The sequence below is a fragment of the Myzus persicae genome, unplaced genomic scaffold, assembly GCF_001856785.1.
Source record: "Myzus persicae strain clone G006 unplaced genomic scaffold, MPER_G0061.0, whole genome shotgun sequence".
In the NCBI taxonomy this organism is placed as follows: Eukaryota; Metazoa; Arthropoda; class Insecta; order Hemiptera; family Aphididae; genus Myzus; species Myzus persicae.
This window is the reverse complement of record NW_019104200.1, coordinates 156,712-228,800: the sequence shown is the minus strand read 5'-3', so window position 1 is coordinate 228,800 and position 72,089 is coordinate 156,712. Positions and strand designations below refer to the sequence as shown.

Here is a 72,089-nt window from a genome sequence, read left to right as displayed (position 1 = left end):
TATTATTCATATATTATCGCGAGCAGCAATAACAACGATTGCATGTAATCACTAATCAATGACCGTTTATTCGATTAGCTCCGGTTTGACAATATAATATTATATGTGTATATATATATTATATATATACACGGTCAACACATGGAAATTCGATTCACTCTCGTGTTTATATAAAACTTGGACGGATGCTGTCGGGGTCATGGACTAATACATGTATATATACGTTATACTATTATTAATAATTTACTATGATAGTAATATTATTGAAGTATATTATATTATATACGTACGCACATTGTGTCGGAGTATCTGTGGCCCGTCATCCGGAACGCGATGTGCATGACGGCCAAGAAAATCTTAACACTGCCGCGGCCACAGCATACAATATTACAATATACTGCGCACGTATGTGTGTATTATTTTACTCAGACACCTCACGAAGGTAAAAACGTGTTTTCAAGAGAGAAAAGAGATCAGGACCGACAGCAGAAAGAGACGATCGGCGGTTGTGAAGCAACCGAATTCGTTGTTGCTGGTTCAAGATACTGAAAAAAATGCACATTCATGCTAAAGGGCGTGTATATTATATTATATGATATTATGTGCCTACTGTCTATACATAGGTATTATTATTATTATTATTATTATTATAGGATTCACGATTTGGGTTCCCAACGCACGCGGTATTGTACATTTTCGGATAATACATGCGACCATACCACGTATGCTCACTTACAAAGGCCCATAGAGAATTTGTTTACATACTCATTCTCTGTCATAACTAATTGTAGATCCCTATCGGATCCCTTTCTATGTTAGTTTAACTCCGGTCTATAATATTTCTAAAAATGTCGAAGGGTTTTGTGGTGACGCGAGTAATGCCATATCTACAACAGCGATAACAAAACTAATAAAGTAATAACTATTGTCTATTACCCAATACCCACCTATGCATTTATGATTATAAACATCCACATTTTAGTTTTCAATATTTTGTGAATAAAATATGTACTCACTCGTCTCTCTCACACAAATAACAAATGATTTTATTATTGTTTTATAATTTAACTGCAGCCATCGATCATATAGTCAACTAACAAAATGTTTTGTATACTTAATCTATAACAAGTGTACAAAATGCAGTTAGTATAGCCACGTCATGAGTCACGACGATATTTTATAAATCTTTGGGGCTATGAGGACCACCGACACAAACACATTCTGAGGCCCCGAGCCAAGCCGACACTGAGTATATAGTACCTAGTACCTAAGACATTGTATAGTGCAAATTCAAAATCATACGAACATGGTCATAATGGGTATTGAGTAAGGTGATTTGATTAGAAAAATTTTAAAAAAAATTCTGCTTGTCAAATGTGTAAAGTAAACTTGAATATACGGTAATTCGAGTCATTTACCAATAATATAAATTTATGTAGGTATGTATTTATGTATTTAGGTACACTATAATAGTGTAATTTATAATAGTCTATACATTTATAAGTACCTACTTATAGCATGCATATCACGAGCGGCTATAGACGGTTGATTTCGGACTATTTTACAATCGATATGCCTTTGCGGCTATTCGCTAGAACTTATTATTATATATTTTAATTTATTCCTATATTTATAGATACAGTTACATACATATTAAATAGGACTAACCTGTTTGTATGAAATGTTGCATTTTCTCATGTGAAATTTATAAAATCTGNTCAAAAATTGTGTTTTTCTAGTTTTATTTTCAATTATACCTAATTATAAATCATATAAAATGTACTAACATACTAAATGTTTTACTGGACATAATAATAGGACTAACCTGTTTGTATGAAATGTTGCATTTTCTCATGTGAAATTTATAAAATCTGTTTACTGAGCTATACTTTTTGATGAACATTTAAAGCAGCAGCATCTTCGTTTGGCAGTCAGCGACTTTTCTCCAGATTAAAATCAACTGGCCATGTCAATCAACTGGTAACGGTATGCAATGACTCGTTTGAAAATATTAACAAATTTAATGTGAAACACTAATTTTTTATAAATTTTCATTTGAATTGTATTATTTATATTATATATATATTTATATGTTTATTATTAATATTAGTTGTAAAGACTTAAGAATAAAAAATCCTATCCTCAAAGGAAAAATATATGTTATCAGTAGATCTTATTCAAAAAAAGTTGGTCACCTTTGCAGGTATACATTATTACTTATAACTTATAATTCATTAAATACACATACCCATATTATGAAAAAAAAAGCACCAAGAACATGCCAAACATGCGCTATCCAACTTCAATCAAATACATTATTACAGAATGCAGACACACAAGAGGCACGACAAAAAATTCGACATACACGAGCACTTTCTCAACGCACTGAGCACCAACAAATATTCCATTAAAAAAACTTTAATAGTTACTCTAATAGTCATTTCTCATTAGTCATCAAAACATAAAAATAAATTAATATAATAAAATAATAAATGTAAAAAAAATTTCATTTAATATATAGGTATAATGTGTACAGTGCATATTATAAAATGTCTTCTCTTGTACCTATCAACGGAATAAAGCCATATGAGTATTATTGTGTATGTATTATGTATAATGTAAATGCAAAATATATTCATCCCTCCCCCTCTTAAGGTTTGTCAAGAACCATCCCTGGGTCATTTAAAGATATTTCATCCCCTAGGTAACCTGTTTTTGGTATAATTTTAGTTACCTAATGAAAATTAATTTACGATTCCATTATGCCTACTGTCTATACATAGGTATTATTATTATTATTATTATTATAGGATTCACGATTTGGGTTCCCAACGCACGCGGTATTGTACATTTTCGGATAATACATGCGACCATACCACNCATTTCATCCCCTAGGTAACCTGTTTTTGGTATAATTTTAGTTACCTAATGAAAATTAATTTACGATTCCATTAATATGATTAATTACTCATTCAAATTTAAAATGTTTAATGCATCGGTATACTACATTCACACACCTACATAAAAATGAAATGATTCATTATTAATTTATCAGTATATTGTGTAGACATATCAATAATTAAATATTCTATGACTAGTATTGAAGTAGGTATATACTAATATAGTACAATACTACAATATACACAGTACAACAGTTTATTATATAAAATAGAAACCAGGAAATGGTTTTCAGTGATAATAGTGTTATCGCATTTATTATAAATATATAATCCATACGATTTTACTCCTATAAATTAAAATTTTATTTAGAAACTGTTAGCTTGTGGGATAAGAGGTATTTATATAAAACAATAATTATACACTATCATATAACTTTACTGTATTTAAAGTTTTAAGTAAACACAAAAACATAGGTATTTTAGTTTAAAATACTACAATACTTCACTATTATTTTTCAACTTGGGAGTAAAAAAATATTTACATTTAAAAGTTCTACGTGGACTATAGTCTTTATAAATCATAAATCTTATCTGGATAGTGAATGATAATATTAAGAGGTAATAAAGTAGAGTAATAGACCAACACATAATGTACTCAGACTATAAAATGTATTTATTAATAAGATTTATTTAATAACATAAAATATATAAAAATTATAAATATACAATAATATGAGGCATTTAAATTGTATAGGCTATAGGTTATGTCTTGTTATCTGTAGATATTAGTCAAACTAACTAATAACTAATAACTAATAAGTAATAAACATATAAAGCTAAACATTTTTTTTTTAATGTCTTAGTTAACACATAATTTTAATTTAAAAGTAGCAATGATATTAATACTTATTACAAAATATTTTTTTTGTTAAATGTCCCGACCGTTTTATAAATATGTAATATATATGAACAAAATAAAATAAACTTGTTATTTCATCTTTCATGTCAAAAATTGTGTTTTTCTAGTTTTATTTTCAATTATACCTAATTATAAATCATATAAAATGTACTAACATACTAAATGTTTTACTGGACATAATATTCTATTAGGATTTTATTATTTTTATTTTATATTATTGATATTTTGGTTTCGAAGCTATATAATCTCATAATGAATTATACAAAATAAACACTTATTACAATGTGACTTATATTACTAAACTAGTTTAGTTACTTCCATTTAACAATATTTTCTGTTGCACGAAATATTTTTGAGAACCAAGCTGAATCAGGACCAAATTTATTTCATTTTATTTAACGAATAATTCTATAGTACGAATATTTATGTTGCCCATAAGATATTGCAATTTTCAATATGGAAGTTTCACTGTAAACATTATTTCTAGTTTATTTAGAGTTTGTAGAAATTATTTTCACGGTAAAATGCTAAGCATCGGCCCCGTGAGAGATTAAGAATAATGAACGATGCAGTCAAAAAGAATTTATATAATACATCTTAATATCTAATAATAACAATTGGCTAAGCCAAGTTTTCTCTCTATGTTTAGGAATTTCAAAAAATATCACACCACTGGCATAACGTTCAATGTTTATAAAATAGATAAAAACTAATTTTTAATTAAATTGCTGTACCTAGCTTCTATGTTTTCAATTTTGAATAAAAAAACGTTGTTATAGTAAGTATTACATAATAACACGTTTGTTCATACGATTGAAAAATGGCACTAATTTTGTGTAAATTAATATGCGTATTTGACTTATTTTCACACGATTTCACACATGGAAGTTTATTATTTTGATACTAGTATTAACAATAGTATAAAAATTAACAATTTAAGAGGACTAAATTTGTATTGTAGTTGAAAAAAAATGTATAGAAAAGTAAATTTAATCTTATTAATTATAATATAATATTGTTATGTTTGCTTATAGGTATATATATTTTTACTGCACATCAATTATTTTTACACATGAAAAAAAAATCCGAATCATAACTGAAAATCTTTGTCGAGTCATAAATACATAATTTTCGCACTTATCAGTAATAATGCATACCCAAGAATAAGGTTAAGTGGCATTGTTGTTAAGTCGTTTCAAACTTTTAACATAAGTACGTAACCCACGAATGTTGAATAATGTAGCCCATATCTCTTGACAGTAGCTAAAACAAGTTATCACTTTAACGTTGACCGGGGCTTAACTTAAATTTAAGTGTTGAAAAAATCATAACAATATGATTTTTCAATAGGATAGTTAATCAATTATCTTTAAGGGGTTAAATGTAGGCAATATGAAGGGAACTTGCGTAGTAGCTGTGCAGTTAGTTGGACGCAGGATAAATGATTATTATTAATATATCATATATTACGTGCTCATAAAATACCTAAAACTATTGTAATGTGGAACATGAATAAGTACATACGAGACTATCACGTGTGAGGTACACTTTTTTATTGACTAATAGTATGCATTTGTTTTAAAATTTTATTCCTACTTGGTTATTAATTATAATATTAAAAAAAAAATAATAATATTGTTTTGAAAGTAAAGGTACTAGATTTGTTTTAATTAATTGTACAATTTCGTTTAAGATAAACCTTAAATATTTAATTAAAATCAGTATAATAGTTATCAAAAGTATGAAAATCGACACAATAGAGAAAATTATAAATAGGTGACTTAATATATTTTATTTAATGTTGAGTAATAAATTAAACACGGTAAAGTGTTTTTTTTAATAGGCATGATGTATTTAATATAAAAATTAATAGTATTAAACAATTTAAGTTTAAAAATACAGAAAACTTTAATAGATAAACGGGTATGGTGCAAAAAGTGCCAATCAAATTATTCAGCAATTTATTTTAAAATCCATCTTTTTGTATTGAATAAAATACAAGCTGTTAATTAATTATTTCTGTTATAGTAGCAATATAATATAATATATACTTGTTCTAAGTATTTGGGAGCTTGCTTTATGTGACTTCGGGTAGCTTGAATAGAGAATTCATCCATTGATTACTGCACCCTATGGCTTGAAGAACAATTTTATCTTATAAATAAATAATACAAAAGTAATTTTTATTAAATTTAATAATTTGGTTCACTCAAATGTTTCTAAAAATATTTTAATTAAAGCTGAAGTTAAATAACAAAAAAGGTAGTGTGTAATTTTTAAATTATAAATTAATTATTATCGATTAATGAAAGGTTATTAGCGATAAATATTGAATGTTATTAAAACAGCATAAGTAATAATTGTATTTGTTACTTTATTTCATTACAATTATTATTTAGGTAGTTGCTAGGTACATATAAATTTGAACCTTTATAAATATGTTACTTAAAAAACAGTTATTTCAATTATAATTAAATTATTATTCGCAAGTAATTGTAATAATCGTATATGGGTGGGTCGTAACTCGTAAGTCAATGACCGTATTGATTAATATTGTGCATTTCTGCGTTTCTCATTGACGAAAGTCCGTCTCGCATGGCCATACATACGTGGAAATAAATATGTTAACACTTAACGCAATCGAACCAACATAAATGAAATGTTATTATTTACGTCCAAACAATTATTATATTTATTATATAATCTAATAAATGTCTATAGGAGTGCTTACTATAAAAAGCGTCAATAATCATATAAAATATTATTTTTATTTTTATCGCTTCTGTGATGACGAAAATGATACATAATAATATCTGATATCCCATTCATAGCACGACCAACGCAAACAATCGCGACGTTTCTGAACATATAATATTAGTTCATACATGTAGCAAATAATATGTAAAAAGTTTTTTATGGACGAATGACGATGTAATCTTATAACAAGTAATACCGATGCTACTAAAAATTCGATTTAGAGCTTGTCTTGGTGCCACAAGTAATTAATATTTTTTTTATGAATATAAAATATATTTCCATTTCCAAATATTCACGGTATCGCACTTCCGACTTCTCTAAGCTACAGTTGCACTTGTACGTACTACATACGTATATGATGTATCTTTTATACACTTATTCGACAATGCGCTATTTATCGAAATCGGACAGATCAATTACACCGTCTTACATAAGAACGTTTCTCAATAATAATTTACATATTATCATAGTAGACATAATGTTTTTTGTGACATTTATACAAAAGCAAGGTTAAATTTACGTGTCACTAGATGAAACACAATTACATACACAACAGCCATAAATCATAGGTTAGGTTAGGGCTATAGGTATAATAAAGTACGTACCTACTTGCTACCTATATAGGTTGTAACTGTAGGTGAACACTTATTTTAAACACTACTCGACTATAATTAGTGGACATTCTTCTCATGTCGCGGTCGGGATGAATCCCGCAAATGAGTGCTACTGCAGTGTTTTATCTAAAAGACGTTTGCTGCTGGTGTGTTCAAATTGTAGGGATATTTATTATTTATGTGTAGTGATATGGTTGAGAAAAAACCCGGTTCGATAACCATTCCGGAGAGCTTGCTGCTGCAGTACCAGCGGATGAAACGAAAACGTTAAAGAATAAAGATAATTAAAAAATAAAAAACGAGAGGATAGAAAAAAACTAGATTACCCGTACTAGCGCGTAATTGAGCATTTGAGCGTATTTACTCGCGTTGCCGTTACGGAAACTACGCGGTCGGCCAAACACGTATACTCGTGCATGTATTGTTATTTATTATTACTGTACATCGCATATTATTGAATTATTCTGCACTATGCACTGGTCATAATGTTATATAGTAGTTGTAGTAGTATCGTGGAAGTGGTATATAGTGGTTACCGCGGTAGTGTCATGGTAGTAGTATAGTATCGTAGTAGCAGTAAGCCGCAGTATACCTACATATACTATTTACTAACTAGTATGCCGTTGTCGTATAGGCGGCGGCGGCGGTGGCGGCGTCCGGTGGTAGTGGTTGTAGGATAGGGAGAGGGGGGTGTACGACAGACCATATTATTATTACTACTACTACTACTACTACTACTACTACTACTACTACTACTACTACCACTACTACTACTACTACTACGCTACTACTACGACGACGTCGCACACTTTGCGCGCGTAGTATTGTACCTCTCGCTGGCGGCGCCTTCTCCGGTATGCGCCCTCCTCCCACCCCTTCCCCCGGTCATCGACTACTCCGAGGCAGACGGATGTAATACTACGAGTGGCGTAGTAAAAATAAGAAAGACGACTGAGAGAGAGAGAGAGAGAGTGATAGCGCTCGAGTGAGAGAGAATTATAAATTTATAACCGAGCCGAACGTGTATATACGACGACGACTACCGGTTTCCCCGCGACCAAATCCGAATACAAGTAGGTATAGAAGGCGGCGGTGAGTCACCTCACACGCCGTCGGTGCTGGCGGTAGTGATATTATAATGATGCGAAGAACAACAATAATATTTAATACAATAATAAGCTCGAGACGATCGGGCTGGTGACGTCACTGATGAAACAGGTATCCGTGGCCAGCGACGAAATTGTGCGCCGGTATAATAATGTGAAAGAAAAAATATCGACGAAAATGCTTAGAGACATGTACATGATATAGTGAATACTGTGTAACACGTCTACCGCGAGTCTGCCGACCTGCACCGACCCCGACGAAATTTAATAAGAACCTCATAATGATAACGATAAAGGAAAAAGAAGAAGATACGTTTTTTCGGGGACGGAGGGGGGAAGGGGTCCGGTTTTATTATTATTATTTTTTATCCCGAAAGAATGCGGTTAGGGCAGTAGTATTACTCATACACACACATACATACATATATATATATATAATATATATGCACGCGCCAGTGTGTGTGTGTACTTTATTACTCTTCGGTCCTCGGCGCGAACTAAACAAAAACGACCAATGCGATCGTTTGGAACGATAGCAGTTTACGTCGGTTGTATAATATTATATATATATATTATATATAGTTTTTTTCATCTACAACGCACACACACAACAACAAAGACCAATGGACAAAAGGCTCTCACACGCCGTCGTCGTCGTCGTCGTCGTCGTCGACTGAACGTTTCTCTTTCTCTCTCGATCTGTATTTCTTTCTCTCAGTCTCTGTGTGGGGTGAAAGTTTAAAAATAACAGATCACACCGCTGCAGTGTGTGTGTGTGTGTGTGTGTGTGTGTGTTAGTGTGTGTACGACACGCCGCGCCGGAGCCTGACCGGTGGCGGCAAAGGAACTGCAGAGAAACGACGAGAAATAATAATTTATACGAAAAAAAAAAAACAAAGAAATTCCACGGCCCATAAAATATATGCCCACGTTTTTTAAGATACACGTTCTAATTTTATCTTTGGCATCCGATCGGTTATTTTTTTCGTTTTCCCGACAGTTTTGGATATATTTTAATTATTATTAATCCAAACCAACGTCACCGCGCCGTACAGACGTGCAGTGCAGCATAGATTTGTTTTGTTTTCTTCACGATCGTCTAATATGGAAATCCGAAATACTATACCCATATATAATATCACAATAGTATTATGCGATACAATAACACATATCAATATTACATAGTTTATATGAACTTTGTTCGTAAACGAATTCTCGTGCATATCACTGCATGGGTCTACATCATATTATCAACGTAGTATGGTACTATAAACGTAGTACGTACGTTCCAGCTGACATTGGAATTTCGAGAAAACCCGTTTACGTACGCTCGCGTCTTGAATATTTACATAGATAATACGGCCAAACTCTTTTTTGACATCTGTACGTATGCCTATTAGGAATATTATAAATTATAATATATACCTATACTGCAATAACATCGAGATCTTACTATAAGCAATAACATTTTCAAAATATTTCGATTCATTTTAAGCTATATTGCGTATGAATCTACGAAAAAATGCATATAATATAGGTATAGACATAGCAGAAAGCAATACGTAGTATAGTTAATTTTTTTCCTAACACCACAGACTTAAAATAATATATTCTATTTTGTAAAATTAAATTTTATAAAAAAATATTATTTATGAGTATAAATTTATAAATATAATAAGTAATAAATAATTATTTATAATAATTAAAAATAATTAAATTATTTTGTTGGATTTCACCAATAGATAAATCAAGTGGCCAGTGGGACTGACGTCTGACTTTAGTATAATAATAATAAGCCACAGTTAAACATCCAAGATTTTAATTAAATTGTAAGTAGGTAGGTACCTACTACCATATGCGCCACGAGGGGCGTGCAAGGGGGTGAACTTGTCCCCACTTGCTTTTAAAAAAAATATTAAAAATGAAATTAAAAAAATTGAATGGTATTGAAGCTGTTTTATTTTGCATAATTATCTACTTAATTTCTATTATTTATTGTTAGATTTGTTTTATATAATTGTCTAGAAATATTATTTATATTATGTATTATAATACTTATTTTTTAAATATTTAAGGTAAACGCCTAGGTTTTTTTCCAAATTCTACAATTGAATTTCGGATTTTCTAATCTTAGCCACTAGCCCGCGTTACATTGTAGCCGTTGAAAAAAAAACTAAAATAACTTTGTATCGACTATCGTTATATGATTTGAAAAAATATTTTTTCGTTCTTAACTATTACTATTATTATAACTAATTATTATTATTGTTATTATTATTATTTTTATTATTATTATGTTTACAAGCATTATTTAGAAATCAGAGTATACTTGCACGATGCACCCCTCTGATAAAATTCTTTCCAGCGCCTATGCCTACTATCTATACTTAAAGTCGTAACTATATTTAGTTAGGTACTCTTTAGAGCTTTAGAAAACCATATAAAAATAGTTTGCCATGTATTACATATTAAGTATTAGTTAAAAAATCAAATAAATAGGATTTAAAAATACGAAGTACAAAGATTCTTAGATTTTTACAAGCCTCGTAAAAATTATATATTAACTCAAAACTTAAGATTCCTAAAGATCATGCCATCCATAGCCATTGTTTACTCGTTATACCTATTATACAAAAATTCAAAATGTTAACAGGAGTAACACGACTCTTACACATGAAAACATTTAAACATATATAATATTGTATATTCATATAATTTATATACATAGGTACATATAAATAAATATTTAATACATAATACACCTGTATAGATTATAATGTAATACGATCAATTATCATCATTCATTATTATACAAGTTTCCTCATAATTGTTGTTACCAATATCATAATATGATAATTATTATTTATTATTACAGCTTAATTTTTATATTTGTGTTTAATGTTTACATTTTATCAAAATGTATTTAGAAATGCTGAAGTCAAACGTCAATTATACTGTTAAAATTATACTTTTTTTTTAATAAAATTGAGTATTTTGCATGTTATGTGTAAGATAAATTATTAATTATTTTACGCAACATAGGTACTTGGAATATTTGTAGTAGGCAAAAGGAAAAGGTACTAGGTAGTTATGTGGGTACCACTAATTTATATGAGTTATGATAACATTATATACATGTATTTAAGTTTATGAGTTTATTATTAAACGTGGCAATTTAAAATATTCATTAATAATGCGTATTCAACATTTTTTTTTATTAAAATAACCTTATGTATAAGTATGTATTTTATTAAATTCCATAACTTGAAAAACATCAATTTATCTACATAGTGTCCATGTTAAATACTTCGATATATATATACGGGATCAGTTAGTATTACATATAACAAACATACAACTTATAATATATACACATTTATACCAAAAAATAATTAAATCGACTAGGGCTGTATAAGTCTATTGGATGATAATATTAAACTTATAATACTCGCACATAGGGTCATACATATTATGATGTAGGTACACGCATAAGACATGTGACGTGTTATTATGATGAAGTATCATAATATTGAAAAGTAATAAATAAATAGGTATTAATACTATAAAACGTATTTTGAAATGCATAAATTTGTTTTAATAAAATATCAGTGTTTCAATCGACAGATGTTATGCAAATATTTGGTTATTTGCATATACTTATAATCTATAAAATATTTAAAAATATAGGTAAAAATGCATAGTCAATTTTCAATATTTATGTAAGTTAAGATAATGTAATAAATGTTTTGTTATGGAGGTACTACTAATTCCTTGGCGCTTCAGAATCGGGTTTTTTGTGTATGTTAATTTGTAATAGGTAGTCATGTTTAAACTGAACTTGGATTTTGGGTGTCTAGTTATCAGTTATCTCTTGTGCAATGGGAGCTGGTATTAATTGGTATTTATTGGGAAAACCTCGTGCGGTGGATTGAATAACCTGTATTTTTGTAAGATAACCTCTTGTTGGGTCCCTAATTTCAAAAATAACATGAATTGGGTCCCGATATATTTCATCAAGTACACGAGTTGGGTACTGATATATTTTATTGAGTACCTACATGAGTTTGATCCAGCTTATTAGCGTTACCCAGACACCACGTGGAGGTTGACCTGAAAGTCTTCCAAAAATTTTGTTTTTTTGTTACGTAAAATTAACAGTCTGATGAAAAAAAGTTCATCTAAGTTCGAGTGCAATTCAGATAAGGTTACCGTTAGGTATTGTTTTCACTCATAGACATGTCTGACCTGGGTGGGATTTTGTCTGTGAAGTGCACACTACGATAACTTACTAGGGTAAACGCTAGCAACTGGTGGTATTTCTAATATAATACTGGTATCCGGTACTTGTTTACTACCAGTATCAACGGTATAACCAGGAATATGGTATCTTCAGTAATTATACTGAGATACGGTTTACTGATATTCTACAATACCTAAAATATCGGGTACTGGTAATTACTAGTTTACCAAAAATACCTCCTGCCCTAATCTATGGAGTAGGGACTATTAATTGAACACTTTTAATAATACATACCGAAAGTACGTACTACATGATATAATAGCTAAAAATATGACAATAATAATCATTTTACTAAAATACCTATTTCCTAAAAAATTACTGACATTTTGACAAAGGTCAGATAAACCATATTGGGAATATTAATTCCTGAAGTGTTTAGGAATTGTCAATATTTCCGGCAATGGTAGTAACATAGGTATATATTTATCTTTAAATGTACTCAATGATGATTGTATAAATTATAAATACCTATATGTTGGTTTTTTTTACAGCGTTTACTCACACATGAAATACTTAAATCATGTTTCATTTTATTTTTTCCATAATTTATCTAATTTAAATTAATAATTATTTTTTAATTCGCACATGTAATCACTATAATGTTATTTATTTAATGCTTCAGTACTTATCAGTTCTATCATAATACCCAAGTTCATTGAAATATTTAATTACCCGCCTACGTGAGAAATATTACACGTTTCACTCATAAATTATAAACTGTAATAAATAATAGTTATTATATTCTACTAACTACGATAAACGATAACTATAATAGACAGCAATGAACAAATATTCCAACCAATAAGTAGATAAGCAATTAACAAATAGTGCAACTAAGATAGGAAATAATATTCATAATAAACTATATATATATATACGAGACTATGACCTACCAGCTACCTACCTACGAATATAATATTATAATATATGTATCTATTGGTCAGAATCAGAAGCTTTACGTTTCTTAATTCATAAAATATTTCGGCTCAATTTATTTGGGCATTCAGTTATATTAGTGTACTCAGTTAAATTGTACAGATAGGCATTTAAAATACAAACATAATTAAATTGAATGTATATGATTCTGTGATTACGTGAACGTGATTCCGGACAAAACCATGTTTTTGTAGTTGTACCTATTATAATCATTTTCGATAACACGTTCGATAATATTTGAAAACTGATAGGGACTTCACGTTAATACATTTTATAGCCTCCATAGAAAATAATATTGATTGATAATATTATTTCATCATAATGTGGTATGGAGGTAAATACAAGAAATTCTATTTTTGTATTTTAAACTTAGATTATAAACAGAACGATCCTATTTAAGCTCTAATTGTCTTGCCACAATATGAGAAGGTCGGAGACTCAAAAATATTGGCTGTACCTATATCTTAATTCGTGATTCGGACAACGCATTTACTATACCCAGATCATATTATGTCAACAATGTAGGTGGCCGTTCGTATCAAAATTGTTTTAATTCTAATAAAATTAAAAATGCAGTTGATGCTTTTTGATATGAGAAAAAATGGCAGTACAAGTAAAAAGTGAAAAGTAAAAAAAAAAATTCAAACTAACATTTTTAAGTGTTATAATTATTTTATTTTTTTAAGTAAACAGAAAGAAATCTAAGGACTTTTGAGCACAGAGTATGGAGGAAAATATGTGGACCTGTCATTGATGAAACAACGGGGATTTGGCGGAGGAGGTACAACAGAGAGCTGTACGATATGTTGGAACTAACACCAGTAACAAGCTAAATTAAGGGTTAAAGAATACAATGGTTAGGTCACATAGTGAGAAGACGAGAGAACGAAGTAGTTAGAGCAGCTTTGGAATGGAAACCACATGGTTAAAGATCTAGGAAATGATGGATTGATGTGGTAGAAGAAGACTTAAAAATCCTTGGAGTTGAGGATTGGAGAGAGACAGCCCAAAATAGAGATAGGTGGCAAAAACTCTTAGAGAGTAGAAATGCCAGGGGAAGAAGAAAAATAAGTAAATTATAATTTTTTTTTTAAATATTAAATAAATTATGTTCTATTTACAAGAAGCGTATGGTTTTTTTATTTTAATTTATTATATATTTTTAAAAAATATCTATAATAGTTTGTTGTCAACCATTGTAATAACAACATCGATTTTTAATAAAATCGAATACGTGCCTGAAGTCACCCCATTTTGAGGATCACTCTGGAAAAATTCAACTTTGAAAATAAGTCTAATGCTAACTTACAAACTGAGCTATGAAATGTACAGTTAACCCGATGAAATTTGGTTGTCTTACTTTGTCGACTTCACACACATAATTTTTCCTTCAATTAGTTAGGTGTACATTTATTGAAATTCTGATTTCTGAAATTTTTAAGTATATTATATAAAGACCACACGTCTACACATGTGTATTATAATACACATCAATTGCTTAGATGTTTTCAAATGCGAAAGACATTTTTTATTGTAAATTATTGTTAAGCAGAAGATTTTTAAGAGGACTCTACACAACCATTTATTGTCTCCGTCGTACAAGTGCGTAACATAGCAAATTCACGCTCAGCAGATCATACGTTTGTGAAACAAGTGAATCAAACAATTATGAAACTTGATGGTAAGAATATTATCTGTGGATGTATATGTGGGTGTTTTACGATAGTTAATTTTTTTAGCAAGTTATGCGTATATAATAATACAGCGTAAATAAAAAATAATCATAATTCACTAAAAAACTGAATCATCGTAAAAAATCCTCATACAATCACAGATAGTGTTCTTCCCATCAAATTTCATATAACAGAATGATTTACTCTAATTTTTAAACTAACCGAGCTAAACGTGATCTGCTGAGCGTTAATTTGGTATGTTTACGACATATTTTTGTTGATCCTATAGTCTACGGCCTACATGGATGTATACATGTATCTAGTATCTACCATCTGGAAATAAGTACAATTTATTATACACACCTACACAAAGAGTCAAAGAAATTTAGCGACTTCTTTGAGATTAAATTGAAAACTAATTAATAATATTTCAAAAATTTAACGCGCCTGCCTTGTCATACGTTGTCTGAATGTTAAAAACGTTTGTGTAAATAATATAAATGTATTAACAAAATTACATTTTGTTATTGTTATGCTGTGCATAAACGATAAACCTACGAGGTCTCAATAATTTCAAGGTGGGTACACAAGAAATTTACTAATTTAATACAAACTCGTCGTAAATAAACGGTTCAGTTAAAAACTATTTTTGATTATTCGCAAAATATATCTTAACATATAATTTATAACGTAGGTAAGAATGAATTGTAACTTGTAAAAATTGTACAAATACCTAATTTTACAATGTATAATGCACCTACCTACCTATGTTCTTTACTACTGTAAATTGTACATAACATAAATGCATTATAATTTATAGTGCATGGTTAATATTTTATTTTGATAAGCAAAAGCCTAAATAAGGTTATTAATTTCATGAATGTGTGTATTGTTATGATTCGCTTAGATTATTTTACTGACACTGAAAATGAATTTGATTTATTTTAAGTACCGTTCACTACAATAAATAAACATTCTACTGATTAGGAATATATATGTTGTGATTAAGTATACATGTTAGTATATTAGTGTTATATTAATACATATTAAACATACTTAAATAGTTATATCATACCATAGTACATGAGTATATGACTAATGTCCAAGTAGGTACCTACCATTATCAATAATTTCGATGATACTTACCTACCTAATTATAACGTTAGTATACAACGAATGTTGATAAGTACCTCTAAACATTTATTACAGTTATAAAATGTTCTAATAACACAAATAATCAGTTATACAATTGTAAATAGTACACAACAACAGCACAATATTATTGAAATTTAATTCAAGATTTGTTTAAAGATAATAATTTTATAGAGATTTCTAGTATTTAAAATTCTTTACTTACTCCTACTTAAAACACTGATACAACAACACTTAATGTGCTGTAAGAGTGGTTGTATCATACCATCATCCCAATATATTTAAGGGGGTTCCAAACAGTCCGTTTTTATGAAGTTCAATACAGGTAATATGAAGAGAACGCACGTACGAGAAATGATCATGGTAATAGTTATATAAGTTATATAATAGTAATATAATTGTATATACTATTATTCACTGTACTTAAATATACATATGGTAATTACTTATTATTGTATCTTATACATTGGGATTCAAAGTTTTTAATAATTATTGTTTGCTATTTAGCTTTTCATACTACACAAAAACCGCCAAAAAATATTGTAAACAAGCATTTTTGAGAGGCTCTTTGAAAAATATGCTTCCTATGGGCTATGGGCCCTTTAAATACCAGGACGACACTGATGGTACCAGTGTGGCTGTGTGAGAGTAGTTTACTAGTTAATAATTATTAGCCTGCATGCATAAACCTATAATTAATTCATAACATATAACTTCTGCACTCACGTGCGATCTCATCGTTGCGAGTCACACGAGTGAATGCTTTTTTGTTAGCTAAAAACCATAAGTATGTGTTTAGTATTTTTAACCAAACAATATGTTTGCAAGTCTAATTATCAGATGAAACTTATGAAAACAGATTTGAATTATTTTATTAACTTAACATTACTTTGAATTTTTCCTTTTATAGAAATTATTTATTAATATTTGGTTGAAAAGTATTTATTACTTTTAAATAAAAAATAGCTTTAAGTGAGCAGGAATTAAAAAAAATAATAAGATTATACATCACCCACTTAGATAAAGTGCGAGACTAGTACTAGAAGTAGAATTTTTCAAAATTATGATTTTAGAGTTAAAATCGGTAAAAATAAATTTGTACGTGTAAATTTGTATATCGATATTCACATAATAACAATAGCAGTCAGTCGATAGCAAAAAATACATAAGGCGGCCAGAGAGGAAGGGGGGGAATTTTATTTTGGTTGTTCAAAGAACTGAAAGAAGTACAAAATACTGACAAGGTTAGATTTTAAGATTAGAAAGTGGCAGTGTTGGTGAAACGGACCTATAAGACAAGTATAATTTGATTTTGTCCAAACACATATATTTTCAGAATAAGTATATAATACAAGTATGAATAATTTATAAAATTTAATTATAGTATTCACAAAAATTAATAAACTACAAACACAAAATTATTAATGTATCTGTATGATAAAAATGTAATTTCAAAACATGATCTATACAAAAACATAATTAGATATTAAACATATAATTTTGTTTAGTTGTTGTTATAAAACAAAATTATACATTTAATAATAACAATAGAAGACCAATTAAATTAGTATCTATTTATGTAACAAAAATATAATACATTAGAAATGCACTCTTATTACTCAAAATGTTGTCAGATGGAATTACAACAGCCATTTTTAGAATTTAATTTTCTTCTAAAGGAGGAATTTGATAGTTGATTACATTCATTGGAAAAAAAATGAATGAGTTTAAGTCTTTCTTTGCTCAATTAATCTGTTTTCTTCACACGTTTTTGCTTCGGACTTTGTGCCTTTTGTTTATCTATAATATAACAAAAAAATCATTTGAATTAATATTTATTTAGTAGAAATTTCTACAATATTCATAACCTCAATAACACTAACTTCCAAAATTCAACATTTTTTTAGATGATCAATTTTTAATTTTATCAATAAAAACCAAACTTACTTAGGTGATTGAGAACATTCTTAGGAACCCAGTCCATATCAATTTGTTTGCTAGTTTTTGTTCCAGTTTCCAAATTTGCTCTAGTGCGACTTGGCAGACCACCACCACCAACGCGTTTTTTGCCAACTGAGTATAGAAATTGTTGTCCTCCGACCAAAAGAAGAACACACGCAGCTGCCATTAAGACATACAAAAACAGAGTTTCACCATCCAAACCTTCTTCAACTTCAATGATGTTAACAGTATCGTTGTATAATTTACTAATCATTTGTTTTCCTTCCTAAATAAATAAAAGATTATGAATCATTAATTATAAAATAAATAGTAAAAATAAAAACCTTACATAGTCTCTATAAGCAAGATTGATGCTAAGTCCAAATGGACGTCCTGCAAATGCATCAGCTGGGATGAAGGCATAGCCAAGAGTAGCCTGGGATCCTGGTGGAATGGTTTTCTCTAACAAGACGGTGGTGAAATTTTGAATGTGGAAATTGAAATCCATGGGGTAGCGAAGTGAAGCATCCAAAGTTTCCAAAACTAAATCATTAGATCCTTTATTGGTAAATCCCACAAGAAATTCAGACAAGCGACCAGCTGGTAATTCTAATGAAAAAATAAAACACATTAGTAATGATACAATTAAAAATTAGGTACTAATAAATAAAAAGAAAATATACGATTTAATGTAGTATTATCAATCATATTTATGGTTAATTTTTTATGATTTTGTATTTTATATGACAATTATTTACAATGTGTCTTTACAGGTAACTACCTAAACAAAATTGCATACAATCATGTTTTTTTCATACTATTTACAAAATAATACTTAAAATGTTAAAATTGTTGTCTAATCGACATTTAATTGATACAACATTTACACTCAACTATATGTATTCAATAATGTTAAGTGTTATCAATAATAATCAATAGGTACCTATTGATATTACAACTCATAACATGTGCACAATTCAACTATATATTTTTATAGTTTTTATACATTAGTTAAGAATTGAAAGTTGATACAGATTAAATTATTACACTAGTGTAATAGTATGACTTACACAATACGTCAATATTTGTATTTTAATGAATATTACTATCTAATATTCTGATTATTATTCTGTAAACCGAGAAATTTTAAATCTATTTATAGAACTATATGAAACTGTTTAGCTTTAAGAGGAGCGTAAAGGCGAGCAATTTACCAATGCTGGCTTTTTCCTCGAACACTGGTTTGGTGAACAGCAAATACGTGTCAGCATCTGTCGGCTCCAAGTCTTCGATTGTAGACTCATCACCCTCTGTCTCGACTAATCCTTGGTCCTCGCTAACAATCATCTCTTCGTCAGCGTCGATTTCGTCTTCAGCCCTCACGACACCTATAACAACACAAGTAGTAATTAGGTCAGGTTTTTGAAAAACGAGCCGAACACCAGTCGTCGGTACTAATAGGTACAACTACAATACCTATGGACACGGCTAGTAGGGACAAGCACAGCAACATCCATTTAAACTCCATCTTCGAGTTAGGTAAATGACGTATCAGCACGGGGTAACGAAATTCAAACTTTGAGAGAGCAACGACTGAGTGACGATGGGATGAAAGTAACGGAGAACGGGAGTAACGGACACGTCTAATGACCACGGCGCCCCATTACGCGTCTACACGACGGCCAATGGGCTGAATGACGTTGCCGGCTGTAGTTGCGGACGTGGAAAACGTCACGGCACACTAGACGATTAGCCGTCGGTAAGTCAGGCTGGCAAACTTAACATTTCCGTTATCAATTTATCATATTTCATGAGGAAGTATCATCATTGATTATAAAATACTATTTATAATCAATGGTATCATAGCCAGACTATATGTTACAACCATAAGACCATGGTTACAACTTATATCTAACTGTAGCTCAAAAAGTAGATAGGTATACCTATGATAAATGAAAAATTGAGAATTTTAAGTGCAATTTTTGAAATTTTCATATTATATATCACAGTCGTTTGCTATTGTAATAAGCCACCTAAATCACGGATTATATTGCCATATATTTCACCAACTATATTATCGAATGCCGGAAAAAAAGTTCCTGGGAAAGGCAAATTTATTATCACTCAATTCACTAATAAGGTACGTTTTAGGTACATGTTATATACCGTTATATGTTATTTAAAAAAATACATATCTTATATAAAATGTATATGTTTTACCAGTATCATTATACATTATAAATTACAAAAATTACACACTACAAACTTAATTACACTCAATTTTTTAGTTACGGTATATTTTACATTAAAAAACAATTTTTAAAAATACACAGGTATCACAAATTAAAAAAAAATCAAAAATACAAATTACAAATTCAATCACATTTCATCCTTATATTATGTCCTACATTACTACATTAGATAGGATTACATCAACACTTCATTCTTCCCTAATAAATTGTTCTTATACATTTTTCAGCTGCAGAGTTTGCACTATATATTCTTTTTGTGGTCGTTTGTAAGTTAATTGCCCATTTTCGCTCAATGTTAATTTAGCCTTATCAGCTCTCGTTTTCATATTTTTTTAATAATTTCCATATCGATGGAATACCTATTTAACTCAAAGTACCACTTGCATAAACTGAATCAAAATAATTTACTAAGTCCTCCTCGCCTGGAGGAACAATAGTTTTAATATAAACCATTATTCCTTAATCCTTACTTGACGTACTTGGTGCTTTAGAGGGAGAAGAGCTAAGCTATCTAACATAACACAAAAATGGCTGAAATCCTCGTCTATACGAGTATTTCCACTTCTTTGCATTCAGATTGTTTGTTTTAATGATTCTTCTGTAGGCATTTTGATTAAAACTTGTTTAGGTAGGTACTGAGTTAATTACTTCATTGAAAATTTGACTATATAGGTGTAAAATCAGAAACTTTAGAAATTTCTTTTATTTCTATTTTAGATTTTACAGCTTTGATAGCACTTTGATCACATGCATGGTTAAGATCATGATTAACACTTAAGACTTTTTTTTGTTTAATGTTGATTTTAATATAGCTGGACACTTAAATTAACTACTTTTCAAGAATTTCCGCCAAATAAGCTGCTTACATTCTTTGCATGTTGTATACATTTAACCATTTAATGCAACTTTTTAGTTATTTTTATTCGATTTTAATATTTTCATTATTGATCAATAACGAGCACTAAACGAGTTGCATGCGTAACAACTAACAACGGATTACATGTATTACACCGATCGGACACTGACTAATAATGTAAAAACAGTAAACAAATCAATATCTTCAATTTTATCGATTGGCAAACTTTAAATTATGTTATTTTTATTATCGTAATATACCGTTTGTACAGATAATTATTGGTTTTTTTTCGCATTTCTCATTTACCCATTAACGTACCTAAAAGATGAAGTAAAAATATTATTTCGTAATTGAACGTAATTGAATAGGTACCATCTTAACTTTATATTTTATATGAACTATAGGGCTTCAATGAGAAAAACTTTTGTGGAAGTAATAATTACTAATTACTTGAATAATTAGTTTCAATAAAAAAAAATTAACAATCTATGAATTTACAATTATGTTTCTTAATTGATTTTATAAAAAGGTAGTTTTTCGGTGAATATTTTTCCGGTGACTTTTTCATTCACTATGTTATCATACAAATATCAAAATGACAGTGGCGTAGCCAGGGGGGAGGCTGAGGGGGCTGCAGCCTCCCTCCCGAAATGTTAATAAAATTTAAAAATTATTTTAATGGTCTATGGTATTCGATTAAAAACTAAACCACCGCTGTGTAAAAAATTTATCAGCCCCCCCCCCCACGGAAAAAAAATCCTGGCTACGCCACTGCAAAATGAATTTTGAATAATAAATTGAAAATACTAGATTTAAACTAAAAAAATTATTTTATTTTTAAATACATATTATTTTGTACTGACAATATGCTAAATTAAAATTGAAGAAATGTATTTAATGCCAGAAAAGAACTTCATTAAAAATCATTAAAAATACATAATAATAATAGTATACAATTATATTAGGTATTAAAAATGCTAATATTAAAATTCAATTTAAATATGGTTTTCAATGGCACTATAGGTTTATACAATAAAATAGTATATACATAATAGTTCTATAAAAAATTAAAATTAAACACAAATAAATTAAAAATCACAATTATTAAGTAAATGCTAAGAATTTAAATGATGTTGATTGGAAGAGGTAATCAATAGCCTGAATATCTGAAATATAATAAAATTGAATAAATTATAGTTAAAATAATTATTAGGAACATCCAAAATAAAAATAAAATCCTAGAAATTTTAACTAGTTCAAATCTGGATCATTTTTTTGTGTAAAACACGAAAATTGTTAGGCCAAACAACACTTACCCTCCGCCGGAATGACTGCCCGATTGCGCAGAACTGGCCGAATAACTGGCCTGGAATGGACCAAATCCGAAACTGGCGGACTGGCTGTTGGCTCCGCTCTGGCTGTGGCCGCTACCGCCACCTTGGCCGCCCGCGAAACTTCCCGCTGAAGCGTAGCTTCCCGCACCGTGTTGTTGTGGCCGCTGTTGGTAGTGGTGCTGTGGCTTGTGGTGTTGGGGTCTATGATGATACTCGGGCTCGTACTCATGCTGTGGCTTGTGGTATTGGGGCCTATGATGATACTCGGGCTCGTACTCATGCTGTTCCTGGTGATAGTGATGATGATGTTGCTGGGTCTTGTACGGCTTTTCGTGACCGCTTAGGCTTAAGATGCCCAGGAACGGACTGGCCGATCGAATGGGCCTGACCACGGCGGGGTCGACTTGCACATCTTGCTGTACCGACAACACCGCCGGTTCGTCCACGAACTCCATCACCGGGGCTGGCACGAACTGTCCGTATTCGGCTGAAATGTATTAAAAGTTATTAGGATTGATTAAAAATTAAAATATATACTATACTAAATGAAGATACATTAAAAAATGAATAAATATTAAATAAGTACCTATACTTTATTTTATTATTTAAATATTGTAACAATAAATAAAAGGTAGTTAACTGTTTATTTTTTCACCATAAATTATTTTCCTTATCATAATATAAGTGATTTTCAACCAGTCAACTACATCAGCTACATTTTTGAAGCTTTGATTTTGAAAAAAATTCTATTCATAATTCGTACCTTTTCATACTGCAGTATAATTTCTTTTTTTTATCGATCTTAAAAGAAACCTCATGTATTGTCCGTTGCCCATTAATTTAAATAATTTTACTTTTACATATATAAAATCTAATTTTTTGATTCATTTCATAGTATAGCAGTTAACATTTGAATAATATAGGTACCTACGTGTGGCGTGTGCTTACTTAACTGTTTTAGAAATTCATTACTAATTTTTATTTGATGCTAGATGTGTGTAACAACCAACAAAATATTATTTTAAAATTGTACGTATAATATAAAATCTATGAAAACTTGAATGATCAAGAAAATTTAAAAAATGTGTCCATTTATTTTTTGATTTGGAAATTAGTAATATTTTTTGTGAAAAGTATGAGTGTACGGTTATTTAACCTCGTACCTAAATCACTTATATTTTTTTTTTGTAGGTACTATTTTTCTGGTATTTTTTCTATCGCATTCTGTTAGAATAACTATTAAGACCTAGTGATTTATGATGATATTTAGAAACGTGTAAATTTCATAAAAAAATATATATTACCTTGTTGCGCATCTTCGGGCACCGGGACAGGTATGGCTCGGGCGAACACAGCTAGCACGACAACTAGCATAAATCCACTGCAGGCAAACATTTTCTGTGTTAGAGACATGTTTTAATTCCTGTAGGTATTTTATTTTCGTGTCGAAGTCTCCTAGGTGGATCTAGCTAGACTTGCACGTTGTACCGCAGCCGAATGAAAATGAAAACTGTAATATGGTTACACAGACCACGCCATTTTATAATGTTCCCACCAAATTGCAACTAAGGTTGTTTCGATGCTCAAGGATAATGATGATGGTATAGGACGTATAGGTACGTTACAACACATACTATTGGTAGCGTATTGTTTACGATTCTCAAGCTAGCAGTTTTGATTATTTGAAAATACACCATAATATTGGGTTTGACGTCACGATCGTATTAAAATAAATGATACATTTTATAGCATATAGGTATAAATGGTATATTACCTCTAAATAGATGGGTAATAATAATATATAATTATCAATTAATAAGTAGGTATAGGTATGTATTCTGTACTTCTAATAAAAAAAAAAACAACACAATTATATACATTAGTTAGGTATCTTATAAGTTTCCAAACATAATATATTATGTACCTACGTGCATATTTTTTAATGCAGGGTTTATCCGTTGTATTTTTCTCATTATTTTTCTTATTATACCTTTATACTCCATAACATACATAAACAGGCATCATATTATATTCTAAAATCGTAGCCTCTTAGGTCAATAACACTGCCTGTTTTTATAGTAGTGTTGTATGTATGGTATACAATAATTAATAATAATTTAGATAGAACTATGTAAAAATGTTTATAAACTGTCGAGAATTACACCCGTTAAAATAAGACAATAGACCTACCAACTACTTAGGTATACCTAATAATTAATATTAATTATAACTTTGAATGTATTCAATATCACTATAACAAGGCAACAAGTAGCGAGTTTAAAATTATTTGACAATGGTGTTTATTTTGAAAAAATAACTAATGAAAATAAAACCAACCAATTATTCTGTTATATAGTTGACAATTTCGAAAAAATTATAATTTTTAATTAACTTGATTCCGAATAAAAATTTATTTGGATTATATATTGCATGGATTTATATTTTACACTTAGTAACCAAGGTTATCTTTTGTTTTCTTAAATGAGTTAAATGTAGAGATAAATTAGCACTGTAATTTATAGTCCTCATTGCAGTGTATGACCTCATAAATGAGTTATTTTTTTGATGAAATTGTGAGTTTTTTTAAATTTTTAAATTTTTTTCTAAACTTTTTTTTAAAATGGTAAACCTATTCATGAGATTGTATATTATTGGTTAATGGTTACATCTTTATAACACGTACTCGCCATGTTTCGTATAAGATGATACATAATTTTATTTTTCTAAATAATTATAATATCCAAATTATCATAAAATCATAAAAGTCGTTTTTTATTCTGGTAATAATTATTAATTAGTAGTCACACATTTTGTCGAAAAAATGAATTGTCAATATCTGATAAGTTTAACTTATAAATGTATGATGTATATCTAATATTGGAACTAATTTACCGCCATTACTATTATAATGTATTATTACACTATATTATAATATGAATACATATCATTATAATTTATATCAATATATTGTTTAAATTTTTAAAGGCTACTTGAAAAAATATAATATATTAATAATTGAAGGTTGCTCTTAAAAATGTTTTAATTCCAAACAATTGCAGGTGACCGAATGTAAACTCGGCTTGCTACTACCTTCTTCTTTGGCCTATCAATATTATGATAGTAAGAAAAAAAAGTTTATTGTTAACTCCTCTCATTGGACAGAACTTGCAGGTAATTAAAACGTCGATTGTAATCTTCATCTTCATATTGTCTTTTCATTTACAAGTTCACACCTATACGGCCTATACGGCTATATATCTACACGGCTACACAATTTAACTCATCCGAATGTATATTTCGTCTGAAACAAATTATATCTAACATATATCACCTTAATATGCTAAAAATAAGCTGTCTTGGCTATCCATTTATTATACATCAAAACTAAAATAGAATTTTTAGGATTTACGTTTCAAAAATGAATAAAAATCGAAAATATCTTATCGTAACTTTCCGGTAAACTTTTAATGTTTGTAAAATGAAGTACAAATTGTGAGGAATCTTCTATTAAAATTTCTTAATGTTAACTATGAAAAGAAATAATTTTATGAATTACTAACTGAAAAATAATTTTAAAAAGTTGAAGATTTTGATGAATTTTGTCAAAATTTGAAGTTTAAATACATATGAAAAATAATCATCCCTATGCATCTTTAATATTTTAGAACTTCCATTAATAAAACTTATAAGGAACCTTGGATTAAATTTTCAAGCTTTTTTACTAAGTAAAAAAGTTTTTATCAATAATAGTTTAACATTTTACAAAATTCTAAAAAATTGTCATGGCTATAATTAACTCAAAAAGATTTCAATATTTTCAAAAATTATTTATTTGTAAAAATGACCACTTTTTTGTTTTATGGCGCTTTCTAAAATTACTGGGAGTTTTCACTTCGAAAAGTACTCTAACTAGATTCACTTTTCTATCAGAAAAGATGCTGATTTCGAAAATCTGAACATTTTTACTACCCCAAATGTTGATGACAGATAGAAAGAAAAAACACACATCATTGTAAATACAATACATTATACATTCATTACTTTGATCTTTTATCTAAAAGTAACGGAATATATAATATAGTTAATGCAGCTGTAATAGCATACCTATAATAATGGCCTTATATTAAATTAATTAATACATTTTACATTAAATATGTATTATGTATTATATGAAGATACAGATGTATAATTAAAATTAAGGTTTTTATACTTATTTAGTTGTTTGAAAATTGTCATATTATACCCAGGTTATTTAATAAAATTGAAATAAGAAATAAACAAAATATTTTTGGTGGACATTGGACCTCCTTTGGTTACCTATTGCAATAATTGCTAAATGCTTAAAAAAATAGTTTAAATAATTATAATATCTTCGAGGTACCAAATCTATAATGTTTGAAAAATCGGGGCCGTAAATGTATTAATAAACTAGTCACTAATACTCGCGGGCAAATCGGGGCCGAGTTTATAATTTACCTTTTATCACTCGACAGTCGACATTGTCAGTCCGAGCTTACAATCACCCACATAACCCATTGGTATATCATTAATTAAATTATCATCTTTTGATAAACCAGGAAGACAGAATCGACATGTGACGTCCTTGATGTCCTAATGGTCATTTACGTGGATGGTGAGATATGAGAAATAACGAAAAATCCCAAATGAATCATTATCAATTAAACTAAAAGTAAATACCATTAAATTATTCCAACTACACTTATGTGGGCGAGGACTGACCTTGGATTTTTTTTTATTATGTTTAATAATCCCATTTCCTGATCGTTTATACTTATTAGTTTGTATTTGTGAGTATTCTTCTTCTTATAATATCCGTTGGATTTCCATAATGTTTATAGATTATCTGATTATGCATGAAAACAGAATTGACAAGTTGTATACAAATTCAATTAAGAATAAGTAAATAACATTTTGAATGAGAATCAACACTTAACAGCATCTTTGACTGTAGTCATCGAGTCCTTGACCCTTACTAGTTGTCCTCGTTTATAACAATAAAATAATATACACATCGGAAGTTGGGGTTGCGTATTTCAAGCTCCTACGGTTACAAAAATGGTTAATACATAACTTTTACAATGATATATTATATGCGCATTCATTGAATACTGCATTACATGTACAATAATTATAAAAAGACAATTAAAAAAAATAGTTACTATTTTTTTCATTATCATCATAGTAGGTCTTTCTAACCTAACGCGTCTTTATATTATTTCTATGTTGATTAATGATTGACCAATGCTTAATTAAAATATTATTTGGGTACTATCTATCTACTTTATTCATGTATTTTTTATATGTACCTATCTATTTATCTTAGCTAATACAAACGTGATTTGACTGTCATGTCGAAGTGATCCTTTATGATATACTAGATGATATAGTAGATCTAATCACTGATCTCAGTGAGATTCATTTTTTAAGGAGGTTTTCTGTGTCTAACACCCGCAGTAGAGATACAATTTGTATACCTACTACGTATCTAGTAGAAAAAATATTAAATAGGTATAGTACTAAAATAGTAAATTATAAATTCTTAGGTACCTAGGTATTAGAGATTAACTAAAAAGATATTAATACATTTTAACGATATTCCGTATTATGTTTTGCAATTATAATATTTTGGGATAAATTGGATCTATTATAATTATATGGATTATAAATTGGATCGAAAGTATAACATTTCTAGTTCTTTTCAATGTGTATGTAGTCGGCAGATAGGTAATTTAAAAACAAATTAAGGAAGAAGGGAATATTTAGGCAACACCGGTTTATGAGTTATGACAAAATTGATTTTATTTATTTATGGTACACCTAAATGAATAACCGTAGAGACTTGACATTCTTACTAAATATTTAAATGATTACTGTAATTTTACAGTAATCTAAAATTATCAAAAACACGCATCGGCACAATATTTTTCATGAGCATTTGAAGTTCAGATTATGGTAAAGTTGAATGTATATTTAAACAAAAAACAACGATTTTACTTACCTAGTTTGTTGTGATTCAAAAAAATATTAACCATAGATGAGACTCGAAATTTTTCACAATTACCTATTTACCTACACACTGTTATTATATACGTATATTACTACTTACTTGTTTCTTTGTACAATGCAATTTAGAATTATTAGTTATTATAATTGCTATTTATAATTTATACCACAAACCAATTTACACCATTACACTGTACGTATTATATGTGTTTACGGTATTTTCTATTAACCATCTAGTTATAAATTCAATGTTAATTACAGTATTATATATTTACTATTTATAGGTATGATATAATATATTATGATAAAAATAATACAATATTTGTACCCGATGACACTGTAAAAAATGTGGTAAAGTCCAACTCATTCTTTTATTAATAAAAAAATTAATCACTTATAGAAATGTAGTATAATTAACAGATTATTATACAATTAAAAATATAGACTCTAATCACCGTCTTCTCCAGTCAAATTGGTCAAATTATTTTGTCAAAGAAGGGGAGGCTGATTTTTTAACATTAAATGCATTCATTATAGTGAACTCCTCAACGTCGAAATACACTCAAAATGTATTACTTCTACAGGTTACAACATATTATACATAAAGATATCAAGTTCACTGACTTCATTTTTTAGGATAATAAAAAAGTATTTTAATTGTATTTTAATAAGGTATATCAGCTATCCCGAAATATCTTGTATGATAAGTTATTATATGATAAAAACTGGAGGAGCATTAAAAATATTTTATTCCAACATGATTTAATGAATTGATTCATACAACTTGTGTTGTCCATGGCTTTTTTTTTTATTAGCTTTTTATTTTAAATCTAGCTCGACTATTACAATGGTAAGAAAAAGAAAAAAAAAGAAAAGAAAAATAAGACAATACGATAATAAGTAACATTAGATGGTAAAGCCAGCCTTCTGAATAAAATAAATAATAATAATAATAACCTGTTTAGAGTTAGAGTTTAAAATGGAGTGAAGATTGAAAGGAATTTTCATGGAATTAAGTGAAGTAACTAGGTTTGATGGAGAGTGAGGGACAGTCGAAAAGAATATGGGACAGATCGCAAATATATTCTTCCATATGTAGAGTGCAAAAAGGGGAATCGTTTAAATTTAGCTTATAGGCGTGAGAGGGTAATAAATGATGCCCTATACGTAAACGATTAAATTGAATAATATAGGAACTAGGCAGCAATACATTATTGAAAAAAATGTTATTGGTAATATTGGGTACAATAGATTTAAATCGGGAGGTAAAATTATTGGGTAAATTATGCCAGTAAAAAGACCAAAAGTTAAGACAATAGTGTCGTAGTAGAGGGGTAAAGTCTGACCAAGGGATTCGGAAAAAAATGGACTAATGCAATCTGAGGACGATTTGGGTAAGGAATCGGCGCACTCGTTACCTTGAATTCCCACATGACTGGGAAAAATGTCCATGGCTTAAACCAGTTAAACCGTGTGGCCGAACAAGTTAGAGACATACCAGGTATAAATAAACTAGCAAATAATGGACAAAAAATGTTTTTAAAAGCTCCTCAGTGTATCACTCCTTATAACAATTGTATGGATTGTCGCCTCCTCCAGAACCTGTAATGTACTTTATAAGTTAACTTTAGAGTTCCCCCTCGTTCTTCTAGATCAAATTTTCCTTTTGTAATTCCTTTCCATCATACTAACTATGGTAAGAACAACCCAATTGATCGAATGATGCGTTTAGCCAATGAGCACCCTACCTTATTTAGTTTATAATACAGAATTCATTATGTGTTTTGTTAATTAATAATTACTTTACGTCGTCAAAATGTTGTGTTATTGAAGTTATATTAACCGATATTTGTAATTACTTTCTGTTACCATGTATTAGATTTTTCAAATGTATGTAAAATATAATATTACATTTTTGGGTCTTGTGCCCGTTATATATAATAAATAAATAAATAACGAGGTGGGGAACATGGTTAGAAGCTGCTTTGTTTTACTCTGAAAATTTCAATAAATTTAAAGAATTGGTATCTAATATAGAAGATGACACCCAATCTGTCAATAAAGTAAAATTCATTTTGAGTACCGCATCAATTATATCAGATTTATTATTTATTCAATCACATTTGTCCCAGTTGCCAAATTCAATTGCAAGACTTGAAAAACAAAATGGTACTTTAAATTATCAAATAGATGTAGTTGAAACAGTAAGAGATGGACTTAATATTGTTGAGAATGAAAAAGGACAAATACTCTATGAAAAATTCAAATCAGTATTTGATAAAAATCCTGGATATAACATAATAAAACTATACAACGATTCAATAAATGGAAAGGACGTAGATGTAAAAGAAGATCCTGCTATTATAAGCTGCTACAAACAATGGCCGATCATAAGCGTCGACAAGGAACGTGGGTTTTCACAGTTAAAACACACATTAAGTGCCAGACGACATAATTTTACCGAAAAAAACTTGGAAATGTAAATGTTTATAAATTTTAATCAAATATTGTAAAATCAGTTTTATATATATCATATATAAAGAGTTGGTAGTTGGTGGTGACAAGTTTTCATTTGCTTTCCCCACCGAATCACAGCCCAAGTCCAGTGCTTTGAAACGAAGCCACATCCACACAACAAGTTGGCTGCAGATTAAAGTCCACATGTTGAATAGAATATAAGAGTACCGAGTACAGAGACAAAATTGTGAATTATTTTATTTACTAGGCAAAAAATGAATACGTACATATAGAATATCATCTTAATTTATCATGCAAAAATAAAGCAACATTTTTTTCTCATAGAGTTTAAATTTTCAAACAAGATTTCAAAGAAATCAATATTAATGAATACAAATTAAGTATTTCCTATCTTACTATATTAATTTTATAAACGTAAAACTAAATTAAAGTGATAAACAGATAAATTATGTTTCAGAGGAGTAATAATTTAAATTTTTGAATGGCGGTGTTAGAGTTCTATTTGTTGAAGATCTTAATCTACGTTTTAAGTCATTTAAATTATGATTATTTTCTTGATCACAGTCATTAGCATTTACGTTATTCATATCATTGTCAAACACATTTGAAGGGTATGAAATATTTTGGTTTTGGTCTTGTATGTTAAGATTAGATGTTTCATTCCTTTGAGAAACCGTTGAATTATATTTATGTTTGCTTTGGTTTTCCATAACATTTTGTGAGTATTGTTTTTGCTGAATAACATTAGAATTTGAAATCAATTTTTTTTCAGCATCTGTGACACCCATAGATCGAAGAGTTCTTCCATATAAACTTCTTAAAGTCTCTTTAGGTTTTATGTACTCATAATGGAATTTTTTTCTCTTAACTATGGGAAGATTTATTATAATATCAGATATTGCTTTATGTAATTTTTTTACATTTACATTTGATCTGTATTTAAAATTATCAGCTAATGACTGCCAACTGTTGATATTATCACATATTGTATTCCATTTTCCTGAGCCAAAAACTCCTGATGGATAAGGTTCATATGGCATTACTTCATGGAGATTCTGTAAAACAAAAAATTTAATTAAATTATTTAAGTTAAGAGGACGTGATACCCGCATGTGTTGTCTCCGTCTTACAAGTGCGTGCCATAGCAAATTTTACGCTCAGCAGAACATGTGTAGCTCCGTTAGTTTTAAAATTAGTGCGAATTGACCTCTTATAAAATCTAAAGGTAAGATTATTATCTAGTCAACCTCATAGGTTTTTTATTATATTTTAATTTTAACTCGAGTTATGAGTATTTTAATATTTTTAATTTTTTTTTTATTTTAAAATACTCATAACTCGTGTTAAAATTAAAATATAATAAAAAACCTATGAGGTTGACTAGATAATAATCTTACCTTTAGATTTTATAAGAGGTCAATTCGCACTAATTTTAAAACTAACGGAGCTACACATGTTCTGCTGAGCGTAAAATTTGCTATGGCACGCACTTGTAAGACGGAGACAACACATGCGGGTATCACGTCCTCTTAATCTAAAAGTGGAGTTTCAACAAACAAAATATATTATACAGCATATTGTACTTACACAATCTACTGGTAAGCCAGTAGATAGATCAAATGAGTTCTCAAAAACTTCTCTATATAATTTATTGGTACCAAAATACCAATATACTGATTTATTTAGGTCATAACCTAATGGTTTTATGTTTAACATGTGCCATATGTCAGAATTAATGGAGATTTTATTTTGAATATACTTAACATCAAGAACAAAATTGCAATAGATGTAAAGAGTTTCAACTTTTTGTTTTCGTGTTAAATCATCAAAATATATTGCTGAATCAAGTGAATATTTAAAGTTGTAAATCTGAAAAATATAATTAGTACCTAATTATTATTATTTAAACATTATACTATTTATCTTTGGCATTAAAGTGTTGGTTGTACTTAAAACAATACACATTACTGAAATAATGGAACTAAACTAAATTGATACCAAAAAGGGACAAATTTGTAATTTATAGGTGGTTATTTTATTTTTTACTACAACACGGAAAATACCCAAATCAATACAAGAATCAATACATACGATATATTATTAATACATACATAATATCAATTAAACTAATAGAGTTGATGAGTACGTATTTACTATTTGGTTTTTTTGAATAATTGGTATTGTATTTAGGTAAAGAAAACAAGTACATGAGGCGAGTATTAAAAGTTAGAACTTAAAAGCTTAAGGTTAATTTGAGTTAATAGTTCAGGGGAATCAATAATAAGTCTCAGAAAAGTTAAATTAGCTTCAAACCATCTGTAAGCTAACATTTTAAAGCCAACTAGAGGATAGTTATAAGGTGGGTGACTAATTTTTAATTGATACCGAACAAAGTTAAGAAACCTTTGTTGAACTAGTTCATTTATTCATACCACAAGAGGTATTGGGATCCATGTGTTCAACATAATCATATTTTGTATTTTAAATTTTAAAAAAAGTAAAATAACAAAATATGAGAAAAATAAGAAAGCAAACCTACAAGTTATTTTTGGAAACAGAACTAAACTATATTTAAAATAAACATGTAAGTGCATTATGTTCAGGGCCTTAATACTTATATGTTTTAAAATTAATAACACAGCAATATTAGTTTAAACTTACAGTGCATTTACTCAAAAATTTTCGTTTCATAAAATTCCACCATTTATTTGTGTTTGGATCAAAATAACCACAAATTTTTGTAAATCGGATAGCCATATCAGTCAACATATATGAATTCTCTTCAACTGCATTTTCAAATTCCTGTGAATTATTTTTTGTTAAAGGTAGTGAAATTATAATTCACTTATTAATTATTGACTTATTATATCAAATAACAGTTAAACATTTTGGATGAGTACTTTAAAATTAACTGAATAAAGAGCAATTGTTTTTTTTTTAAAATACATAAGTGTATAAAAATTTCAATTACTCACTATGTTGATGAATATTATTATTAAAATTAAGTAAAAAATACAAAAATTAAAAAAAAAACAACAGTTGAGTTTAATAATTAATGTATAAGAACATCTGGTTAATAATTAATTAATATTTATTATATAATTCAATATCTAAATATTTATATTTTTGTAAAATATTTTCAAGTTTTACTGTTATAATTCCTGTTCCCTCATGATTTGAGTATAATTTTTAATATAAATTTTGTACTTACATTTATGTTTATTCGACTGATATCTTTAGTGACAAGGGCAAGAGTATTACAAAAATGTACAATACTCGGTATCTCCCACCAAGTTTGAATATCTGAAATATAACAAATTATTATTATACTATATATTTTACTTAATACATATAAAAATCAAACAAAAAATGGATCATAGGTGATTAATTATTATTATTTTATGAAAAAAAAATGATTAAAAATTTAATTAACATGAATATTTCATTTTATTGTAAATTATTTTATTTTGTTACGTTTTGTTACAATGTAACTTAATTATACTGTAGCCCAATTTTTAAGATTTATTTTATAATGTAGGTAACCACTAATGGTAAACAGAATAAAAATTCTCGGTGAACAATCCCTGAAAAAAAATCCCCAGACTACAATATTACTAACAATCACATGCAAATTATTAAACAAATATTTTTTTTTACTTTCATTTCTTAGTGTAATCACCAACATTATTAATATTTAATCACAAATATATATTTATAGTGTAGTACTACATACTTAGAATTTAGAAAATGTTCAATTTTTATAGCTAAGGTTTTAAAATTTAAAATATTACATACCTATGTTTCTTATGATGTAAATAAAATATTTTAAAAATTATAAAATAAAAATAAAAAAATAACGTATAACTTCAAATAATAATAAAATAATTTTTAAATAATAGCCGATTAATTTAGGAAGGTACTCACAGTTAAAAACATTTTATAAAATATTTTAAATAATCATTAATGTCCAAAAATGTCAAATAATATAAATAATAAAATTATTACCAATTATTAGTTAGGTTACTGTTAATTATTAGATTGTTTTCTAATATTGTGGCTTACCAAATTCAAAAAATTTGGAATTTTTATTTTGCCACTCACAAACCTCGCACAAAGTTCAATAATTTGCATGTGTTTGTGTGAGTAATATTGCAGTCAGGGGATTTTTATTATGCAATTTAATAATATACCTACATACATTAATTATCCATATCTACCCTCATTTTTATTTTTCTTAAATAATGAATTAATTCAATTTTTAATTTTTGTAATTTTTAAGTACATATAATTGTGGACCACATTTGCAAATACCTACTTATATTGTGCAGAACAAACACCCTTATTTAGAATTTATTAAGTGATAGGCAAACTTGCTACAAATTGCAAAGTGCATAAATTAATGTATAAGTCATATTGACATAAGAGTAAAACTCCTTGGACTTTGGATTCGCATTCAACAAAACAAAATTATCCTAATGTTTTTTAATTTAAATCCGAGTTTATATCTGACTAGATACACTTGGCTTGAAAACTAGAACTAATTATAAACGACATTATAAAATTAAATAATATTATGTACAATAAATCTCAGAGCACTAGCCGCATAAAAAAAATGGAGGGAAATTATTAAGTATTGTTTACAACATAGACATATTAACTAACTTAGTTAATATGTCTATGGTTTACAAGTTGTACTGATATTTGATAATAGACCTATAAGATCTTTCGGGCTTATGGTAATAATACTTCATTGTTGAATATAAATGTTATATCTCACAACCTAAAATACTAAAACTTAATAAGTAATTAGTCATATTAGCGTATTAATAGGTACTCACCATCGTCCATCGTAATTGGCGAAAAATCGTAGAAATAAAATTACCGAAAAGACTAATTTGGTATGTTATATGGACATATAAATATGGTTAAATTTATAAGTCTATGGTATATCGTATATTATTATGAATCACTTCAGAATCAATTCATATTGTCATTTATCAGTTGTCACTACTAATAATGTACAAAATACAAATATTGAATGAGTAATTATTAGCGGCGGGCGTGAAGTTAGATGACCAACGCTTCCCGTACTTCTCGAATCCCGTGATGATAACGTTTAAAATTTATAAGAATATATGAGATAATAATGAATAATGATTGTAGTTATACTCGCCTCTGAGCAATTACTTATTACCAATTGGAAAATCAAAATATAGAATATAGATGTATTATGGTGTTAAAAAATCACTTCCTAGAGAATAAAATTTCAGATTGGCGGCAGCGGGTAGACCGATAAAAACATAAATGTGTAGAGTCGACGACCGAACGAGTCAAACAAGAGAACAAGTTTACAGTGGGACAGTCTAAATTCGTAGTAGTGTACAACTTGTCTAAACCGCGAAGACCGAACTACGACTACTGCGCGGGGGTGGTCGGAAGTATTCTAACCTAAAGCTATGACTTCTTTACTTTAAGACAGGGCCGGCGCAAGAAGTATTGGAGCCCTGGGCGAAACCATGTTTTGGCGCCCTTAACAAGCCCCCCTCCCCCGCCTAGTTTGAGTAGTAGTAAAATTAAGTTTTTTAATAGTATCTAAGTTAAATAAAAATAGTATGTATCATAACTTTAAAAACAATAAATTCGAAATCAATAAATAATTGTGTGTGTCAGACAATTGTGTCTTTTTGATAAGACTGCGTTATTTACGCCGTAAGGTCCGAATGAGTTTTACCGCCACGAGTTTTCTAACAAATCTAGATGTAATCGTCTAGTTTTATGAATTTATTTATAAATCGCTGAATATAATATGAAATTATGAAATAATTATTACGACCATCTATATATTTTATTGACCCACACAAATGCGGTGGTATGCTTGAATGCTTCCATGATCCATAGTTCCATGCATTATTGTTACATCAAAAACCAGAGGTATCGAATATCGATACACTGTTTTATTCTTACATTATACAAATATGGAACAGTTGCAGATGCATCTTCAATTAAAACGACATTAGATAATTAATATTTCAAATTGTACAGATTGTTAATGCCTATAGTATTAAACGATAATTTAAATAAAAATAATTTTCAGTTTGGCGCCACTTCCGTGCTGGCGCCCTGGGCAGTCGCCCAGGTCGCCCATAGCTTTCGCCGGCCCTGCTTTAAGATTAAGATAGATATAAGTTTTTAATTATTTTGGGGTGTGAACTGACTCAAAAATGAATAATAGGTACCGAATTTTATTTTATTATTATAAATTATAAGCAGTTATAATGGGTGATTTATGAATGTAAATATTCAATATCTCTCCAAACATAAAAATAACCTACGTTTACAATAGATATAAAATTAATATATTTTTAATCGTTAGTACGTTTAGTATACTTACTTGTTATTTTAGTGGACGTTATACCTGCATGTGCTGTAATACAGCGTTACACATCAAATTTTACGTTCGTCAGATCACGCTTAGCTCTGTTAGCTTCAAAATAAGAGTACCTAAATAGACCTCTTATTAAAATTAAACGTAAGATTATTACGGAGGGCTTCTCGTGGGCTTTTTATAATGTTTTAATTTTTTTTCGTTTTTTATTCAAACCGAATAATATGAATTAGAAAAAATAAATTATTTAAATACTTATAATAGCTGACTCTTATATAGCTAATCCATTCACATATTCAAAAATATGTAAATTTTTGTGACTTAAGGATAAACTGTAGTAAGAAGTTTTTTTGCTTTATTTCAAGTACAATATAAATCACAAACAATTAATATTGGCTCAAATAAATTTTAATTTTAAAAACATTTATCACCTGTTTATTAATTTATTATGGTGGTTGGTGAATAACCAAAATTCAAAAATAAAGTACCAAAGTCTAAAAGTGTAGATTGCAATAGTAGATATCTATAGAATATAGCACGGACTTTTAAGCAAATATTGTAAAATCAGTTTTATATGTATTGTCAGTTTATTATTATTTTAATTGAAATAAATTATATATATTTTTTAAAATTTTATATTTTAATATAATAGTTAATGCCAACTAATAAATTATAATATTGTAAAAATAAAATAGTATAAAAATAAAATTTGTAGTACCTGTAATGAAAATTTCGTTATTGCATGATTTTGCACTTTTTAACATTTGAACTGCACGTTTTTTGGGTGTTAGCTGCACAAAAATCCGGCCTTTAATGATAACAAATCATATTTGTATTTTGTTTGCATTTCTCTGAACAGTTAGTGGTGTAACCGCATATTGTTAAGAATGTTTAGATTAAGTTCACCCTCGATTATTTTAAATGTTTGGACGGAATTTGGATATAGTTTCACCACCTCCTCAACGGGACTCGGTCATTTTCAGCAGCCCGGGACGGAATTCGGCAATAATTGCCAAATATTATGAAATGCTCTCACAATTAAGGACGGGGAGTTTTGGTTTTTTTACTATTATTTTAAAAAGCTAAGGGAGTGGATCCGTATAGTGGATATTCACTAAAAAATATTGAAAATTTTGAAATCTACTTTCAAAAAGTATCTGTATTTACTATTTGTATATTCAACTAAGAACCTCCACCTACTTATTTTATCAAGTAGGTATTCAAATACTTTTGAAAATCAGTATTTGCCGCCTTACTTATATTTGAATACTTTCAAAAAGTATCTTTTAAAAGGGTTAATAATGCCCACCACAGTTTTCAGAGCGAAACTAGTTTTTACATGTACACCTACACGACCATTATATCTAAATATTGGTTGAATACAAATTATTATATTTTTCTTTAACTTCAGCAAAAACTTTTTACCAAGATCCAAGTTACAAATTGAAACAATTATCATATTTGTAGTACAATATGTAATTCAATTTAACAAATTACGTATTTTAAATAAATTAATGAATAAAAAAAAATACAGGCGTGGCGGAGCGAAACGCCACCTCTCAACAAAAACTCCAATTAACTTACGTAATTTTTTGAGAATTTAAGCTAGTGTAAAATAATATACCCATATACGCATACACGTGTACTGAACACTTGAATAAACTAATAAAATTTAACTTATACAGTTTAAAAAATAAATGTGATATTCTCATTAAGGCCAAGTTTAAGTTTGTATTGACGTATTGTTATAATATTATACGTGTTCGATGGGAATGTGGCAAAACACCACACAGTACCTATGTGTAGGTACATACATTTAACACGTACCTACTAAAAGATTTTTGAATATAAGTAAAATTAATTGAAGTGTCAAATACACACCTATTTTATATTTCGTGTAGGCATTACCTACCAAAATATTTATAATGTACTATGCTGTATTGGCATTGGTTTTTACGGTTATGAGCGCAATAAAATGTGTTCCATTGGTTAACTTGAAAACTTCGGAAAATTTGCAGAATTCGTCAACAATTTTGGATACGTTAAATACCTTTGATGTCTTGAACACTATCCATTTTATGTGTAGAAAAAACGAATCAAAAAAAGGTACATACGAGTTTATATATTACTGTCGACAGTTAACTGAAGAAAACGGTACCTATTTACCGTTGGAATATATTATAGAGAACAAAATTAACGAGATTCGCTCTAGTTTGGTGAAATTGTTAAATTTAGAAAATAAAGCAATTGTGTGTAAAGGTATGAGGCATTTACTGCCGATAATTATGTATGGAATATTTATTAATAACACAATAAATGGATCGATGAGCAACGGAAACAGTTATGGAATAGACACGTTTGATGAATTATTTAAAAAGAAGTCGGATTTTTTTAATGATGAAAATTCAAGTATTGAAAAAAAATTTCAACAAATACAAGCATCAACGATTAAAAATGGCGGAACAAACGAAAAACTAGCCGAGAGGCCTGCAAAAAAAATTAAGGGGGAATTCGGGCAAACAAGTAGCAGTTTTATGGAAAATATTAAGACAACAATTTTGTTAATTTTACCTTTTATCGGAAATCTTGACTGTTTCCATAATTTGTACAAAATAAACAAAGTAACGACTGCCGATAAATCTGAACGCAACTCATTGTTGTTATTGATTTTTGACGAAGTAAAGAGCATGTATAGGACAGAGTGTTCCACCGACGTTGACGCCGCAGCTCTACTGCAGAACACAGACAAGAGATGGAAATTCGAGCGCAATCACGGTTCGATCCCTCTGCTTGTCGGAGAAATCGACAGGCTGTCCGCGGAAGTGCAGAAAGATTTGCAATCGTTGTTCGTGAAATTCCTTTCTGCGACCGATCCCAAACGGCCGTTGCAGCAGTGTCCGGATGTGTCGATCTTGTTCTACCACATATTCAACAAGTATCACGATCCTGAAGTCTGGAAGCTGATAGGCAACGAGACCATAGTGGACCATTCATCCGATTCCGGCCAACCGGAAGCGACGTCAATAGACGAAGTTGCGTCGAATCTATCGACAAAGATCCAGGGGATAACGGACGGACTTACCGCGGAAATAACAAAAAAAGTGAAGTGCCGTTGTTACGCTTATTTGAATCTCTTAATGAAGCTATACTACTGCAGCATGCGCGTGTTGGCGGTTAACGCGCGGGAAGTTCGACGGTCGGCTCAGGCGATGCAGCGAATCGAACAGGACAAAGTTTACGCTTCGTTGCATGACGAAATCAAGGAACTTTGGACGGCCGAGTGTTTTATCGGCGACGACGTTGGTGCGATTGATGAGTTATTGGATCGAGACGGCGGTGATAAATATTTCCGCGGCGCCTACGCTGTCTACTGGAACCGGAATGCTCGATCCGTAGGCAAGGCGATCGAAACCGTATCGAATTATTCGTCAGACCTGGGCTTCGTGGCGGAATTCGGTCCTATGTTACAGGAGATTGACAGGATTCGGATACAGGCTGAGACAGAGATAAAATCCGTCAAGTCCTTGGTCGATAGGTACAAATGGGGCGAGCGAACGTACAAGGACCACTGCAACAGTTTTCCCGGTGTCGAGTATGACGACTTGTCCACGTTCAGCAACAGTATGAAACGGGCGTCACAAGTCACGAGGAGATTAACTCTGGGGTGGATAATGACGATGACTGACATTCTCAACGACGACTTGGAAGACGATTTAGAGATAATCAATAATAAGTTTTCATAATAATGACTAATGAGTAACTATATTAGATTCAAGCACATAAATAAATAGGTACTTACCTACCTATTCTTCTACAGACAGTTATTGAAATGAAAAGGATTAATATACGTAGTACGCTCATCGGCGTAACTAGGGGGGGGGGGCTAGGGGGGGGGCTTAGCCCCCCTGCAGTTGTATTTAGCCCCCTAGAAGGTTTTACATTTTAGCCTCAAATTGAGCCTGTAGCTAAAACCCAAATCCGAAAAAATAAGAAAAAAAAATGTTTAAAATAACTCATATGTCATAACTCATAATTAATAAATATTTTATACATATTGATATTGTTTTATTGTGGATGTACCAAAAACAAATTTGTAAGTAATTGGTTACCTATAGTTATAGCGGAAGAAATTGTCTTGACGTATTGTATTGAGTCAATAAATATTAAATACTAATGAGTATTGTTCACATATGGCTAAATATGGTACATTAATTATTGAATGTACGACGCGGCCACGCGGGTATGAGACTTATTATGATTGTTTATCAGTTAAAAGTTTTACACAAACTACAAAGTATTTATAGGATTGTATTGTATGTCCCGAAGACCAAAACCCACTTATTATATTTGTTATCTTTAAATAGGTACCTACCCGTATTAGCGTATTTTTGTATAGACATATTAGTTATATACTTATATCGTACAGGCGTACAGCAGTTACTGGTTAGTGGTTAGTGATCATTAGGGCTAGGATTTTGTAGCATTTGCATTTTCTTTCATAGTACTCCAGGACATAGCTAATCAAAAATAAAATTCGATTCATTCATCACAGAGTTCAAATATGCAATTTTGTTTTTGCTTTTTTTGCTTTTTCTTGTGATATTCGTAAATAAATGCTTTATTGGTACTTTTTTGTCAGTTTATTAGCTTTTTAATTGGTTTTTGTTAATTATACGCATATTTAACATTTACGTACATATTTATCTAAATTATTATTTTTTCATTTATTTTAATTATATATATTTTGTGAATTCGTAGTGAAATATTATCGCCTTATCGGAAAATATTTCTGAAAGTAGATTCTTAGATTTTGTGATTACTGTTTACCGAGTGGGGAGTAGTGGTCACGTAATACGACGTCTGTAATATCGTCGTAATATTATGTCTGGACTTCAGACGCAATGAGAACGATATTTATTGACTTGTTTACTATGTCTAAATTTACAATAATATTATTTAGCATTTCCTAATTATAGGAATTTCTATTTATATTCGAGTGCTAGCGTACGGAGTATTGTCGCGACTCGCGGAACCACGATATCAGTAATCGACAATACGTTATGCCGACAAGGCGTTAATCGTTTTTTCCTGTAATTACGTATTCGCGTGTGCTGTTAAAGTGTTATACCTACCTAGTATCAAAGAAATTTAAAATATTTTATAGTCTTTTTTAATATTTATATAATAAACAGGTACCTAAAATATAATAAAACCGTTTTTAATTTATTTTTTTCAATATTTATAAATTGTACTTGGCTGTTCTAAGAATTAATTGGTGTGGACATATAAAAATGTGTTTAATTAATTATTTTTTGATATTAAAAATATTTTTCAGCTAAACTTCAAAATTAATTTTTAAATCTTTTTTAGTTGCATTTTCCTGGTTAAATGCTTTTTTTTGTAGCATTATTGGCAATTTTTTAATTCCTTTATTGTAGGTTTTTAGTGCTTCATTTTCCTAGCCCTAGTGATCATAGTACTATTATATAATATTTTCTAACAATTCTCAATTTACAAGCACTATGCGATATGCGTGATGCGTCTGCGTCATTAGTGTACTAGACAGTGTCTCAGTAACAAATATTTTTTTTTTTGCGTATATGTTAAATTTATTGAATTTACCCATTACCTATTTATTAAAATGTTCAGTATATTTAAATCAAAAGCAAGTAGTGCTAAGAAAAATAATAATGATGCACCAAAAAACCAATCATCAATGAAAGTCTTACCAGATATACAAACAATTGAGGTAATACGATTTACGTAATTACCTATTTATTAGTTATAGGATAATTATTATTTGATATTTCTGTTTAAATTTCATTTTAAATTTTAATTATTGAACTGCAGGTTCTTGGTTATAATCAAAAACAAGTTGCTGAATCAACAAAATCAGAAAGTGAGATATATATATTATAATAGTTATAAGGTAATTAAATAGCAGCCAACTAATATTAAAATAATTTGACACATAATCGGTGGAGTATTTTTTATATTTTTACATTTAAATAATACTTTGACCTAAACATAGTTCTTTTGATTTTTGTTCTAGTCTTTATTTAATATAGATGAAGATGCATTAAAGTGTGAACTAAAAGTAGCAAAAAGGTGTTTGATAAATGCTCAAAATTCAGACAAATCCATAAGCGGTATGAATGTTGAAGAAAAAACACAATCTCAACTGTTAAAATCAGTTGTACAACAAGAAGTTTATCCAAATGTTTATTTATTATTAAAGACTGCATTTGCTATACCCATAAGCTCAGCTACGTGTGAGCGATCTTTTTCTTGTATGAGGAGAATTAAGTCATACATTAGGTCAACTATGACCCAAAACAGATTTAGTGATCTGGCTATACTTAATATAGAAAGAGAACTATCTAATGTAATAAACGATGATGATATTTTAAAACTATTTTCATCAAAATATAGGCGTATACAGTTATAAATTATAATGTAAATTTGTTTTTATTGACTAGGTTATACTTTGATTCTATGGTTTATTTTAAATTTTGATTTTAGAGGACTTGTGATTACTAAATGCTAGGGATGCTTAGGGGGGGTGTGGGGGGCAAAGCCCCCCACAAATTATCTTGGACTTGGGTTTTCTAGGACTCTAGCCCCTGTAGCTGTTAAATCCTAGTTACGCCCATGAGTACGCTAGTACTAGGTAGTGCCGCAACTAGAACTTTTCATGCTAGGACAAAGTTTTCTGCCATCTTTAATGCACCTCTTTAATAATATTGATAATTACCAAAAGCTGCTCTCTTAAATTTCTACTCATTTCATGTAATTTGACAATAAATTATAAGATACCTACTATCCTTAATAATTAAAAATAAGGGTATTCAACTAATGCAATCGAATAGTAACATATTATATTTTTCAAACGGATTTCATTTTTGTGGCTTTTGGATTAGAAAATCTTGAATAATTGTGTATTAATTTTTATTTGATTCTGAAGTTTGTCTAATACCTTATGAAAAAGTTGTAAAGCCAATTACAAGAAATAAAAATACAAACAAGATGGTACAATTTTGGATATTATTGTTAAAGTAGGTAGTTTTTTAGTTAAAAATGTACCCTGCCAAGGCGGTATTATGAACGTAACTGTATACTGCAATGGAAAATATTGCATTTACTTAAATTTTTTATAATTCTAATTGATATTTGCCTGTTGCAATATGTACAAATGAGAGGAGGTAGAAGACATAGGGTAAGAATATCTCTCCCCGATTGACATTATGAATATATTCCTTTCAACATTAGAATGGTAGTTGGTGGTGACAAGTTTTCATCTGCTTTCCCTACCAAATCACTGCCCAAGTCCAGTGCTTTGAAACAAAGCCACATCCACACAACAAGTTGGCTGCAGATTACAGTCCACATGTTGAATAGAATATAAGAGTACCGAGTACAGAGACAAAATTGCAAATTATTTTATTTATTAGGCAAACAATGAATACATACATGTAGAATATCATCTTAATTTATCATGCAAAAATAAAGCAACATTTTTTTCTCATAGAGTTTAAATTATCAAACAAGATTTCAAAGATTTCAATATTAATGAATACAAATTAAGTATATCCTATCTTACTATATTAATTTTATAAACGTAAAACTATATTAAAGTGATAAACTGATAAATTAAGTTTTAGAGGAGTAATAATTTAAATTTTTGAATGGCGGTGTTAGAGTTCCATTTGTTGAAGATCTTAATCTACGTTTTAAGTCATTTAAATTATGATTATTTTCTTGATCACAGTCATTAGCATTTACATTATTCATATCATTGTCAAACACATTTGAAGAGTATGAAATATTTAGGTTTTGGTCTTGTATGTTAAGATTAGATGCTTCAGTCCTTTGAGAAACCGTTGAATTATATTTATGTTTTTTTTGGTTCTCTATAACATTTTGTGAGTATTGTTTTTGCTGAATAACATTAGAATTTGAAATCAATTTTTTTTCAGCATCCGTGACACCCGTAGACTGAAGAGTTCTTCCATAAGTCCTTTTAGGTTTTATGTACTTATAATGGAATTTGTTTCTCCTTACTTCAGGAAGATTTTTTATAATATCAGATATTGCTTTATGTAATTTTTTTACATTTACATTTGTTCTGTATTTAAAATTATCAGCTAATGACTGCCAACTGTTGATATTATCACATATTGTATTCCATTTTCCTGAGCCAAAAACTCCTGATGGATAAGGTTCATATGGCATTACTTTAAGGCGATTCTGTAAAAAAAAAAGTAAATTAACTAATTTAAGTTAATCTAAAAGTAGGGTTTCAATAAACAAAATATATTATAAAGCATATTGTACTTACTCGATTTCCTGGTAAGCCAGTAGACATTATAAATGAGTGATCAAAGTCTTCTCTATATAATTTATTGGTACCAAAATACCAATACACTGATTTATTATGGTCATAACCTAATGGTTTTATGTTTAACATGTGCCATATGTCAGAATTATTGTAGATTTTATTTTGAATATGCCTAACATCAAGAATAATATTGCAATAGATGTAAAGAAATTCAACTTTTTGTTTTCGTGTTAAATCATCAAAATATGTTGCTGAATCAAGTGAATATTTAAAGTTGTAAATCTGAAAAATATAATTAGTACCTAATAATTATTATTTAAACATTATACTATTTATCTTTGGCATTAAAGTGTTGGTTATACTTACAACAATACACATTACTGAAATAATGGAACTAAACTAAATTGATACCAAAAAAGGACAAATTTGTAATTTATAGGTGGTTATTTTATTATTTACTACAACACGGAAAATACCCAAATCAATACAAGATAATTAATACATTCAAAATATTATTAATACATACATAATATCAATTAAACTAATAGAGTTGATGAGTATGTATTTACTATTTGGTTTTTTTGAATAATTGGTATTGTATTTAGGTAAAGAAAACAAGTACATGAGGCGAGTATTAAAAGTTAGAACTTAAAAGCTTAAGGTTAATTTGAGTTAATAGTTCAGGGGAATCAATAATAAGTCTCAGAAAAGTTAAATTAGCTTCAAACCATCTGTAAGCTAACATTTTAAAGCCAACTAGAGGATAGTTATAAGGTGGGTGACTAATTTTTAATTGATACCGAACAAAGTTAAGAAACCTTTGTTGAACTAGTTCATTTATTCATACCACAAGAGGTATTGGGATCCATGTGTTCAACATAATCATATTTTGTATTTTAAATTTTAAAAAAAGTAAAATAACAAAATATGAGAAAAATAAGAAAGCAAACCTACAAGTTATTTTTGGAAACAGAACTAAACTATATTTAAAATAAACATGTAAGTGCATTATGTTCAGGGCCTTAATACTTATATGTTTTAAAATTAATAACACAGCAATATTAGTTTAAACTTACAGTGCATTTACTCAAAAATTTTCGTTTCATATAATTCCACCATTCATTTGGGTCTCGATAAAATTTCCAATAACCACACACTTTTGAAAATCGGAATGCTATATCAGTCAACATACATGAATTCTCTTCAACTGCATTTTCAAATTGCTGTGAATTATATTTTGTTAAAGATAGTAAAATTATAATTCACTTATTAATTATTGACTTATTATATCAAATAATAGTTTAACATTTTGGATGAGTACTTTAAAATTAACTGAATAATGAGCAATTGTTTTTTTTTTTAAATACATAAGTGTATAAAAATTTCAATTACTCACTATGTTGATGAATATTATTATTAAAATTAAGTAAAAAATACAAAAATTAAAAAAAAACAACAGTTGAGTTTAATAATTAATGTATAAGAACATCTGGTTAATAATTAATTAATATTTATTATATAATTCAATATCTAAATATTTATATTTTTGTAAAATATTTTCAAGTTTTACTGTTATAATTCCTGTTCCCCCACGATTTGAGTATAATTTTTAATATAATATTTTGTACTTACATTTATGTCTATTTGACTGATATCTTTAGCGACAAGGGCAAGAGTATTACAAAAATGTACTATACTTGGTATCTCCCACCAAGTGTGAATATCTGAAATATAACAAATTATTATTATTATTTTTATTTATTTAAGCTTTGACAAGTGAGGCCATTAGCTGTAGGTTGTGGTACTGTAGGGTTTTTGAAACTGTAGGGTTATGGAACACGTGTGTGTATGTTTGGCAGAGTTTCTAGTGGGCACCCGTAGGCTTTTGCCATGCCCGGTTGGGGGATGGCACCCTCTCTCTCCGGACACCACGACTGCTCGGAGAGAAGTGCCGCTCGTGACCGAGGTTTGAACCGGCGACGGTGCGCGTTGCAACTGACGCATTATCCACTCAGCCACTTTGTCCCCCATAACAAATTATTATTATACTATATATTTTACTAATACATATAAAAATCAAACAAAAAATGGATCATAGGTGATTAATTATTATTATTTTATGAAAAAAAAATGATTAAAAATTTAATTAACATGAATATTTCATTTTATTGTAAATTATTTTATTTTGTTACGTTTTGTTACAATGTAACATAATTATACTGTAGCCCAATTTTTAAGATTTATTTTATAATGTAGGTAACCACTAATGGTAAACAGAATAAAAATTCACGGTGAACAATCCCTGAAAAAAAATCCCCAGACTACAATATTACTAACAATCACATGCAAATTATTAAACAAATATTTTTTTTAACTTTCATTTCTTAGTGTAATCACCAACATTATTAATATTTAATCACAAATATATATTTATAGTGTAGTACTACATACTTAGAATTTAGAAAATGTTCAATTTTTATAGCTAAGGTTTTAAAATTTAAAATATTACATACCTATGTTTCTTATGATGTAAATAAAATATTTTAAAAATTATAAAATAAAAATAAAAAAATAACGTATAACTTCAAATAATAATAAAATAATTTTTAAATAATAGCCGATTAATTTAGGAAGGTACTCACAGTTAAAAACATTTTATAAAATATTTTAAATAATCATTAATGTCCAAAAATGTCAAATAATATAAATAATAAAATTATTACCAATTATTAGTTAGGTTACTGTTAATTATTAGATTGTTTTCTAATATTGTGGCTTACCAAATTCAAAAAATTTGGAATTTTTATTTTGCCACTCACAAACCTCGCACAAAGTTCAATAATTTGCATGTGTTTGTGTGAGTAATATTGCAGTCAGGTGATTTTTATTATGCAATTTAATAATATACCTACATACATTAATTATCCATATCTACCCTCATTTTTATTTTTCTTAAATAATGAATTAATTCAATTTTTAATTTTTGTAATTTTAAAGTACATATAATTGAGGACCACATTTGCAAATACTTATATTGTGCAGAACAAACACCCTTATTTAGAATTTATTAAGTGATAGGCAAACTTGCTACAAATTGCAAAGTGCATAAATTAATGTATAAGTCATATTGACATAAGAGTAAAACTTCTTGGACTTTGGATTCGCATTCAACAAAACAAAATTATCCTAATGTTTTTTAATTTAAATCCGAGTTTATATCTGACTAGATACACTTGGCTTGAAAACTAGAACTAATTATAAACGACATTATAAAATTAAATAATATTATGTACAATAAATCTCAGATCACTAGCCGCATAAAAAAAATGGAGGGAAATTATTAAGTATTGTTTACAAGTTGTACTGATATTTGATAATAGACCTATAAGATCTTTCGGGCTTATGGTAATAATACTTCATTGTTGAATATAAATGTTATATCTCACAACTTAAAATACTAAAACTTAATAAGTAATTATCATATTGACGTATTAATAGGTACTCACCATCGTCCATCATAATTAGCGAAAAAGCGTAGAAATAAAATTACCGAAAGACTAATTTGGTATGTTATATGGACATATAAATATAATATGGTTAAATTTATAAGTCTATGGTATATTATTATGAATCACTGCAGAATCAATTCATATTGTCAGTTGTCACTATTAATGTACAAAATACAAATATTGAATGAGTAATTATTAGCGACGGGTGTAAAGTTAGGTGACCAACGCTTCCCGTACTCCTCGAATCCCGTGATGATAACATTTAAAATTTATAAGAATGTATGAGATAAAAATGGGTCGGGTGCAGTTGTCCGAAAAATGATAAGGAAGTTGATATCACGACTTATACCATAATGTACCAGATCCAGCAGTGATACCCCCAATAAGATATAATTTATAGCGATACCTTGTTAGCGGCACTCGTCGCTACGCTCCTCGGCGCCGTCGCTACGATCCGCAAATCGAAAATGTCCCTCGACTTGCTGTGCAACACCACCTCAAGTTGGTCACTGTGTAACCGCAGTTATACCAGAGAACAACCACTCTTATCATTTATTTATAGAGAAGGCCGTATTGTAATGTCGTTTTGCGTAATATCCGCGGTAAAGTTTTAAAATTTCAGACTTCAGTATTCAATATTCATTCAAATTTATAATACTATTTAATACTATTGACGTAAAAATAATAACTAAGCTATTGAAAAAGATTCCTTCAATTCAAAAATTCTGAAATTATAAGAAACCCCAAAATATAATTAAATTAAATTTTTATATTATTGATGTAATTAATAAATTTAGTAGCATAGTAGCATCATTAAGTACAAGTAGTGTCTTACTCATTCGGTGAATTTTGTTCTTGTACTATTTTAATTTCATCTAGGTCACTTGTTGATGCATTACAAACCCTTTTTTTAATTTCTTGCCTATTTTTTGTCCCTACATTTGAAAATCGTTCTGGTAAGTCTAAAAATATTGGAATAGAATTTTCTTTTAATGCCGGACGTATTCGTTCAATGTATTCAATTGACCCATCAGGCATTTTACACTCATATCTTAAAAAATCATCTTCTTTAAAATGTAAACCGCAAACTACATCTTTTATGGATAAGTTTCTATCTTTCCGTGGTATTTTATTATTCCATACACATTGTAAGTCCTGCAAGATAAATAATTTTAAAACGTTCATGTTTCTACCAGAATACCTGTATTAGTTGTTATGTAGCTTTTTATATATTTATTTGTTTTTGTTATTATTATTACTATTTTTTTTTACATATTCAAACATTGTATTTGTTACTCTTATTAAAAATATAAAGTCTCTAAGAGATAACTTAGAATTTAAGAACCCTAGAGAACATTTTGATTTAAATGACATAATGCAAACATTAAATTTGTATTAAAAATCAGACTGTTCTTTATTATTGATTTTTTGTATAATTAATTGTATATTTAATTATTTTAGTATTAAGTTATATACCTACTTATATGTATTGTATAGTTTTCTTTGTCTTAAAAAAAATGTTATATAAAGATCAGTAGAATAATAAAAAAAATTTGTGGACGCAGGCTTCCTCTCGGTGGTCAATGTGTTAAGTTTCGTTAGAGGTATGTTACAGTGCATAATTAAGTATACAAAATATTATTATAATATAAAACAAAACAATAACTATCAGGTAAGTGTTACTTGTGGTGGATGGAACATGGCTGGTACATTCTTCCCTGCTGCTTTTATTATTTTAGTATTACTTAAGTAACCAGACTTGCATGCGGGAACAAAACATTTGTTGGGCATATTAATTAGCACAATATGGGAATTGTTTAAAAATAATAATAATTTTTATTAGTTTTAGGGAGGTGTGAGTGGTTATATTTCTACTATAGGTAGTGTATATAAATAAACAATGTTCATCAATATGTTAATAATATGTATATTATTCAAAACAAATATACTTAAATAGACAATATTGCTTATAAAATATTTTCAAATCGGCCTTCTTAGCTCTTCCTGGTTGACAATTCTGTAACTAAACTGCCGTAAAAATGGTACACATTTATTCCTCATACGTATCATTGATAGTGACTACACCGTTTTACCTACATCTTGCCATGGTCTTAGCTTATTACTAATTGGAAAATCAAAATATAGAATATAGATGTATTATGGTGTTAAAAAATCACTTCCTATATAGAGAATAAAAATTCACATTGGTATTTGGTGGTAGCGGGATGTACGGTCCGCTAGCAATATTTGATAAGAGAATTCAAGTGTTCCCAAAATCTATTGCTAATCGTCAATTTGTATACAAAGTTGCCTACCTTAATCCTGAAAATCTATTGCTAACGTTCAATTGTGTGTTAATTGCCTACCCGATTACCAAATACAATATATGGCTATATATTATAGGTATTAGAGATTCATTCATTTAGTACTTATATTTGACTGTAAGAAAACTGTATTGCCGTTGTTCAATTTCTTTATTTATTAGCTTATTACATATCCAATTCTCGAAGAAATATATAGCTGTAGTATCTACTACAACTACCTAGTGTTTAATATATCATCTTTGTGACTTTGTACATTTAGAGAAAACTTACACTTTCACCAAATATATTTCTACCGTTCAAAATGAAATATTTTTACATATTTTTAATTATTAAATGGTATTGTATATTCTATATTTATGTTATACTTACTATGTTGTAATAAGTATACAACATTTTTACTTTAAGACTGATGGAAGTTTTAAATTATTTTGGGATGCGAACTGACGCAAAAATGAATAGTAGGTACCGACTTTTATTTTATTGTTATCAATTAGAAGCAGTTATAATGGGTGATTTATGAATGTAAATTATTCAATATCTCTCCAAACATAGAAATAACCCACGCTTACAATAGGTATAAAATTAAATATATTTTTAATCTTTAGTACGTTTAGTATACTTAATTTAAATTAAGGGTAAGATTAATACGGAGGGCTTCTCGTGGGCTTTTTATTATATTTTAATTTTTCTTCGTTTTTTATTTAAAACGAATAGTATGAATTAGAAAAAATAAATTATTTAAATACTTATAGTAGTTGACTCTTAGCTAATACCCTTCACATATTCAAAAATATGTAATTTGTTATGACTTAAGAATAAACTGTAGTAAGAAGTTTTTTTGCTTTATAGAGACGACATATCGGGTTCACTATATATAGTGTCTTTTCAAGAATGTATATGATTTTAATCTAGATAAACTTAACAATTGACATGTACATATCGAGGCGGACTGGGCCACTGTGCAATGTGTGCCACAGTGGGACGGTGTCATTTAATGTATCCCGGGCTGGTACAAAATAATCCACCTGGTATAATATTATTATTAGGGCAGAGAAGTTATAGGAGGTAAAATTGGAAAAATATGCATGCAAATATGCACATAAAAAATTGAAAATATGCATTCAAATTCATTAAATATGCAAGATAATATGCACAAAAACTAAATTATAATTTAGTAAAATTAAAAAATTAGATATAAAAGAAATTTAAAAATCATTGCATTGCACAATAATTTTATTTTAAATATTTTCTACGTCGAATGATCGCCGATTGTCAGCCAGTATGGTTTTGTACCTTGAAAAACTTCTTTCGACGTTTGTTGATGTTACTGGTGCATATTTATAAAATGTTAAATCATTTCCCGTTAGGTCTTCTGGTAAACCATCCATCGATGAACTTTCTCCATTCAACATTTTTAAAATTTTTAATATTATTGCAAACCCATCATTTTTTTCTAAAACTTGATTGAATTTTGTTTTTACTTTCATTCCAACGTCACCCGCAACTTCGTCCAATTTATTTTTTGTGAACATTACTGTTGTTACTGAATCAGTTAATGATACTCCTTGTGATTCTAATTTAGTTATGGTTGATGGTAAAAACCTATAATTTGAATGTATAAAAGTTAAATTTGGTTCCATTGAAATTTCATTTAGAAGGGCTTGAGATTCATTTATAGATACAGCATCGTTAGAATCAAAATGTTGCATAACATCTCGTACTTGCTTAAAATATTGGCAGTAATAAGAAGTAGCTTCAATCCAAGAACCCCAACGTGTAAGTACAGGTTCGGGAGGAAGAGGGACTCCGGGAGCTTCTGTCTTTAAAAATAAAACACGCGAAGGTGCTTTTAAAAATACTTACTTTCCTCGCCTTTTGCTACTAATTTATCAACTCTAGGAAAATGACTCCGAATATTTTCTGCCAATCTATGTAATCCGTGTGCTATACAAGTAATATGGATCATCTTGGAGTACAAAGCCTTGATAGTTGTACCTGCTTTCTTCATGTATGGCGCAGCATCGCTTAAAAATAGGAGGACGTCATCATGACGAACACCGTCTGGCCACAGGAGAAACATTGAGCTGTCAAAAAGTTTGGTTATTGTAGAAAAATTGGCTTTTTCTAAAACTTCGGTATTTAGTAAATATATTTTTCCGGGTCTATCCTTCAGTAGAGTTCCGATTATTACGTTTGCAATATATCTCCCTTGCACATCTGTCGTTTCATCTATAGAAACCCATATTTTATTTCCTACAACGTCTTTTCTAATGTGATCAATAGCTTCTAAATGACAATCATTTGTATAAGTTTTCCTCAACGTGGATACACTAGGGATGTCATTTAGAGTATATTTTTCAAGGAACGATCGGAATTGAACATTAGAAATTTTATGTAAAGGAATGTTAGCACACATCATAGCCTTGCATAAATCATGTGAAAAAACAGATTTTTTGTTTGACGGCTGTGATATAAATTGTTGTTTATTTTCTGCAGGTTTATTTTGACGAGCTAATAGTCGTTCGTGTTTACTTGTTTTTATATGTTGAGTTACTGTAAATTTTTTATCAGCACTTACTTTAACTTCGCAAATCTTACAATAAAGCATAGTACCATCGGTAGCAAATGTATCTTCACCAAACAGTTTCACATACTTGTTAAATATATTTGCATTTATTTTTGGCATTGTGCAAAATGTTAGCAGAAATGTTAAAAGAAAAATTTAAGAATGGAAAAAACAACAAACGGCACGCAGTTTCGTATCGAACGACACTTAACACCATACTAACGAGATTACTGACGGACAGTGGACTCTGGACACATAATAATATAAAATTTAATATAGATACTTAAATGCCAATCTGTCAAATCTTATCTTCGATAACATTATCCGAATGCCCACCTAAAATATGTGGGTACCTATAATATAGTACATAGTCTATACGGGCATCGGGTAGTATACAATGTATATATACTATACAGTATATAATAATACCATACAGTTTGTATGTAGAATATGCATGAAATATGCACAAAATAACGAAATATGCAATTTTTTTTAAAATCTTTAAAATATGCAAAAATATGCAAAAAAAAATTTTAGATTTCAACTGTATGGCCTATGACTTATATTTATATCTTGGTTTGCTATAAAATAGAGTCCCAGAATAAAACATGCAAATCCTATAACTTCTCTGCCCTAATTATTATTGTTGATGATTGTTTTAGGACCTATTCTAGTATTCTATTTAGAACTCCTTTGTTGTAGACCAACTTAATCCACTCAGCTCAACTCAACCTTAAATGCTTATAAGTTATAACTAAATACTATATAGGATCCGTACTTAAACGCAAAGTGCATTATTTTTTGGGGAGTTTCTGACAATGCTTTTGAAGTACAAAATCCCTTTCATACCTATTTGTACATCAAAGAATTTAAAACTATTTAACTTTTATTTTGCATTTTTATCAGTTTTTCTATTTTTTGAGCAATAATTATTACAATTTTCAAGTAATTTTTTTTTCTTAGTGCATATTTATACATGACTTAGGTGCATTTTTATATTTTAGATAAAATTTAATTGGGAATATCAAAAATTTTGTTGCGACCATTGATCATATTATGTTCATTGTTCTATTCACGGTTTAAGATATAGATATAGCCATATAGGTATATCTTAAAGACTTAAACTGTGGCTCTATTTATGATTTTATCAACTTATCACTAACAAGTAACAACTAATTGGTTATTCGGTGTTACATCGTAATCGCGTCTATATCGTTAAGTTCATATTTTTGTTTATACTCAAAAATCGTTAAAACAATTTCTTGGTAATTTTTAAGGTCATTATTGTGGTTAAAATATATTTTTTAAGGCATTATATTCTAGATGTAATTCTATGATTCATGATTTCAAGTACAATATAAATCACAAACAATTAATATTGGCTCAAATAAATTTTAATCTTAAAAACATTTATCACCTGTTTATTAATTTATTATGGTGGTTGGTGAATAACCAAAATTCAAAAATAAAGTACCAAAGTCTAAATGTGTAGATTGTAATAGTAGATATCTTATATCTATAGAATATAGAAATATCTTAGTCAGTGATAAACACTTCACGGGTAAGAGACATACATTTTACGATAATTAAGGTATTTACTTAAATCGTGATCATGGCACGGACCAAGATATTCTTAGTCCGTGGATCGTGGTAAATAATAATTAATTATCATCGGAGTGTTTGAATAACCGCGTTATTCGTGATAAACAGTACCGCCAACTCTTCGCTTATACTGTCGTGGTGTCGGCGACCGATAGTTTTCTCCCACGACTGGTACGACGCAGTGCGCACGCCGCCACAATTTAACAACAATAAATTTTACTGCGGGCTGGGCTGCATCCTGCAGCTATTATAACGGCGGCACGGCGCCGTCCCTCGTAAACAACGGAAAATCTCTTTGCGCGGCGTCCAACACCCCCACCGCCGAAGATTTTGAGCTCGGCGCTTGCGCAGACCACGTACCGCGCGTCTGTGTGTGTGACTGTGTGAGTGTCGCCGCCGCCGCCGTCGAGGTTCTCTATAGTCCGCTGGACCGGATAACATGACAAAAATGGCCGACGGCGTGGACATCGATCTGTACGCCGACGATTTGGAACAAGACTTCGCCCAGGTAAGATACCAACTCACTTTAGCTCGTCGTCGACGCTGTGCTTGTGAGTATTTAGCGTGCGCGTCCTCCATCAGCGGTCGTACAGAACGTGCGTCTGCTGCCCAAGCCCGGTAGCATCGGCTGAATTACCTGATCTGAATGAAGCCTCTGCCGGATTCGGCAGTTACTTAGAATTACTATCCGTCCGTTGCCACTACAAGACTTTCGTCCGTCGCCCTCTGCACGAGACCTATGCACGCCGTCATTCCCTCCGCCCACTCATTCATTTGCTCACCTATTTGACACTAGCCCACCCATTATGCCTAACGCGTGCGACCTGGTACAGACCTGCGGGTCGCCGATACTCTAGGCCTTGTCGATCTAGTTTGATCGCTTCTCTTGAGTCGGTGGTTAGAGTACTACTAAGCATCTGTATTATGGTGCCATCAGATCCACTTCGGCAGTTAGCATTTATCTCAAACAACTCAAACCTCCCGTTTTTTGTAGTTGATGACAATTTTTCTTTTACATTATCTTCTGCATGGCACACAATAATATGCTAGGTTTTTCTCATCTCCAATTTATTCTCTTTACTTCATTACTATTGTATCATAATAAGTATCATTCAATTAAGTTTTTATTTTTTAATAAATTAATATAAGTCTTATTACCATACGTATTAATCATGAAAACCTTAATTATATTAATCGATTACATATTATTCAACAGAATTGCTTGTATTGTTTTAGGTAAAATATAATAACTTTTTAGTAGGTTTTAAATAAATAATAAAAATGGAAGATATTGATTGTGTATAGGTACCTATTGATTTTTTTTTATAGTACAACAGTGACTAATAGTGTTACAAATAAGTATATTATATTAGTATATTATTTTTATAGTTTGTTATTGGCTGTTTGTTAAAATTGAAATCTAAATTAATATCATAAGTGCTAGGTATAAAATAAAAAAAATAATTTAGATTGTATCTGCACAGATGCATATTAATAATTGTACTATTTTCCTTAGTTTTCCTAATTAAAAATTTTTTAAATAGTTGCTACCTATTTTTTTTTATGAAAAATTATACTTTAGGCTTTGGTATATCTACCTAATTACTAATTAGGTATAATATGAGTACATCTAAATGTCTGGGTATAATCAAATAGTTTAAGTTGGAACAAAAATATATAGTTTTTCTCCAAGTCTGAAATATAACATATGAGTTGGCACATAATACATTCCTAATATAATTTATAATAATTTTTAATGCCATGTCTTACAAAAGGTGTGGAAAAATTAATAACTTGAAAACTACATTTTGAAATGTAACTACTACCAAATTCAATTTCGTTTGAATAAAAATGTGTATTTTTTTCATATTTTTTGTTTAATATTTATGTTTATAAAATATAAGTTTTGTGCAATAACTTTGAGCTATTTTTGATATCATATTTATTAGGTGTCATATACTTTAATGATATGTATTGGAACTGGACTATTAACATAATTATCTAATATTAGTTGTTCTTAAACCTATAATATTGTATATTAAATATTTTGTTCATTATTTTAGGAGGATTTTGCTGGTAACGACAATGTAGATTTGTATGATGATGTCATATCTGGGACAAACGATAGTGCTCAGACAAGACAACCAGTTGATAGACCTCCCAGTGCAAATAACCAAAATAGCACTCCATTAGTCACAAATGGTTCGTCTACTAACAGCTCCTCCAGTAATAATTCTACTACAGGACGCCGGTACCAATTATACATTGGTAATTTAACATGGGTAAGTGAAATATGCCTAAGTGTGTTTATTTGTATTTAACCAACTTGTACTTTAGTTTTATGATCATTGAATTCTAATTTATATATAAATGTAATTTACAGTGGACAACTGATCAAGATATAACAGATAGTGTTACGAGTATAGGTGTTTCAGATTTCATTGAGGTTAAATTTTTTGAAAATCGAGGAAATGGCCAATCTAAAGGTTTTTGTGTTGTTACTCTGGGCTCAGAGCATAGTTTACGGATGGTTATGGATAGATTACCAAAAAAAGAGCTCCATGGACAATCGCCCGTTGTCACTTTTCCAACTAAACAAGCCCTTTTACAGGTAATAATTGTCTTAATCATTAGTCTGTTTAATGGAGGAGTATAATATTTATTTATTTAAATTGATTTAGTTTGAATCACAATCCAAAACTCGACCACTGCCACCACCTAACAACCAGAATATGCCATCTATGGGTGGTATGTCTAGAACACCTGGTCAAGTTATGCAGCAACCTATGCGTGGTGGTCCTATGATGCCACAGCAACCCATGATGCAACAACAAGGCATGAGAAATAGAATGCCAATGCAGGGTATGCAACAACCCCCTCAAGGCATGCAGCCACCGATGGGAATGACTAATGGCCATAGAATGCCATTGCAATCAGGTGGTCCTATGGGTCCCCATCAACAAGGTCCACCTCCTCCAGGTTACCAAAACCAGTGGAATGGACTTAACCAACAAATGGGTAATTATTTAACAATCAAATTATGTTGTATATATTATTTTTTTGAACTATTTTGCTGTTGGGAACTATTCAGGCCCTCCAAGACCAGGGATGCAACCTCAAGGACCAGTGGGTCAGCCTAGAGGACCACCTCCAGGAATGGTAATTATTATAAATGTTTTTTTTTGTTCCAAACTCAACTGTACTTTTTGTAGTTTCCACCGGGTCAAGGTCCACCACGAATGGGACCACCACAAGGTCCTCAGGGTCCACCGGGACCCGGGGGTCCACGTGGTGATTGGAATCGTCCTCCTGGAATGGCACCACATCAAATGGCTCCACCAGGCTCAGGTTTTCCACCACATCAACAAGGTCCACCAATGCAAGGTCCTCCGCCTGGTCAAGGTAAGTTTTTCAAGTCTCATGTGTACAAATGAACTATTATTATACATATAATCAAACAAATTTAATTACATTTTAGGACCAGTTCAAATGATGCCAGGCGGCCCTGGGCAAGCACCAGCTCCACATGTGAATCCGGCATTCTTCCAACAGCCTAGTGGTGCACCTCAGGGACCCCCAGGTCATCCAGGATATGGTCCCCCTAATGGACCTTCTTCTCGACCTTACATGAATAATGATATGGGAATGTCAGAACAAGAATTGGAAGAAATTATGAGTAGGAACAGAACTGTATCTAGTTCTGCTATCGCTCGAGCAGTTGCTGATGCTGCTGCTGGTGAATTCTCAAATGCTATTGAAACTTTGGTTACTGCAATATCATTAATAAAACAATCCAAGGTTGCTAGTGATGAGCGCTGTAAAATATTAGTGAGTTCTTTGCACGATACATTACATGGAATTGAAAGCAAGAGTTATAGTTCAAGAAGAGGTAACTTAAAAACTAATATAACATTTTTGTTGACTTTACTGTACATGTACTTTATTTTTAGAGAGGTCTAGATCACCCCGTGACAGATTGCATAGAAGATCGAGGCGTGAGCGCACTAGATCCCGCGAACGTGACTATAGAGATAGAAGTCGTGAACGTGATCGTGATAGGGAAAGAGATCGTGACAAGTATGTTGTAGTTTTTGTACTATTTAGTTACGACAAGTCTATAGCTTTTTATTGTTTTAAATTAACTCTCAATGGCCTACTTAATTCAGCCTTGTTTATCAATAACTTCAAGAATATCTAGATTATTCTTAATTTTTAATCCAAGAATTATAAACATTGAATATCTTATTTCGTCCTCTAAATAAAGGCTATATAAAAAAATATATAATATGTTGCCATAACATAGATGTGTTAACAGGTACGTTGACCGTTATTATACATCAGAACGAGACGGTGACAGGGATAGGGATAGAGAAAGGGATCGCGAATACAGAGAGAGAAGTCGAGAAGACAGGTAAGATTCTTGAATTATTTTTAAAATTCATGAAAAATTCTTCTTGGAAGTATTTGTGCTTTAAAAGTGTCCACACTTGTTGAGGGTAAAGTTTATTGTTTAACAGTTCTGTAAAAGCAAGCGGCCGAAATAGGAAAATCACTCCGCCCGACGTAACCGAGTCTGTTCCTGTATCCTCTAAATCCAGGTAATATCACTCAATCTTCATTTCCTATCATCAAGTTTCCTAAAAAAATAATAAAAATTCAAAAATTGATAATAATAAATATTCTATAGACTTGTTTAAATTATACTATTTGTGTTTTTACATTTTTTTAATTGATTTAATATTTTAGGTATTATGATGATCGTTATCGAGAACGTGAACGTGATAGAGACAGAGAACGTGATCGGGAACGTGAACGCGAACGAGAACCGACCTCTAGTAGGAGAGCAGTAGATGCAGACAGAGATATTGAACGTGACCGGGATCGTAGAGAAGACCGAGCTGAATCGTCGCATCGTAGTTCTAGACATTAATACATCTGTGGTAAGTATTTTTTTATTGTAAGTATTGTAAAATAGAGAATTGATGTTTATTTAGACTGTTAAATTTTAGCATAGATATATTACAAATTTTACATTCCTTTTTTTAAATTTTCGTTAGTTGTTTATTTTTAGTTTTTAATTTTAGTTTTAGTTTTTTTTGACGGTCTTTCCTTAATTCATATATACATTTAAGTTAATGTTTATAAATTCACTAAAATAGGAGAAACCTTCATAGTATTAAGCAAAGGCTGATTAAATTTTTTTTATACATTTCAATGATGATTGAAGAGATGGCCTTTTTTAACCAATTGCTGTGATAAATGAGCTGTGATATAAATAGCATATCTAATATGTAACATTAAATACAATTTTGTATTTAAGAATAGTGTATCTGTGAAAAAATAATTTTTGTATTAGGAATATGTGTTATCTAAAATAAAACACAAGTGAACTAGGTATGTTTAAGAATTTTTGCATGCGTTTTTGTTAAACTTAAATCAAGCATAGAATAAGATTTATACATAAGTGTTTACTTTTAAAAATGATAGTACAAATATGATAAACATTTTAATTTAAAATATGCTTGTGTGCATTTATTATTAATTATATTATGTTTTTTATCATTATTTTTTAACTCATCATTAACTGATAAATATCTTAAAGGGAAAATTTGGTATTTATATAATTTTTTTTATTTAGTTTTATAATTTTCTACATAATTTTATTCTTTGAGTTTCTATTATGTGCTTACCTACCCACCTGAGGTTTTTAAAAGCTTCGTTTATATTGTAATGGCCTAGTTTAAATTGTGTTTGTTACAATCGGTTAACATATTTAGCATTTATTTATAAAACTGATTGTCTAAAATACATTGTAAACGAAGCTTTTTATGTATTATATTTTTCTATGATTAAATCAAAAATTTTATGATTTATTTTTCTCTACAAGTGTTAAGTACATAGTGAAGTAATTATGTATTGAATGTTTCAAAATTTAAAAATATATTTTGATTGTTAATTCTAAGAATTACATTTATTTAATTACCATTTTAGGCACTTAAAATATGATTAATTCTGTCATCAAACGTTTTTCGATGTTTAAAAAAGTTCAGTCCATACTAAGTTTTCTATTATTCATTCATGCCATAATTTAATAAATATGTATAAAAATTGCTTTATGTACATAATCTCATGTGAATAATATCATTATTTTTGTTACTAGTCAAAATATAAGTGTAAGAAAACTCATTTTTTTTTATTTTGTCAGATAACCCTTATTTACCAAACTGATAATATATTGATAAGAATTATTAAATTTGAAGATATTCTAGGCATATTAGTTTTCAAACTATGTACTTGAAAATGTATTTAGGGAAACTTAGAAAAACGTACATTTACTAAAATTTAACATTTTAGTGTATCCCTAGAAGTGGCATATGGATTATGTTTCAATTAGTGCCAAGCTTAATAATTTGAAAGTAATACAGATTTATAAGTTGATTATTTTATTTGTTGCAGTTACACTAAAATAAAATATTTTTATTAAATTAGGATATTTTAATTTATGATCATCTAAATGATTTATTATAATATATTGAACTTAATTGTTAACTATTGCTGTAACAGTTAAAGTTGATGATTGTGTTTATGTAAGAAATAAAAACAATGTTTTTCTTGTGTTGAGATATAAAATATTACGAGTTACTTCTATACCTTAAAATATTAGTTTTTTTTCAACTTTATGCTTCTTTTATAAAATCTTGATTAGAACAAATTATTTTTTATTAATACTGACAATGCATGTATTTTGCTGATAGTAAAAAAACCAAATAAGAACACGTTCATTAATTATTAGTTTGTGTATTGTGCACAACCCAGAGGAAAATTGGTGATGTTTTTTGGCTCGAGTGATTAAATCTAAGCACCCCAAAATAAGAGTTCTCTGGTCTTTATTACCAGTGACGAGCCATAAATTAAATTAAAAATTCTGTGATATATACAGCAAAGCAATAAAAAAAAATGTTTAACATTTTATAAATTTATTAATATGATTACTTCTAAAAGCTTACTTGAACTACTGATGAGATGTTAAAATATCTGATACTTAATAACTAAGGTGCTCGTGAAGCAATTTATTTAAAAAAAATTTATTTATGACAACTTTATTAAAATCCATGTTATTGGATATTTTTTGTTAAAACTAGAAGACTTGTCTTCATTTAACAAATTTCATAAGCTTGTTTTAATAATTTAAATTGAAATTACTTCATGAGCCACCTAGTTTTAATAAAATGAATATTTATGTAAGTGCAACATAATAAACTCAAGCAATTGAAATTATAGTACTAAGTATTACCTTGTCTTTGAGTTGCAGAAAGCGTTAGAAAATACTTCTATGCAAATGTTGATTGTTGATATGAATCAATAAAACCGTTTTTATTCTTGATTAAAATTTCTTTCATAATGTTAGAATAACTAACACAATTTTCTTTGCAAGAGTTTTTGTAAATGTTATTCATCAATATAGATAATATTTTATTATTGGTTGTTTTTATTGTCATCAACATTACACAGTGAAACTTTCGTGTAAAGTCCCCAAAGGGTCTGGAAGTTATGACTGGCTCACATTCAAAATTGTGGTTGTTTTGTAGTGGTGACTTAACAGAAGTAGATACTTTAAAAATGTTGGATTTTGTCTAATATTTTATTGAGTAGCACAATACCATTCATATATACAATATTGTTGATATTTGCTGATAAGATTTTATGGTTTTTATTTAATCGTTGTCATTGGATTACCATAATTTAAGTATCTCTTCTTTTATGGGATTGGTATGTTGAATTTTCATTTTATTGTTACATTTATCTTCAATGATATGTGTGCTCCCTCCACCACAACATTTTAACAATATGATGTTTTCATGTTGAAGCTAGATGTTATTGTTTAATTGTCAACCATACTCTTTGACATTCTTTCAATTGATACGAGACATTTTATGACATGATAAAATACACAAACTCTTTGCATTATAGTATGAGTTTGATATATCTATTAACTACCATAAATAATTGGAAATAATCTTTTCCGTTTTGGGAACTATTTATATTGTTATATTATTATAATATAATATAATGAATATATGTATTGCATTTTTCACAACACTTATTGATACAAAAATATAAATTATAGTTTTTATAGGTACACCTTATCAATGTTTTACTGTAATTGTCTGAATATTTATGAATTAGGTAATGGTTTCTATAATTGTATTCCAGTTTAAAGCAAAATTTAATAATTCTGACTTTAATTATTCATAATATCTAATACCTTTTTTTATTTTTCAAATTATAAGCTAAGTACACATAAATAATGTTTGAGAAATCTGTTTTAGCCCTTACACTGTTAGAGGCGTATTATTATGATCCTGTATTTTATAATACTATCATTAACTGGTAACCAAACGATTTTAAGAAACCATGGCTCACATTAATTTAAATTTAAATTATTACATCATTTAAATCTAAAAATTAAAAACAAATATTTTATTTTATGTAGTACACACAAGGTGCAGAGTATACAATGTAGTATAGTAGTGAATATTTTAAAAACAGTCAAAACAAGTAATTGACAAATATAATTTAAAAATTTTTTGGTTATTTTTTATAAACATTTTCTATGCTTGATGTATCCACAACTAATCCATCGCAGTGTTGCATTTAGAGAAAATTGCTTAAATGGATATTTAAACAAGAAAGCAATTTTATAAATTAATCATCTTTGGTGGTTTATTTGGACGATTTTAAAGTAGATACATAATATTCTAGTTTTATTTATAAAATGTAGAACAATTTTTTATCAGAAAATGTTAATAACGTGGCCTACATGAAGTCTGGTCCATCAGCATAGTTTTCAATTTTCTGATAATATGCTAATCCACCTCATATGTAAACAATATTTTGCTTGTTATATATCGCTTAAAGTATACTCAGAAATTATTAAATAAGATATTAATTTCTAATTTTTAAGTTATTGCTTGACATAAACATAATTTTAAAATATTTTACATTACGATAGATCTAAAACTATTATTAAATAAATAGATACAATTATCAATTATTAGTGTATTTGATCTATACATTTATAATTTATTTTATGTTTCTAGAGATAATAAAATACACAAAAAATGTTTTAACTAATTCAAATGAAATTATTTTTATATTTGAAATCGATTTGTATGGTGAATACAAAATATGCTATTAATATAAATAGACTATTGGATTGAATATATAACTGATCATATTTTTAATTAAAACCCAATAGACTTACTTCATGAATGGGGTTATTCGGATTATTTATATCATATTTTGATTTCTCAGAATGTTGTGAAAATGTTTACATTTTTATTTACTTTTAAAAATGTTATTTAAGCAAAAAAAAAGGTTTTCAACACAAGTATATAATTTTAAAATTATAATTGTATAAAAAGAATAAAAATATATTATTGTGTAATATGTTATTTTGAATGTTTTAATGTTTGTTTGGTCTGTGGTGTTTGCTTTTCCAGACCTAAAATTACTTAATATTGAGAAGCATAAAATGATAATTGAAAGTGTGGTGCAACTTTTAGAAGCTGGTATGAATAAAATTAGTTTGGGTTCACTAATAATGTGAATATAAGTATTGTGATTCATAATTTATCTAAGTGCACAAAACTTTGAATTTTTATACCTTTTTTTTAAGATGTCTGATGCCCAGTGATGCATTTTATGATAATTTTGAAATAATATAATTGGGTTTTATTTAAAAGATAGTTGTTAAGTTCAATATTTACAATTTTAATCTTAAGTTTATTATTTATATAGCATTAGAAGCAGTATTTGTATTTAAAACCAATTGTATAACTTGTCCACTTCATCTTGAGCAACAGCGAATGTTACAATTCCACAAAATCAGTGGTCTGAAAACTATTATATTGAAAAACTATCGTAATTTGTAATGCAATACCTACTGAAATATTAAATGTTTATATGAAATATGATTGAAACATTGTGTATCCAACTTGGAAGATATTTATCATTATCATAACAAATTAACATTAAATGTGTTGGTTATTCCATCATGATATTTATTATTTACCTAGTTATTAGGTATTAATTACTTAAATTTGGTTATTTCCATATTATATTGTTGAGTGGCTACACTGTTTTATAAATATATTTTGTTATCCTATTACCTGTGTTGAGGGCCAAGATGAACTAGACGAGTTATATTCCTACATTTTTTCATAATTAAATAAAATTCACTAAACTAGATAAGTCTTGAATTGTATTCTCAACATGTTATTAGATATTGTTAACATAAACCATTATATTTTATGCTTAGGTCTAATATGAAATGATAAAATGAATATTTATCAATAAGATATTGGAGCGGTAGCACCTAAATCTCTTTCAAATTAATATCCAGTAAGAAAGCATCTAATTAAAATTTACCGCTAGTGATATTTGCCTAAAAATTGGAAATAAATAATCTTTTCAGAGAGGAATCAAACCTCAAAGATCAAAATAGTTGTTGCAATATTATCTGTGTATATGTATGGTTTAGCTCTACTATATTGTTTCAAATGACAAAGCAGCACACCTGCACGTCATTACAGGGTGGGGCTTTGAAACGTGCGAATATCCTGTATATATTTAGATACAAGAATAAGTTGTTTCATTGTCCCACCCTGTATATATTATAATAAAATATTAAATTAATTTTATTAATATTTGATGGATTGAAATTTGTATTTTTTAATTAAGTATTAAGTTTTAAATTACAATAAATTTATTTATATTTTGTATTACAAATTTAAATCTGACTTTTATTTACATTTTGTTATAATATAGTATGTAAATAATTGAACTTTCTCAAATAATTGAATAATTCACTAGTTAAATATAATAAATCCTTCCCCAGAATTAAAATATTAAATCAACATTGGGGAATTAAATTTATAGATTGGTCATTTGAATAAGTTACTAGAAAACAAAAATCAGCTGTGATTTTATAATTATATTAACAATTTAATGAGATTCGTAAGATTTTTAAATGATAGTATAAGTTAGTGTTAAGAGTGAGACCATCTGCGCGTTTGCTGTCTGCCTAGAAAAAAACCATCAATCATTAAGCAGCCGATTAAAATGACCATCATCAACAATAACTACTGTGAAAATTCATCAATGCATTGTTTTTAATTTGTTTACAGGCGCCGCTGATCCATCCATTTATATTATATAAATACAAGTTTGCGCAAGACTGTATCTTTGAAATTTATGTATCCATTTTGTAGCTTGTACAAATATCATGGGACATATTTAATAATGTATTTTTAAGGTATCAATCTTTTATTTTTATTTATGTGCGGGTGGTTTAAAATACATATTATTTTCAATAATAATGAACATTTTAATGTAATTTTTTTTTCTCTAGTTTTCAGTTTTAAAAAATTTTTACTTTAAATATTTCGTTATTCTGTCTGTATCACACCTTAATTGTACCTATAATTGTTATGATTGATATTTAATAATAGTGCATTGCGACAGCTTATGACATCTGGATCTTGGAACTCAACACAATTTAGACTAGATTATTTAGGTACCAATTTTTGTATTACACATTATTACATAATTATATATTTTTTTTTTTTTTATGCTTAAATCATTCTTAAGCATTTTCTTTTATTATGATAATGTTTAATAATATTTATCATACAAAATCTATTTAATACATTAGCCTAATAATAAAACCTATGTATTAGATTTAAGGTGAATTTTTATTTTTCATTTTCTGCCCTTTGCGTCATTATCGTCTCTCATCTGTATATATTTTTGTGTTTTAATTTTTTTTTTTTTTGACTTGTACTGTTTTGTCAAGACCTCTATACCCTTCTATATATATACATATATATATTCAAACAAAAAATACTAAAACGTGTTTTAACATTTTATTACTTTTTTTTGTTTTAATGAAATATAATTGTAATCATTGTGTATGTAGGTTTAAATTATTATTTTTTATAATATAATTTCTGATTTTAAACAGTAATAAAAATGAGTTGAAGTGAATGATGATTCGTTGCAAATGTATATCGTGTAAGTAAATCAAGTAGATTTTACATCGCATTTATTGTAGGTAGGTCTACAAAATATGCTTGGTTCGTGTACAATTTTTTTAACTTAGGAAAATTGTATCGAAATAACTCAACGTGACCAGCGTTGACTCAACGTGACCGTGTATTCCATACCCGGGAACACTTGATTATTATATGACGATCGGTATATTTTTGTATGAAATATAAAAAAAAAGTCGTTTGAATTAATTATATTAACATTTGCCCGCTTAAATTTTCTTTTCCCGAATAATTGTTGTGTTGTAGGTGTATTATTTAATTTCTTGAAAATACAGTTGTTTTTTCTTGAATTATTTGGTCCAAAGCGTAGACGAGTAGTGTGTAGTGTGCACGCCACCATGCTGATGGAATATTATGTAAATGTGGAATTTTTTTTGGATATCCTTAAATAGTAGCATGCTAAGCGGATAGTGGTGTTACCACCGTGGCCAAAGATGTTGTATACCGTTCATGAGATGTGATTGGTCTACTCGCTGATAAAATTCTATCCGCTGATAACAAAACATTCACAAATTTACAACTATAGGTGGTATATTATACTATGCATAGTAAGTAGTGGTGTACGGCATAATATATTATTATTATTATTGTAATAATATTGTCATTTGTCACGGTTTTGATAAATAATTAGTAATTACACATAAGTTCGGCGATCGGTGTGCACGCGCTACGCATGTCGCATGTGGAAGTTCAGTATAACATCGTGAGAGCCGTGCGGTCGAACGTAGGACGAAAATGTGAACAATTCTAAAAAAAAAGCTATATAATATCTGGAACAAATTTTAAACTTTTGTTAGCTATCGGTTTCGTTGATACTATGAAGTAACGCGCATTCCCGTGTTTGCGGTGCACATAATACGTATTATTGATATATTGTACTATAAATAATATTGTAAAATGTCTGGTTAGTGAAACGTTGTTATTAATTTGTCTTGTTGCGAGTTAAGCGATTGATTGATGCAGTACAGTGAAACTATGTTTTTAGGCCGCAATAATAGGAGACCGCTGAAGGTTCTGATCCCCGACGAGCCAGCTGTTGTGTAAGCATACAAATATGATTAATAATTATGTTATAGGTACCTATTGTGTTATTCTTTTACCATACAAAAAACTAACAGTGTTTTGTGGTTGTCCATTATATGTGATTTGACGATTTTGTTTTCTTCCCTACAGTAACCTGCCACGAAACCTGGATAAACGCACAACAATCACAATTGGCGACCAGGAAACTACAGTCGAGGCGAGCGACCTGCAGAAAATTTGTGATCTCGGACGCGGTGCCTACGGCATTGTTGAAAAAATGAGGCACATACCTTCTGGCACGATCATGGCTGTTAAAGTGAGTGAACTGATGGCTATAATATATGCAATACCTATATCATATTGAATGATCAACATTACCACCTGTTTTTTACCTTTCTAGAGGATAGCAGCTACAGTGAACACGCAAGAGCAAAAACGACTTTTAATGGATCTGGATATATCTATGCGGTCGTCCGCTTGTCCACATACAGTGCAGTTTTATGGGGCACTTTTCATGGAGGGTGATGTATGGATATGCATGGAAGTGATGGACACTTCACTAGACAAGTTCTATGCCAAAGTGTACAAGTTTGGACGAAAGATTCCTGAACAAATTCTTGGACCTATCACTGTTGCGGTACTTAATCATTTGTTTTTATTAATTGTTCACAATAATTTCTGATACAACTTAAGTTATGGTGACACAGTTTGTAAACAACACTAAAAACAATTTGTCCTAATATTTGTTGTGTGACTTGTTTGTTAGTTATTTCCATAGACAATATATTAACTTTATTAATTTAACTATTGGTATGCCTATGGTATGGTTGTGTCTATGTCTTATAATGTTAAGTTTATCACAATAAGTATCTTCAATTTGATAATACTTTGTCTTGTTATTTATTTAAAAGTCATAAACCAAAAAATGTGTTAATGTATTTTAATTTTTGTAGGTTGTTAGTGCCCTTCACTATCTGCATTCTCAATTGAAAGTTATACATCGTGATGTTAAGCCATCAAACATTTTAATTAATCGTAATGGCAATGTAAAAATGTGTGATTTTGGTATATCCGGGTATCTTGTTGATTCTGTTGCCAAGACTATTGATGCAGGATGTAAACCTTATATGGCGGTAATTACATTTCTGCTCAAATTTATAAATAAACATTGTCCTGATTTATCATTTAATTTTTTATACGTAGCCTGAACGAATAGATCCCACTGGAAATCCGTCAAATTATGATATACGAAGTGATATATGGAGTTTAGGAATATCTCTCGTGGAACTTGCCACTGGTAAGTTTCCATACGACACGTGGGGCACTCCTTTTGAGCAACTCAAACAAGTGGTCAAAGATGATCCACCGAGGCTGTCTACTGGTATGTTCACATCATACTTTGAGGATTTTATTTGTCAATGGTAAGCATTGTTTATAATTTATTATTCGTTGTAATTATACTCTTTTCCGAGTCTGATCAATTTGAAATATATTAACATGGGTTTTAATATTTTCAGTTTAAAAAAAGATTTTCGTAGCCGACCAAATTACTCTCAACTGCTTGCCCATCCATTTTGTCTTGCTCACCAACAACCACAGACAGCATTAGTTGCGTCATTTGTGTCTGAAATTTTAGACTTGCCTGATTTGCCTGTGTCAGGCTAAATTATTAGCAATTAATCCACTAACAATAATATATTTATAACAATATGTGTAATATTGTGTATAAACTATAATTTAATTGAAGTTAATTTCACATAATATTTAAATTATTATTAACAACTTTTATATTGGTAAATTTGTTATTTACCAATAAGTCATAAGTAATAATACAATGTCGAAGATAGTTTACTAAAGTATTTTTAAATATTATTTGTATGATATTAGTTGTAACGAGTGATTTGTGTTTTAGAAGATCTTGGTTTATAAATTTTTGTTTTTGTTTTGTTTTGTTTTGTTTTTATATAATTGCATCAATTCTTAAAATGTAAGGGTTTCCCTACTAATATTGTAGTACTTAGCACATTGCTATTTAACTGTTAGTTTTGTTTTTATGTACCATTGTGTTTTCATGTGATAATGTTAAAAAAGCGAATCAAAAATCTGTACCTGTTTATATTTTACCATATTAGTGCAATATATCTGCTCTCGCATATTTTATTTTTGAATTGTATTTTTTCCATAAAAGTCATTACTGTCATTTTTCCTGGTTCATGATAGCTTATGTCTACAACCTCCCATTTTCTATTAGGTTAAAGCTAACTTCAGTGGGAGTCAATTGTTTCATAGCCGAGATACTGCTTAAGTTATAATACTATAGTAACAATGTGTTATAAATAGTATTTATAATCAATAGTAGATTGGTAGAGTTTATTTATTACTCAGGATATTATCAGGTTAGGTTTAATTATTAACTGTTAAATACTGGATTTATATTTATGGCGTTCAGATGTACTTTTGTTCTTTAGACTGTACTCTTTATTGCCTTGTCCTAGTGTCAAACAAGGGATTTTTGTACAATGTTTAATACAGCATACAATTATTGTATTCTTTTTTGTGGAAAATATCAGTCTTATATTATTATTTTCTATGAATTAATTATTAGTTAATATTTTATGATTCAACCTCATTGCACTTTTGCATTAAGTTCAATAGTAGGTACAACACTAGTACAACATAATGTTTTTTCATCATAATGAACCACTACTATAGGTTAACATAATACCTTATTTTTTTTGTTTGTAAAACAAGGAGCAAGCGCTAACTGTTTATCATTATACTGCTGCCCTATCCCAATTTTACATCATACCTACATTTATACATAGGTAATGTAAATAAAATATTTTTATGAAAGAGGTGCTAAAGTTGAATTAAATAATTTTTTTGAATTTTATACCTAGTCACTATTTTAATTTTTTCTTTGCCTATAGTCATACACAATCATGAAATAAACGTTTGATGCAGTTCCCTACAATAATTACCTTATC

The 72,089-nt window shown here is 29.2% G+C and overlaps 8 protein-coding genes across 13 annotated transcripts; 2 read left to right on the top strand and 6 right to left on the bottom strand.

Annotated features, from left to right (window-relative positions):
- Positions 1–17,916: 17,916 nt before the first annotated feature.
- Positions 17,917–19,995, bottom strand: LOC111039912 (translocon-associated protein subunit alpha-like). Its single transcript, XM_022323569.1, has 5 exons — positions 19,775–19,995; positions 19,513–19,686; positions 18,648–18,907; positions 18,305–18,584; positions 17,917–18,157 (listed from the first exon to the last, which is right to left on the bottom strand). Exons 1-5 carry the CDS (start codon positions 19,824–19,826, stop codon positions 18,105–18,107), a joined length of 819 nt encoding a protein of 272 aa, XP_022179261.1. The 5' UTR covers positions 19,827–19,995; the 3' UTR covers positions 17,917–18,104.
- A 2,351-nt stretch (positions 19,996–22,346) lies between these two features.
- On the bottom strand, positions 22,347–24,272 carry LOC111039922 (polyadenylate-binding protein 1-B-like). The gene is made up of 3 exons (XM_022323584.1): positions 24,045–24,272; positions 22,723–23,227; positions 22,347–22,572 (listed from the first exon to the last, which is right to left on the bottom strand). The coding sequence occupies exons 1-3, from the start codon at positions 24,151–24,153 to the stop codon at positions 22,557–22,559; spliced, it is 630 nt and encodes a 209-aa protein (XP_022179276.1). The 5' UTR covers positions 24,154–24,272; the 3' UTR covers positions 22,347–22,556.
- Positions 24,273–31,244: 6,972 nt separating this feature from the next.
- On the bottom strand, positions 31,245–36,574 carry LOC111039893 (cat eye syndrome critical region protein 2-like). Its single transcript, XM_022323542.1, has 5 exons — positions 36,081–36,574; positions 34,454–34,545; positions 33,904–34,044; positions 32,830–33,111; positions 31,245–32,297 (listed from the first exon to the last, which is right to left on the bottom strand). The coding sequence occupies exons 1-5, from the start codon at positions 36,088–36,090 to the stop codon at positions 31,689–31,691; spliced, it is 1,134 nt and encodes a 377-aa protein (XP_022179234.1). The 5' UTR covers positions 36,091–36,574; the 3' UTR covers positions 31,245–31,688.
- Positions 36,575–45,221: 8,647 nt separating this feature from the next.
- Positions 45,222–49,745, bottom strand: LOC111039894 (cat eye syndrome critical region protein 2-like). Its single transcript, XM_022323544.1, has 5 exons — positions 49,472–49,745; positions 47,598–47,689; positions 47,042–47,188; positions 45,966–46,247; positions 45,222–45,874 (listed from the first exon to the last, which is right to left on the bottom strand). Exons 1-5 carry the CDS (start codon positions 49,482–49,484, stop codon positions 45,278–45,280), a joined length of 1,131 nt encoding a protein of 376 aa, XP_022179236.1. The 5' UTR covers positions 49,485–49,745; the 3' UTR covers positions 45,222–45,277.
- A 3,289-nt stretch (positions 49,746–53,034) lies between these two features.
- On the bottom strand, positions 53,035–53,524 carry LOC111039918. Its single transcript, XM_022323580.1, has one exon. The coding sequence runs from the start codon at positions 53,505–53,507 to the stop codon at positions 53,037–53,039; it is 471 nt and encodes a 156-aa protein (XP_022179272.1). The 5' UTR covers positions 53,508–53,524; the 3' UTR covers positions 53,035–53,036.
- Positions 53,525–53,634: 110 nt separating this feature from the next.
- Positions 53,635–54,699, bottom strand: LOC111039917. The gene has a single exon (XM_022323578.1). It carries the CDS (start codon positions 54,482–54,484, stop codon positions 53,648–53,650), a length of 837 nt encoding a protein of 278 aa, XP_022179270.1. The 5' UTR covers positions 54,485–54,699; the 3' UTR covers positions 53,635–53,647.
- A 1,641-nt stretch (positions 54,700–56,340) lies between these two features.
- Positions 56,341–67,713, top strand: LOC111039927 (cleavage and polyadenylation specificity factor subunit CG7185-like). Of its 5 annotated transcripts, none has more exons than XM_022323591.1 (12): positions 56,341–56,474; positions 58,030–58,248; positions 58,350–58,577; positions 58,648–58,984; positions 59,058–59,125; positions 59,179–59,368; positions 59,445–59,855; positions 59,917–60,043; positions 60,270–60,377; positions 60,484–60,564; positions 60,713–60,906; positions 67,156–67,713. In XM_022323591.1, the coding sequence occupies exons 1-11, from the start codon at positions 56,406–56,408 to the stop codon at positions 60,894–60,896; spliced, it is 2,022 nt and encodes a 673-aa protein (XP_022179283.1). In that variant the 5' UTR covers positions 56,341–56,405; the 3' UTR covers positions 60,897–60,906; positions 67,156–67,713. The 5 variants fall into 5 exon arrangements, with proteins under 5 accessions (XP_022179283.1, XP_022179285.1, XP_022179287.1 ...); XM_022323592.1 differs by having other exon boundaries at positions 56,406–56,474; positions 60,282–60,377; XM_022323593.1 differs by lacking the exon at positions 60,484–60,564.
- Positions 67,714–68,606: 893 nt separating this feature from the next.
- LOC111039928 (dual specificity mitogen-activated protein kinase kinase 6) lies at positions 68,607–70,883 on the top strand. Of its 2 annotated transcripts, XM_022323597.1 has the most exons (7): positions 68,607–68,983; positions 69,065–69,119; positions 69,253–69,418; positions 69,503–69,739; positions 70,056–70,235; positions 70,306–70,523; positions 70,620–70,767. In XM_022323597.1, exons 1-7 carry the CDS (start codon positions 68,977–68,979, stop codon positions 70,765–70,767), a joined length of 1,011 nt encoding a protein of 336 aa, XP_022179289.1. In that variant the 5' UTR covers positions 68,607–68,976. The 2 variants fall into 2 exon arrangements, with proteins under 2 accessions (XP_022179289.1, XP_022179288.1); XM_022323596.1 differs by having other exon boundaries at positions 68,613–69,119; positions 70,620–70,883.
- The last annotated feature ends 1,206 nt before the right edge of the window (positions 70,884–72,089 follow it).

Bases quoted from the DNA above. Each gene is read 5' to 3' on its own strand.
- LOC111039927 (XM_022323591.1), top strand. From the start codon at position 56,406: ATGACAAAAATGGCCGACGGCGTGGACATCGATCTGTACGCCGACGAT. The intron at 60,378-60,483 runs GTAAGATTCTTG...ATTGTTTAACAG, and splicing joins GAGAGAAGTCGAGAAGACAG to TTCTGTAAAAGCAAGCGGCC. The intron at 60,565-60,712 runs GTAATATCACTC...TTAATATTTTAG, and splicing joins CCTGTATCCTCTAAATCCAG to GTATTATGATGATCGTTATC.
- LOC111039917 (XM_022323578.1), bottom strand. From the start codon at position 54,484: ATGCCAAAAATAAATGCAAATATATTTAACAAGTATGTGAAACTGTTT.
- LOC111039928 (XM_022323596.1), top strand. From the start codon at position 69,037: ATGCAGTACAGTGAAACTATGTTTTTAGGCCGCAATAATAGGAGACCG. The intron at 69,419-69,502 runs GTGAGTGAACTG...TTACCTTTCTAG, and splicing joins GCACGATCATGGCTGTTAAA to AGGATAGCAGCTACAGTGAA. The intron at 70,236-70,305 runs GTAATTACATTT...TTTTATACGTAG, and splicing joins GATGTAAACCTTATATGGCG to CCTGAACGAATAGATCCCAC.
- LOC111039894 (XM_022323544.1), bottom strand. The intron at 46,248-47,041 runs GTAAGTTTAAAC...TATATTTTTCAG, and splicing joins AATTTTTGAGTAAATGCACT to ATTTACAACTTTAAATATTC. The intron at 45,875-45,965 runs GTAAGTACAATA...TTTTTTTTACAG, and splicing joins CTGGCTTACCAGGAAATCGA to AATCGCCTTAAAGTAATGCC.
- LOC111039893 (XM_022323542.1), bottom strand. The intron at 34,045-34,453 runs GTAAGTACAAAA...AATAATTCACAG, and splicing joins TCAGTCGAATAAACATAAAT to GAATTTGAAAATGCAGTTGA. The intron at 33,112-33,903 runs GTAAGTTTAAAC...TATATTTTTCAG, and splicing joins AATTTTTGAGTAAATGCACT to ATTTACAACTTTAAATATTC.
- LOC111039922 (XM_022323584.1), bottom strand. From the start codon at position 24,153: ATGTCTCTAACACAGAAAATGTTTGCCTGCAGTGGATTTATGCTAGTT. The intron at 23,228-24,044 runs GTAATATATATT...AATACATTTCAG, and splicing joins GCCCGAAGATGCGCAACAAG to CCGAATACGGACAGTTCGTG.
- LOC111039918 (XM_022323580.1), bottom strand. From the start codon at position 53,507: ATGCAACATTTTGATTCTAACGATGCTGTATCTATAAATGAATCTCAA.
- LOC111039912 (XM_022323569.1), bottom strand. From the start codon at position 19,826: ATGGAGTTTAAATGGATGTTGCTGTGCTTGTCCCTACTAGCCGTGTCC. The intron at 19,687-19,774 runs GTATTGTAGTTG...GTGTTGTTATAG, and splicing joins CCTACTAGCCGTGTCCATAG to GTGTCGTGAGGGCTGAAGAC. The intron at 18,908-19,512 runs GTAAATTGCTCG...TTTTTTCATTAG, and splicing joins CGAGGAAAAAGCCAGCATTG to AATTACCAGCTGGTCGCTTG.